The sequence below is a fragment of the Impatiens glandulifera genome, unplaced genomic scaffold, assembly GCF_907164915.1.
Source record: "Impatiens glandulifera unplaced genomic scaffold, dImpGla2.1, whole genome shotgun sequence".
NCBI classification, from domain to species: Eukaryota; Viridiplantae; Streptophyta; class Magnoliopsida; order Ericales; family Balsaminaceae; genus Impatiens; species Impatiens glandulifera.
The window spans coordinates 1-72,089 of record NW_025919590.1 but is presented as its reverse complement, the minus strand read 5'-3'; the positions used below and the strand labels follow the sequence as shown (position 1 = coordinate 72,089).

The following is a 72,089-nucleotide window of genomic DNA, read 5'->3' as shown; positions in this document are numbered from 1 at the left end:
GCCCGTCTGACCGCTCTAGTGGTAGTTAACTTTTGATAAATTTGTAGACAAATTTGATGTTATTTCCTTATAATATTTCCCCTATATTTATAGAAAGATATGAATGTAATTTAGCAGATCGAATGAGAGTGGAACGACGTGACGCAATCTGATTGTCTAAAAAAAAAATATCTTGTGTTTCTCTACTTAAACTAATTTTTTCAACCAATTAGATAATAATACATCATTCTCTATCATTTCCTCTCTGGATTCACATATCACTCATGTAAATATTTTATAAAGTTAGATATATTTTTTTAGGATAAATTAAAGACACTAGTGACCTACATAGTTTTAATTTATAATTAAAAAACTTGATTACAAGCATTCAAACCAAACATATAAATAAGACTGACTAAACAATAAAATTGGGAAATCTTAAATAACCTTTATTTTAATTTTCACAACAATAAAATATCTTGTCATTTTCAACTATATTTAAATGTATTCATCATAGAAAGACAAATTTATTCAAACATCTGAGAAAGAAGTATTAATATCCTTTAGCTTATTTTTCATAGGTTAATATTCTATCTTCATCTCGATTCATTCATATTATTAGGGATGAATGGAGCTTAAGGCTGAGGTGGGCTTACCCTTAGTTCATCCATAATATTTTTTTTATATTTATATACAATCTGGCAAAAAAGGAACCGATTGTTAACGATGAAATTTGGTAGGTTTTGAACATTGTTTGAGAGAAAAAGAAGTTAGATATATTTATTTTGTCTTTTTATTTGATTATAATGATTAATTGGATTTTAATTAATTTGTAAAATTTTAATAGATTATTTTAGTGTTCTTATAATATATAAGTATTTTTTTATCTTTTAAATTTATTTATTTTCTTTATGTTCAAATAATATTTTATAATAAATAATTAATTTTAAATAATTAATATTAAAATTGTATATTCCGATCTTTAAAAAAATATTATTATTATTTATCTAGGGCTACCTTCACCATTTTTATAAATTATATGTCACTAACTTTTTCAGTTATATATAATTTTATTTTTTATTTTGGTGAGTTCATCCCAAGTTGTTTTCTTTATTTATTTATTTTTTATCGAGTTTACTTTAATTATTACATGTATGAACCAGTTGACAATTGGCATTCCAAAAAATATATATAAAAAGAGTCAATTTAATATTTTTTACTAATCTATTGTTATTTTCCAATAATATTTAATAACAAATGTTTGGTTATAATCATATCCAATCTTAATAATGTTTATTTGGTTGGACTATTAATTATATTACCGTCACAAAATGAATTTAAATTTTTTTATTATATTTAATTGTATAAAAACTTAGTTAAAATTTTACTTTACTAAATTTATTTCAGTTTCATGATACTTTTCTTCTGGACAAATTTAGGTTAGGCTGAGATGGTCTTAAATTCAACAAAATATAACTTTTCTTTACGGTAAAAAAGTAACGTGACTCTTTATTTTTATTTTTTTATTCACTATTTTCTTATATAAATCTAAAAAAATGTTAAACACATATTTATTTACTTCTTTTATTCATAATTTTCTCTTTATTTTATTTAACTCTATCAAAAAAATATTAAATATATTTAAAACAACTTTTTTACGATAAAAAAAAGTTGCATGACTTTAATTTTTTTTATTCACATTCGCTATTTTCTTATATAAAACTAAAAAATTCTAAACACATATTTATTTATTCGTTTTATTCATAATTTTCTCTTTATTTTATTTAACTCTATGAAAAAAATATATATATATTAAACAAATTTAAAATAAATTTCAAATCCACCTCCAACTGAAATTTCTAAATCCGTATTTACCTATTATAACATTTTGATTGTAACACATATCTTTAAAACGAGGACAATGATTCATCTTATTTAAAATATTTAATTATAAATTTCACAATTCTCTAATTAATGATGTCTGATTTTTCTAACTCTTGACCATTTGATATATTTAGGTCTTTTGTTTTTGGAGACCTTTGCATGTAGGAATTTAAAAGAATGTCAAGGTTCTTCTTTGAACACACCAACGTGCCTTTAGGGGGAGTGTTATTGCATTACACTGCCAAAATTTTACGCAATTCTAAATGGTAATACTGGAGGTAAAATCGATATATTTTGTTCGATTCGAATTAAATCTAAATTAAATTAATCTAATTCGTAATTCAAACCATTTTACTAATTAATACGGACGAAATATTGATTGTATTGAATATGGTTTAGACAATCCAAACTAATATATATTATTTTTAAATAATATTTATTTTATAATTAATTTATTTATTTTATTTGTATTTAAATAAAAATAAAAAATAAAAAAGTGAATTAAGTATATTATATATTTTAATTCAAATTATTTTGGACTAATTAGATTATTCAAATTCAAGTTAATCTCATTTAATATTTTCTTATTTAATTAATTAATTTTTATTAAAATTTTAATATTTTAATTAAAAAACTCGAATCTACACAAATAAAAATGTTGATACTTATATTTAAAATTGAATGATATTTTTAAACATATAACTTTAATCTTTTAAACAAATAAATTAATAATATTTTAAATTCGTTTATATTATTTAATTATATATATATATATAAGAATTTTAAAACTATATATTCTTTTGTTATATCCTTATATATTAATATATAAAATTATAAAAATAAATTGACAATTATAATTATAAGTGGTGTAATGGTTAAGTGTTGATTATGTATAATAAAGTTTAAGGATTCAATATAAATTTATAAAAAAAAATATAGAATGTTTATATTAAATTGATAAAATCGTATGGTTAAAATTAAAATTCTAAAAAAAATTGTATTGTTGTCTTTAAAGTCCTTTAATGAATCTAAATCCAAATTCAAATAAGGAGAAATTTGACGAAATGACATAAAAGATTAAGGTAAATGAGTTTTTGACCTATACATAAAATTAAATGTACGTGTGACTATTTTTTTTTAACGAAAATACTTCTATTGCGAAAAGTCTATAATCACAAAAAGCAACCGGCTTTAAAAAAAATAAAAAAAAAATTGTGTCTCGCGATTGTAGACTTTTCACCAGGCATTGTGGATTTTTCACATGACATCTAGTTCCGTCTCACAACCGGCAGTTGCGTCTCGCAACATGGACAATTTTATCAAAAAAAATATATATATATATATATATAAAATAGTCACGCATTTTAAATTATGCGCCGGTGAAAAACACATTTATCTCAATAAGTTCAAATTCAAATGTAGTCAAATTTCCCCAAATAAGTTAAAATTCACAAATATTAACAAACGAAATTTCATCAAAATACACAGATATTTACTATTCAAGATTATATATACTCTATGCGCCATGGCTATAATTACATTAGGTCTTCAATGGTTTCTTGAAGAAGAAGAAGACGAAGGTAGAAGAAGAAGAACTACATTGACATTGTCATGGTGACATCTGAGGTGAAATTAGGCATCCTATTCAAATATCTCAATATATTCTCAGCCGTCTGTCTTGTATATCCATCTCCATGATGAAACGCATTTACCAAAATCGAAGGAAGCAATTTATCCCTAGATAGAGTATCAGAAACAACAGATCTATCACTTCCATCGCCGATCAATAGCCTTTCCATTATCCAAAACACCTTCCTCCATAACACCTCTTCTCTATGTTCTCTCACTACACTCAACAAATACTCCATCGCATTCAATCCGTTCAACACGATCACACTCTTCTCAATCACAACGTTTTCCTTCAACAATGTGCTTAGTGCTGATAACACCGCCTCAATCACCTCCGTCTTCTCGCTCTCCAAACATGCTAAAAGCCTCTCCACCGCCTTCGCTTCCACTAGACAGAATGTATCCTGTGCAGAACAAACTCCTCTATGAACTGAACAGATAAACGGTTCAGTTTCTTTCGTTTGACGAAACGAACCGCATTTTCTCAGGAATACTTGCAGAAGCTTGCGTTTCTTCGCTGGAGGAAGTTTTGATAGGTTGGATGATTGCAACGAGAGATTTTCAAGTCCGATCGCTGATAGCTTCCGGATCTCGTCACTCGATGTCTTCGCAAGTAAGTCTGTGAACACCGATGTTAGATTGTAGGTTTTCGCGAGAATAAGTATTTGGTAGTCGTAGAGAGTGGACGTGAATCGGACTAGGATTCCGACTAATCCTTCTAAGTAGGAATTCGCATGCCTGCTTGTTCTAATGGAGGTGGTTTGGATTTCTTTGATTCTCTGAAGAACAACAGGTACTGTATTCTTGTTTAAGAGATTTAAATTCAGTTGAAGATTCTGATGAGGTAGCTTAGCTAGGAAATTGGCTGAAACTGTTTGTTTTTCCGTTATTCGATTCATTTCAGACGGAAACACGATTAGGTTCTCTGGTTGTCCTCTGGTTTTGCATAGTCGTTCTGCCAATGTGTTTCCCATGTAAGGAGATAATGAAATGAGTAGCTTAGTTGCTGCAACAGAAAGCTCGTCGGTTGGATTGTTGATGAGCTCGATCAAACTGTAGCTAGCGTCCGTTTCCTTCACAACTGAGATAATCGCAGACGAGGTTCTCTCCGATTTCATCAGACAAAACAGTACTCTAATGAGATTGATGTTGAGTCCGTCTGGAGTCGTGTTCTTGAGCAAGCTGATTATATTGTAGATCATATATTCAGAAGTAATCGAATGTCCATCTTGATTTACTCGCACGTTGTCCAGTTCGACTTCTGATTCTATCAAGTTTGCAAGAACCGTAGAAGCTTCAATTCTCGAGTTTAATGGTGAGTACTCTGATTTGTGGGTATTTCTAAGAAATATCTCTTCAACCATGTTCTTCACTATTCCTGCCTCCACCAGAACTGTTGCATTCGGTTTGTAAGATGAGATCTGGTTTAAAGCTTTGAATGCTGCGTTTCTCGTCATGTAGTTATCACTCTGCACCATTTTGATTAAAGCTGGTGAAGCCTTCTCAGCCACCACGGTTTTGCTTTCATGACCTAGAACAACCTCTGCCAGGTAATTCGCCATCTCCGTTTTCATCTCTTCTGTACCTGATTTAACATTCGGTTTTGTCAAATATTAGAACGATAATCTTTAACTAGAAGTTAGAACTCTTCGTGAATTACCTTCGGCTAGATGTCTCAGTAGTGGTTCTAGGAAACCATTTTCCGCCATTCTCTTTACATTGATAGAACATTTCTCCAAGTTCTTCAAAACATCTCCTGCTTTCTCTGAAGCAGAGGCATCAACAGACTCCCTGTATTTGATGGTGATCAGCATCAGAATTCCTCCTGTGATCGAACCTATCTTCTCCGCCATAGACTGTGTGCATGACAGCTCCTTAAGCAGTGATAAGGATGCGTTTCTTATGGGCTGATGGCCGCTGGACAGCATCCTGATCACAATAGTCATGTCCACTGTCCTGAATACCATTTCCTAAGAACAAACAATCCATCAAAAGATTCAAAACAAAAGAATCAGACATGTTTTCATTCATATTTGGTTATTGGGTAGTAATGCAATAACCTTTCCCTCGTCGTCTTGAGCGAGTTGAAGGAGAAGTTGAAGCGTAGAACATCTCACGTTTCTATCTCTATACATCAAGAACCGAACCAACAACGATAATATCCCCATTTCCCGGATCATTAACCTACTACTGTTCTTCCTCTGCGATATGCTCTCAAGCTCGTTCATTGCTTCCAAGACCATAGATTCGCTGTTGGCAAGCGAAAGTGCTGCCCTAGCACACTTAACTCTCGCGACCTCATTCCTTTCCTTCCATTCCTCAATCGTGGCTTTCAGAGCTATGTTTGTACTCAAAGATCTATTCAACAACTTGTTACCTGTCTTGGGACAAACAAAGTCTTTCGGGTCCTTGAATCTTCCAAGCCAATCGACAATGGCAGCTCTCTCAAAAGTTGCTCCGGTTTCTAATGTGACCGGCTCATCCATAATCTTGTTAGTCAAAGGGCAAAAGAAGGCTTCGTAATGTGGCTCCATGTATTGAGCCATTTTAGGTAAAGACGATAGGTTTCCTCCCGGGCTTACATTTCCATAGCTAAAGCTGTTTCTTAGTCGATTTCCCTTTGATGATGGGAAATTCTCGATTGAATAATCAATGCTTACCGAGTATAGATCGGTCTCTACTTCAACCATTGGTAGTACCTCTCTCGATGGAGTAGAAATATATTTGTCATCAATGCTTACCGCCGAGTATAGATCGGTATCTACTTCAACTATTGGTAGTGGAGTAGAGATATCTTTGACATCAACTTCTTCTTCTTCTTCAGTTTCCTTTGGCTCTGTTATCTCGAAAACTCTTGCGCTTGTCATCTCCTTAGAAAGTGATTTAATTGATAGTTCTACGAATTCGAGATCATGAAACGTCTTCGACGGTATTGAACTCAAATCTCTTCCCATATTGTAAATAACCTCTCTCAGTTTCTTCTCCATAACATCATTTGCTTGGCGTTTGACGACTATTTCCTTAGCCGAATCGATTCTTCTAGATAACATCTCCATAATATCCAACGCTGTATTGGAAGTTTGTAGTTCCAAAATGACTAATGACATCCGATAGAAGTAACATCCAAGTTCGACGAAACGGTCGGATTCTTCTTCCAAATTCTCAAGTGATGCAGTGATCTCTTCAATGGAAGATGATGACAAAACCGCGATCGGAGCATTGCTCTCTCCATCTCGCTGCATTATATAACGAAGATGTGAATGCCCAATATCCAAAACATAATCAGATTCATAGCAAATTCAAGAAACTTACCGATATCCAATATGATCCATTGCTCGACATGACGATTTCTCTAAATGAGGAAGAAGCAATCCTACCATTCAAAAAAGTTCTGCATATTTCAATTTGGACGCTATTGACTTGATGAACATATCTCCTATGTGGTGGGTTGCAGACATCATTTGATATTTACTTTTATTTTTAAAAAATGCATGTTGGATTGAGTTGGGTTGACTTAATTTAATGTTTATCCTTTCTGGGGTTTGTTTCTGCTGAAGAACAGACAGACCAATAAGGTGGAAGTTTGTTGAACTAACTTGATGATCATTTAAGGAACACTTGATTATGGTTATCTTATGATCATCGGTTGGTTGATAGTTACACCAGATTGCAGAGTGAATAATAGACTTGGTTATAATTAAGAGACATTAGTCTTGACTATGTCAAAAGTAGCAGAGGGACATGTAAGTCATAAAGATATGTTTTTTTTTGTTATTGAGATTTTATGATAAAAAATATTTTAAAAATCAATCTTTCTTGAATCTTAATTACTAAGTATTGCAATTCTAATTCGCAGAGCTGTTTCAATCTCAAACGGCCGTTGTGGCGACTTTTTTCCAATTTGTTTGGTAGTTGATCGAGATGGGTTGGGCGACTCCGCCCTAATCTCAGTGTTTGGTCCCGATAATTGGCTTGAAAAAAAGATTAGCTGCCCTAATTTTAGTTTAAAAAATATTTTTATTTAAATTTGAACTTATAATTAAATAAAAAAATATATTTTTTAAATCCTAAACCATTATGCTATAGATTAAGTATTTATTAGTTTGAACGAGTTTATAAATTTGAGCTCGAGTTCGACTCGAGTATTTACTTACAAGCTCGACTCAAAAAATTTGAATAAAATTAAAATTTTAAATACTTTTGTAGAAAAAAATGTTTTTAAATATTTTACGTTTTAATATTAAAATAATTAAAAAAATACTATTTATTATCAAGTTCGATAAACATTCGAATAAATATTTATATGAAGTCGAGCTCAACTCGAATATTAAATGAGTCAGCTTGAGCGACTTAAATTTGGTTAAGTCAACTCAAATCTAGGTCGAGCTTTGACACGAACAACTTGACTTAGGCCGGTAAGTAAACCGACCGAACTGTTAAAAACCGACCAAACCGAAGTTAATCAAACCGATAAACTGGCGATCTGAAATAGCATGAATCGAACCCATTCGGTTCGGTGCATCGGTTTTTTTGTTGCGAAACCGTTCCACCAATCGACCAAACCGATCCATTGTATTTAAGCTTAAATGAAACCCGGGGAATAAAGATGCCTTTTCGTCTTCAGCTTCCTTATCTATAATGCCATCATTAATTAGTTGTTGCTCCATTCCAAAAAATTTTTACTCTATGAATGAAACAAATTAAATTTTAAAGCTTGAAGATGAAGTTCTCCCCTTCTGAGAGAAGTGACAGAGAACCATTTATACTGTTATAACATTATTATATATATTAATTTGACCAATTTATTTTATGTAAATGTTTATTGATATTGGTTGCAGATTCTTTTAGTTTTTTTTAAGTATAATAAATTATGTTTATTTTTATGACTTTAAATTAGATGAATAAAGTTAAATTTTTTAAATTTAAGTGTTTTTTTAACATATTTTAAAACCGAATAAACCGACCGAACCGACTATTAAACTGATTAAACCGAATCGACTATCAAACCGAAACCGACGGTTTATGATTTGGGTAAACCGACGCCAACGGTTTAGTTGTACATTTCAGTCTATAAACTAATCGAACCGAACCGCTTATAGGCCTAACTTGACTATCTGTAATCCTAATGTTATACAGTTTAATGTTAAAAAATTAATAAATTTAACCTAAATTTATTTTTATTAAATATAAATATCTCAAATACTTATAAATATTTGTTTATTTGTTTATTGAAATATATATATATATATATATAATATTAAAAAAAATCGTTTATATAGTTTTATTAAATATTTTTTTAGATTTATATTTCTTTTACCATTATATTAATTTATTTATTAATTAAAATATTTTTATTTCTTTTATAAAATTTAAATATACTAAAGATATCATTATAATTCAAATAATCTAGTTAAACAATATTTAAAAAAAAAAAATCAAACAAACCACGGATTGGAAGAAATACGTGAATTTTGAGTTTAATTTTTAAATACTTTTGAATATTATGTTTATATTGTTATGAATGGTTATAGAATTTCAATTGTAATGTTTTAATTATATTATTTTCAAAAACAAAATTAAAATATGTAAATTACAAATCAATTAATGTATGGAGAGTTGATGTTAAATTGTTGGGAGGTGTTTAGAGTATATTTAAAATGGTGAGAATTTAATTTAAAAATATTAATTATATATTATTATTTTTATATATAATTAAATATAAAACTAATTAAATAATAATAAATAAATGACACTTGTAAGAAGTTATAATTACAAAATTTATTAAATGAGTTTTTTAATTAAGTAAATTTTTAATTTATAAATATAAATTCATTTTATTTATTTATATAAATTTGAATAAAATTATAAAATAAAAATAATCTATAAATTCATATTTAAAAGATCATAAATTATAAATTTAAAATCGTAAAAATTAGAACCTTAAACGATCTCAAATTTGTCATTTTCTGTCGGAGCTCCAGTGACTATTTTATCAGTTGAATAACAGCTCCTGACTATCCCAACAATTTTTAAATCTCTTATGTCCTCGTATCCATGATTAGAGACCCTAGCCCGAGACCAAATTCCTAGTGGGTTGAAGATGACCCAAGACGGGTCAAAACCCGACCTCCAACATCCGAGTCAAGCACGCCTTTCCTGGTCCACCCGCGCGTATCGCGTTCCATTGGCTGAAGACTGGACCACGTTGACCCTGGCTTAGACTATGCGGCTGGTTCCCCTTCAACCGATGGTCCACCCAACGGCCAGTCTAACCCAACCAATGTCACGTTTGTTTATTTATAAAATAAAAAAAAATTAATAATAAATATATAGATATATAAATAAATAACTTGAATAAATGTTTGTTTGTATTCAATTTATTTTAATCTAATTTTTTTTGTTTTTGTTGTGATATTATTTCTCTTAATTATTTTATCTTTTATAATATATATATTTTCTCCTAATATATATATAATTAATGACGCTTAAAATATAAATTTTATAATCATTTATTTTTTCTCTCTCCTAATATATATATATATATATATATATATATATATATATAATTAATTATTTTACATCTATATAATTATATATTAAATGTATATATAACAACATAATTAAAAATTAATTTATGATATATTTAAATTAAAAATAAATTATCTCTTCATATATAATATAATATAAATATATATATATATAAATATATATATATATATATGAGAAAAAATAAAAAATAAAAAAATTATTAGAGATACAAATAATATATATATATATATGATAAGAAAAAAATAAAAATAATTAATTAGGAAAGAAAAATTAATATATAGATTTTAGGAATTTATTTTTAAATAAATTAAAATATGTATAATTATTTATTTTATTAAAAAAATTATAAAAATTATATAAAAGATAATATGAAATATATATATATATATATATATATATATATATATATATATATATATATATATATATATATATATATATATATATATATAACTTTATATAAATAAAATGAAAGAGAAAATAAAAGTAGAAATTAATTAAGAAAGATATATTATAGATATAAAGAGAAGATATTATTATTAAATAAAAGTAAATTCTTTCTTTATATACAATATAAAATATATAATAAATAAATATATATATATATATATATATATTATAAAATAATTTTAACAATCACCTGGTCATAGTATATTTATTAAGTGTTCACATTAAAGATAATTAACATAAATTAATGGGTGGTATAAATTATACCAAATATCTTTTTTTTTAAATTATATATTTAAAATAATAACTAATACATATTAATTATTAAATATAATATATAACAACATATTTAAAATTAATTTATGATATATTTAAATAAAAATAAATTCTCTTTTTATATACAATATATATATAATTATAAAATAATTTCAACAATTTCACCCATCACAAGTGCAAATAGTGTATTGATTGGAGTGTTTATATTTTAAATTTGAGAATTAAGATTAGGAAAAAATAAAATATAAATTAATTATCAGATATACATACAAAATTAAATATATGAGTAAGTATAGTGAGTAAGAAAATTTTTTTTCTATCATTTCAATGTATTTATATTATCTGCTCATTTATTATATGTTTCATGATTGTAATTGCATCATATTTACGGTTATATTTAACCGTTTCTTTTATTTTATAACGGTGACTTTGTTTGGAATTATTTACAAATAAATCTTGCCAATAAATTAAATGTTAGATTTATATAAACATTAGTGTTAGATACGGGTGGCAAGAAAATTCGATTCGAAAGGTTAGATTGGTTGATCCAGCCGATCCGATCCGAAAAAATTTGAATCCGATGAATGAATTCGGATATCGATATGATTCGGTCCGATATTTTATGAGATTTTCGGATCGGATACGGATTGGGGAAAATAAATTTCGGATACCCGAAACTGATCTGATGAGTTTTAAAATTTAAAAATAAAATATTTATAAAAATCACAAATCTTAAAAATTTAAATACTTAACAAGTCGGTTAATTAAATTAAAATAATTATATGTTTAATTATCAAACAAAAAAAAATGAGAAATATATAAAAAAAACTGGATCTACAGTATCCCGCTGGTCAATCCGATTATCTGCTCATTTATTATATATTTTAAGATTGCAATTGCATCATATTTAAATATATATTTAACCGTTTTTTTTACTTTACAAGTGGTAAGAAAGTTCGATTCGAAAGATTAGATATGTTGATCCAGCCGATCCGAAAAGATCTGAATCCGAGGAATGAATTCGGATATTGATATGATTCGGTCCGATATTTTATTGAATTTTTGGATCGGATACAGATCGGACAAAACAAATTTTGGATACCCTAAACTGATCCGGTGAGTTTTAAAGTTTAAAAACAAAATAAAATATTTATTAAAGTTAAACCTTAAAAGCTTAAATACTCAATAATAATTAATATATTTTTATTATTTTTATTATTTGTATGAAATAATGTTTTCGTAATTTTCAATTAACCAATTAATTAAATTAAAATAATTATATGTTTAATTATCAAACAAAAAAATTGAGAAATAAAAAAAATGAATCGAACTCCAGCTAGTCAATTCAATGGTAGTGTTCGGATACCGGATTGGATAAGTTCAATGTAGTGTTCGGATACCGGATTAGACGAGGATGACAAATTAAAATAAAATATAGGATTTTTAAATTTTTTCCCATAGTATCAGATGAGATTCAGTTTCACCAATGATTTTTAGGAATATATTAATAATATTATTGAAATATTGTTATTTCAGTTTCCAAAGTCAAATCTATGTTTGACGAGGAATTTGGAAGAGATGATCCTTCTTGTTGTTGTATCTGTCTAGCTATGATCATTGATAGAATAATAATGAGAGACAATATCATCATCAAGGTGAGTACAATACATCGAGCCAGCCAGGAGATTTTATTTAAAGAAAGAAAGGAAGGGAAATTATATATGGAGGAAGAGGAATAATCAACAACATAAAACACTAGTGATTATCCTATATCAATATCCTAGGTTAGCTAGCTAACATAGCAGCAAACTAAGATAACATCACCCCCAACAACTAATCAAGAAAGGAATAAATGAAGAACTTATAGATCAGATGAGTCAGAAGCAAGGCGAGATGCGATTGCAGAATGATACATTACATCATGAAACGAAGCAATCTCCACGGTCTTCCTTCGCAGTTGCTTCGCCTTCTTTTCAGTAAAGCATCCAAGTGGGGGGAAGCGAGATCCGGACAGATCTGCAGCTTCAGAATCATTTCCAACCGATTCTTCATTATTAATCTTGTTGCTAGGATCCGCAGCTGCTGTCCATCCGAAGACCGGGAACCACCAGCGACTTGAGTTGGTGGAGGAGGACGGTGCCTTGTTGCGGTTTTGATTGGACTTTCTATGGTTAGAGCCAGCGGAGTAGGATGAGATGATCATTGGAAATGTAGCAAATGTTGTGCTAGACATGGTTAGAGAGAAAATGGAATGAAGAAGAAAGAGAAGATTAGGGTTTGGGAAATGTTGAGTTACTTTTATACTTATATGAGATATACATACAAAATTATATATATGAGTAATTATAGTGATCAAAAAAAAATATTCTCTATCATTTATATATATATTATCTGCTCATTTAATATATGTTAAAAATATTCTCTATCATTTATATATATATTATCTGCTCATTTAATATATGTTTTATGATTACAATTGTATCATATTTAAAGGTATATTTAACCGTTTCTTTTACTTTAATGGTCACTTTATTTGAAATTAATCTCAAATAAATCTTGCCAATAAATTAAATATTAGATGTATATAAACATTAGTGTTAAATAGGGGTGTTAAATAGTGTTAAAGACTAGATCGGTTGATTCAGCCTATTCGGTTCGAAAAAATTTGAATCCGATGAATGGATTCGAATATTGATATGATTTGGTCCGATATTTTTTTTGGATCTCCAAATTGGATACGGATTGGCAAAACAAATTTTGGATACCCGAAGCTGATACGTGAGTTTTAAAATTTAAAAATAAAATAAAATATTTATAAAAATTACAAACTTTAATAGCTTAAACAATAGTTAGTCTATTTTTATTATTTATGTGAAATAATATTTTGATAATTTTCAATTAATCTCTTTTAATTAAATTAAAATAATTATATATTATTTAAACAAAATATTATTAAATAATTAATTATTAAACAAAAAAATGAGAAATATAAAAGTAATGGATTGTAAATCCGATGATAGTGTTCGAAATATCGGGTCGAAGAATAAGGATAGCAAATTAAAAAAAAATATAGATGAATATCCGATTGAAAACACCGAATTGTTAATGTATCAGATGAGATTCAGTTTCACAAATGATTTTTAGGAATGTATTAATAATATTATTGAAATATTGTTATTTCAGTTTCCAAAGTCAAATCTATGTTTGACGAGGAATTTGGAAGTGATGATCCTTGTTGTTGTTGTATCTCTGTCTAGCTATGATCATTGATAGAATAATAATGAGAGACAATATCATCATCAAATATAATTAGGTGAGTACAATACATTGAGCCAGCTAGCAGATTTTATTTAAAGAAAAAAAAGGGAAATTATATATGGAAGAGGGATAATCAACAACATAAAACACTAGTGATTATCCTATATCAATATCCTAGGTTAGCATAGCAGCAAACTAAGATAACAACACCCCCCAACAACTAATTAAGAAAGGAAAAAAAGAACTTATAGATCAGATGAGTCAGAAGCAAGGCGAGATGCGATTGCAGAATGATACATTACATCATGAAACGAAGCAATCTCCACAGTCTTCCTTCGCAGTTGCTTCGCCTTCTTTTCAGTAAAACATCCAAGTGGGGGGAAGCGAGATCCGGACAGATCTGCAGCTTCAGAATCACTTCCAACCGATTCTTCATTATTAATCTTGTTGCTAGGATCCGCAGCTGCTGTCCATCCGAATAGCGGGAACCACCAGCGGCTTGAGTTGGTGGAGGAGGACGGTGCCGCCCTGTTGCGGTTTTGATTGGACTTTCTATGGTTAGAGCCAGCGGAGGAGGATGAGATGATCATTGGAAATGTAGTAAATGTTGTGCTAGACATGCCGTAGAGAGAAAATGAAATGAAGAAGAAAGAGAAGATTAGGGTTTGGGAAATGTTGAGTTACTTTTATACTTATAAAGACAGTTTAGAGTTCAGAGACCAAGTCACATCCAGCCGTTATTAATCTAAAATTCTAAATCTAGAGGAACTCGAACGTACGAATGGATAAGATACATAGTGCTGCACGTGTCTTCAAATCATTTTTTATTTTTTTATTTGATACATAGTGGGTGTTTTGCTTTTATTTGAAAATATTATATTTATTTTTATGAATGACTGGTATTAGTTAGATTTTCAATGAAAGTTGTTTGTTTGTATGAGATTACAATTTGACATATTTTGTTTAATAGATCGCAGGTCCATTATCTTACTAGGCCCAAATTTTCACCCACAATCCAGAATTCCAAATAGATTGATTCATACTACTTAAAAGAAGATATCTTACTAGATCCATTGATAGTCCAATAGTGTAGACTCAAGCCCATAAAAAAACAATTATTTTAGAAATCTCTATATAATTAGATTTAGATCGGAGTGTGGATTGAACCGCTTATAAACTTAAACGGTTAAAAGTAAAATAAAAAATATTATAGGTATGTTTTATATTTGCGACCTAACAAAAAAAACAAGTAAAACTCTTTAATCAACTAAGCTAATAAGACTTTATATTTTAAATTATACACAAAATTTGATAAATGCGCTACATTTATAACAATATAATATATATATATAATAATGTTTAATTTGAATTTATCGGGTCGAGAGTTGTGTTTAATTTGAATATATAAGTGAGAATAAATGAATACTTGAGTTTATATCATTATTAACGAAATATTTTTATTTAATATTAGGATAAGAGATATAATTGCTTTTATTATATTTGTTTTTGTATTAGTATAAATTTTTTATATAATATATGTAGTTATTCAAAATATAACTTACAAAATATATATAAATACACAAAATTATAATACTATTTCAATAATCATAAGAAGTCTAGCGGTTAAAGTGTTAAAATTTCATATTTAAGATGAGAGTTTGAATCTCTTTAAAAGTAATTATTATATGTGAGTGCGCAAATATTATTGATAAAACCTAAGGGATTGTCCACAAAGGGAATGTCGGCTTGATTGCGCAAATATTGGTGAGAAAACCTAAGGGTTTGTCCACAAAGAGAATGTCGGCTTGATTGCGCAAACATTGGTGAGAAAACCTAAGAGTTCGTTCGAGGAGTATAATTTAAGGCCTAAGGGCAGTTATACCAGATTCTGTATATCATTCACTATCTTTAAAATAAAGATAGAATACCAACAAATGAATGAATTTAGACTTTATCAGGTTCTGTATCCTCAAATCATTTTGGAGATGATGAACAGTCTTTCTCCATATTTAATTTATACTGTAGCATCGGCAAGACATAAAATATTATTATTTCTCTTTCATCTCTTCCTATCCCGCCAAATGAGTTCCTTCTCCCGCTAAAATGCCATCAACATTAACTCTCAATAACTAATGTTTAACATTATCTCTCAAAGAATTAATTCATCCCCCGTTCTCTCACAGGTAATATTTTATCTCCCTATTGATTCATCTCCCATCATCGTAATATTTCATCTTCCTTTCTCTAACAATTTTTCTTATACTCTTCATTTATTATTGTTATTGTTTGTGTTGTTCTCTGTTTCATTCACTTTTATTTTATCTGTTTAATTTGATTCATCTCTCATAGTGCTAGAACGATTAAGAACAAAAAGATTATTGAGTATTTTTGAGATTGTTGTGTTTGACCACCTGTTTGTATCATAGTGTACTAGAATGGTTTACAAACAAGAAGATTCATGAGTTTTGTTAATATTATTGTGTTTGACTTAAAATTGGATTCTAAATGTTTATAAAATGTTTGATTTCCTTTTTGAAATCATTTACTTTTGACATTTAGGTATGAATAACAATATTTATGGTATTTCCCCAATTATAAATATGGCAAAAGGACTAGATGGTGAAGTGTATGGTGAACCCTACAATCCCAGATTAGTGATGATCATTACTCTCAACTTATGCCATCATATAGTCAAATTATCCCTATTGAGTTGAAAGAGTTAGAGACGGATGATCCTTGCAAACAACATATCATCCAATATACCTTTGAAGATTCAAATGGAACTTGATCCAGAAATTTGTGAAGATCCGATCAGAAAAATGAATAATGTTACACCTTGACATGGTCAAATATGAAGAGACTTATTAATTACCTTTCATTTAATTTTGAGGTGGTTGTTTGAGGTGGTTGTTTGAGGTAGTTGAGAAATTAAGTGAAGTTTTGAAAAGTAAATGAATAAATTAATAATGAATTGATATAGGGATAAGGATGGGGAAGTCTGATGTAGGATAATTTTTATTTTTTATTATAAAATAGGGATATTAATATTTTATAGTATTTTAGGGATAGAAAATAAGGATGCTGGTAATGTTGCCTTAAGATCATGCATAAATGTGTAATCTAATGTTTAAAAATGCACAATTAAAACCTGCAAAATTCTTCACGGAGGGCGAGTTAAAGTAAAAAATGTTCAAGACTATTAAACATTTTTAATAAATACTGAGTAAATTCACGTGTTATGCACACTGAAAATATAAAAACAAAATAAATTAAAAAAATACAATAATTTTAAAATATGTATTTAATGTGTCTTATATTTAATAAATACTGAATAATTTTTAATTATATATATATATATAAAAGAGAAAAAAAATAAAAAATATATTTTTATTAATAAATTTACATAATATATTGAGAAAAATTAAGATAAGAAATTTAATTATTTTTATTATATATATAGAGAAAAATGATTGAAAAAAGGAATGATATTTGCAATTTGATTAGCCAAAAAAAAAAATAACAAAATTTCTCTCTCTTCTTTTTCTCCTCACCTTTTATCCATTTTTCAATTAGTGATGTAGTGACATATCATTATTTCCCTCAAATTCTCTCTCCTGTCACTTCTCATATATATATATATATATATATATATATATATATATATATATATATATATATATATATATATATATATATATATATATATATATATATATATATATATATATATATATATATATAATTATTAACGAAATATTTTTATTTAATATTAGGATAAGAGATATAATTATTATTATTAAATTTTGTTGTGTATGAGTATGAAAAATTTATATAATATATATAATTATTCAAAATGTAATTTATAATAAATATATATATATATAATTATAAAATTATTTCAACAATCATAAATGATTTAGTAGTTAAAGTGTTAACATTTCATACTTAAGATCATTGTTCAAATCTTTTTAAAAGTAATGATTATATGTGAATGCGCAAATATTGATAGATGAAGTGGAAACGAGAATATCAGTTTGAATGACGTAAACATTTGTAGAAAATCTAAGGGTTCGTCCACTAAAAGAATGTCGAATTGAGTAAAGCAAACATTGTTGAGAAAACCTAGAGGTTTGTCCACGGATGGTGATTTATGGCCTAAATTCATGCCGAAATGTGTAATCGAATGTTGGAAATATATGCTTAAGTAATGTAAACATTGGTGAGAAAACTTAAGATTTTTCCATAGAGGGTGATTTAGGGCATAAAATCATGCCTAAAGTTGTAATCTAATGTTTAAAAATGCACCCTTAAAAACCGCACAATTCTTCACGGATGATGAGTTAAAGCAAAAAATGTTCAAGACTATTAAGCATTTTTAATAAATACTAGCATTTAGCCGTGCATTTGCACGATTAATAATATAAAAAACCGTGAAAAAAATTTACGGATAATATTTTTAATTTTATTTTTAACCATTTTAAATTTAAAGGTGGATCAACTCACAATCCAATTCAAGTATCCAAATTAACCACAGCTCTCGACCCGGCAATCCGTACACTTTAAAAATTAAGCATCATTATATATATATATATAGATTAGTTGGTTAAAAAGTTGAACTTATATTAATATTAAAACGTCCCGCGTTTATCAAATTTGGTGTTGAATTTAAAATATAAAGTCTTTGTAGCCTAGTTGTTTAAAAAGTTGTACTTGTTTTGTTAGGTTGCAAGTTCGAAACATACCTCTAGCATTTTTAATTTTATTTTTAACCGTTTTTAAATTTAAAGGCGGGTCAACCCACAATCCGACCCAAATATCCAATTTAACCATAGCTCTCGACCCGGCAATCTGGACACTTTAAAAATTAAGCATCATTATATATATATATATATAGACTAGGTAAATTCACGTGCAATGCACACAGAAAAGATAAAACAAAATAAATTAAAAAATTACAATAGTTTAAAAATATGTATTCAATGTGTCTTATACTTAATAAATAACGAATAATTTTTAATTAAATAATATATATATATATATATATATGAGAAAAAAATAAAAATTAATTTAATTATTTCTATTATATATAATGTTATATAATTAATATTAGGATAGGAGATATAATTATTTTTTTTTTATTTTTGTACGAATATAAAAAGATTATAGTTATTCAAAATGTAACTTACAATATATATATTATATATATATATAAATAAAATTATTTCAATAATTATAAGTGGCCTATCGGTTAAATTGTTAAGATTTCATACTTAAAACCAATGTTCGAATCCCTCTAAAAGCAATTATTATATGTTAGTGCGTGATATTTGGTAGATGAAGTGGAAGAAAGAATGTCGGTTTGAGTAATACAAACATTGGTGAAAAATCTAAGGGTTCGTCCATAGAAAAAATACGGGCTTGAGTAACGCAAACATTGATGATAAAAAACTTAAGGGTTCGTCCATGGAGGGAATTTCAGCTCGAGTAAATCAAACATTATTGAGAAAACCTAAAGTTTCGTTCACAGAAGGTGATTTAGGGCTTAAAATCATACCGAAATATGTAATCGAATATTGGGAATATCGGCTTGAGTAAAACAAACATTATTGAGAAACTTAAGGGTTCGTCCACAGAAGGTGATTAATGATCTAAGGTCATGCTGTGTACTTGAATGTTTAAAAATACTTAATTTGGTTATTAAATAATTAAAATTATTATAGATATAAAAATATAAAAAACTTAAATGAATTAGTTAAATAATTTTTTAATATTTTTATTTTTCAAATAAGAAATATTACATAAAATAAAATTTTATATAATTAGATTAGTAATTTAATCTAATTTTTATTTTTTTATTTTTAAATTTTTTTTTTTCTATCTAATGTATATTGTTAATTTATATGATTTATCTGTTTACTCTGTATATTTAATGAATTTCAAAATATTCTTAAATATTAAATTTAGATTTACTTAATTTTAATCTATTAAAACTAATTCAATGATTTTAATAATATTATTTTTATTTAAAATATTTATATATAAATAATATTTTTATATTTCGGATCCATGCTAGTATTTTTAAGGAAATTTACTATTTTTTTTAATACTTTTAATTAGGACCCTTATATTTATTTATTAACAAATTTTGGGAGAAAAATCACAATCTTCATTTATTTACACTATGCTTTCTCCGTGAAAACACCAGCCAAAAAGGCAAACGCCGAAGAAGAAAAGCGGTGGTTACTAGCTCTCAGTTCGGTGGCGCTCTCACCTGAAACTCCGATTAATCGCAGACAAGCTTTTTCTTTTTCATTCTCTCTCTACGAGTTAGATCCTTTTTTCATCCACAAAGCCGTCTAGGTTCGTTGTCAGATCTCTTTCCACGCCCTTTAATATAATCTTGATCCAAAATTCTAGATATTTATTCTGGAATTTGTTCTTTGTTTGAGCAGTAAATGCTTCAGGAGCTATAAACATGATGAATTCGATGAGGGGTCATCACGAAGAGGAGGAAGACGAGGATGAAGAATTGGGTTCTAAGAAAGATAATACGTCTACCAGTGCTAGAGGTATATGAATACTTATCATACATAAATAGATTGTATCCTCTTGTTGACGTTTTCAATTTTGGATTTGCATTGCAACTTGTCTGCGCAGATGACAAAAACAATGATAAGGCCAATGCTGTTAGGACGAAGCACTCAGTGACAGAGCAGCGCCGGAGGAGCAAGATTAATGAGAGGTAAAATAATGATGATTACAAACATGGGTATCCATGATTTAACGAAATTCTGTAGGGTATCCTTTAATCTGTCTATGCTGTCAGTACCTCGTCAAAGTTGGATCTTCTGTTTACATATAGGGTTTGTTGTTCCTATTGTTGGACTGGATCATTAATGAGTTTCTTCTCATCTGAGTGAAATTTGTTAGGCCATATGATTGCAACCAAATCATGGGTATGGCTCATTTCTAGGCTTGAGTGATGTAAAATTTTGTTGGGAAGATGATTTTCTTCATATATTTCATTGATAAACTATTACAAGTAGAATGTAATTTATAGGAATTGCTAGAAGAAAACTAATTAAATGCAATAACAAAGTCCTAGATAAACATAAATGAACCTTTGATTAGAAGACAAACAACCCCAACCAGTTGGGTAAATGCTCTTGGAAATAGGCCATGTTTGATTATTTATTCCACAATTGAGGTAAACTTACTATGCTCAATTGAACAAAAGCAGAAAACACTGAGCGTGACAGTTATATATGTATCGTTGGGTAGACTCAGTAAGATAATTAAGATCATCCTTAAAGGATTAGAAATCGTTGGAGGATAGGTCCCTCAATCTTGAGACGACAATTCAATTTTTGTTGGATTATTGGCAATGTCCATTAAGTTGAGATGAGATAGTGAAGGCTGGAGGTGTTTTTATTTACAGTGCAACTTGAACAAAAATTGTGACATTTTGTAGGAATCAAATTGTTTAAGTGGGGTATGGTTGGGCTCAATTTATTTTTGTCTTAAATTGAAAGTAAAATGTATCTTTAAAGAAGAGTATTATTGTGTATAGAAGTGTTGGAGATATTAGAGGGGATGTGTATGTTGTTTGACATATAATGGTAAACGGTTAAAGTGATTTACTTATAGTGACTGTATTAATCGAAGGATAATACATTGTATACAATTTAATTTTTTGAGAAGTGAATCTCTATTTGGAATACCCTTGGACCTTGGCTTATCATTTTATGGCAAAGTTGGGTTAAATTCATTAGATGGAATTTGATGAGAAATAGGATGAATTGATTATTGGGAGATATTATATTCTTATTAAGATGCAACAGTATAAGTCGAACTTATACATGTTAGAAATGTTAGTAGCAGTTGAAAGGCTTCCTATCAATAGAGTCACAAAGTTATAAGATTTAACAGAAAATTAAAATATTTTATGTATTACTGGAGTGCTAAATTAATTATGTAGTGGTATATCTTAGTTGACAAGTGGGCTTCAGTTATGTATAGTTGGAACCGAACCACCCACTATCCTTCATTTTTCAGCTCATATATTTGTACATTTGATTAATACAATTTCAAGGAAAATCAATTGGAAGCATTTCGGTTTCCCATCTCCCTGTCTTCTAAATTCTCACATGGTATCAGAGGGTAAATGCTCTCAACTGTTTCCGACCTCTGGGAGCCTTCTTTCCGGTTATCTTCTTCATACATACAGCAATTGTCTGTCTTCTCTTTCTTTACTCTTTGCAATCATGGTGAAAGGTTCATCTTCTTCCTCCTCGGCCCCGATCCAGATGATGATGATGATGATTCCACTGTTGCTACTACTGCAGCAGCCACTGCCGCATGCAGCAATTTCAACTATCCAGCATTTGGAAAGAACTCCTCTTTCATCATCACTTGTTACAAATTAAATGGCTAGAATTATATGGCATAGTTTCACTCTGGCTGTAACTGTTTTTTGGAAAAAAGTGACTGATAGTCCTTTTATTAAAATTGTCCCAAAATAGGAAAACGACATAATTGTTTTCGTTGGTCAAAACAAACATTTGCCTCAAACATTTGAAATTTCCAAACAAAATTAATCAATTACATCGGAATGTTAAGAACAATACAAAAGGTTAATCTAACTATCTCGCATTACATTGGGTGGTTTTTGTGACGTTGGCATAGTCAATATTGGCTTTGACATGTTTCTCAGTTCTGTTGGGTGATCGAGATTCTTCTCCACGTGAGAGTGATGTCGTGTACATTGGTTCGAATATCTCGCCAAATTTGTTCGTTTGTCCGTCTAACCCCTTAGAAGATTCTTGCATTTCTTTCTGACCTTATTTGGTATACTATAGCTCCAAAAATACTCTTGAGGGTGTTAGCTACAAACAGGTTGTTTCTGGCTTTTTATCTGTCCATTCTTGGATTCGATGCGTCATTTATGTGTCATTCTTGCAAGCTTCCTCCATATATCGATTGTGAATGGGCAGTTTCCAAGGAGGTGAATAATTGTCTCTATTTCTGTTGTGCATAGGACATAGTGTGCATCCGGTATAGCCATGAACTTGCTGATTTTGTCTTTTGTCATTAGCTTCTTACGTTACACAAGCCAAAGAATAAAGTGATGTCTTGGTGCGAATTTGGGAGACTACACGACATTCTGTCATTAGCCATATGTATTTAAGTTGGTGGGAAAGGAAAGAACAGTTTTAACTGGTATTCCACCTGCTATCCAAGGTTTGAAGCTTGGAATATGAACAATCATGTTGTTATGCTGTGGGGAATCTTTTCAATGTGAAGTTTGTCATTTTGCTAAGCATTCACGTACATCATTTCCACAATTACCCTATATGTTGTCTAAACCTTTTGCATTGTTTCATGGCGATGTATAGGGACCATCTCAAGTCAAAATTCTTAATGGTCATCTTTCAGTTGTTTGGTTTGTTGATGATCACACTCGTTTATCATGGTTATTCTTAAAATAAAGGAACAATTCTAAGTATGCGATATCTTTCAACAATTCTACACTATCAAACTCAATTCCAATTATCCATCCAAGCCATAAAAACCAATAATGCCATTTTAGATTTGTTTGCTTCACACCTCACTCAATTTCTCTCTTTCAAGGGTATTCTTAATCTTAGCTCTTGTGTTCATACTCCTCCACCAAATGGAGTCGCCGAATGCAAGAATTGTCATCTTCTCAATGTAACTCACACATGTTTGTCTTTAACATTCCAAAACGTTTTTGGGGAAATGTCGTTTCCACCGCCACATACCTCATCCATCGCATGCATTCATGCATTTTCAAATTTGAAAGCCCCATTTAATGCTTACTACAATAATTTCCTAACACTAAAGCCATCATTCGTGATCTTCTTCCTAAAGTATCCGGTTACATATCTTATGTCTACATGCATCCAACTGGAAGTGCTTTGAGTTGAAAGTGGGTGGCCATAACTGTGGGGTGTCATGCTTGTTCTCCTTAATTAAAAAAAATGCGTCTTCGATATCGTTGTTATTTTCCCATCACGAGAAAGATGTACACCACTATGGATGTCACCTTTTTTGAAAATCTGCATTTTATCCATCTTCTGATTTTTCATCATCCCATCATTGAACCAATTCTTGATGAAATTTTCGGCCAACTTTCTCTTCCACTCGGCCACACTCCTCTCGATACCAACCTTCTTCCCAACAAGTGTCTTCACCTCCTTTTGGTCAACCTTCTCCTACTCTACTTCTGTGCCTTCACCTCCTGTCAAAGTATACACAAGAAGAAAGACCGAGCCAAGCACACTCGGTACATGATCAATCAGCCGACCCAATTTTATTTCCAGAAGGTAATCCACTTGATCACAGTATTTCCTTACATGTTGATAATATTGTTGAGTATAGTGACATGCCTATAGCCTTGAGAAAAGGGACTCGATCGTGTATTAAACATCCCATCGCTAAGTTTGTGTCTTAGGAAGGGCTATCTCCACACTATTGTACTTGTATTGCCACTCATGACAGTATTTAGGTACCATAGAATGTTGAAGAAGCAATGAAACACCTTCGATGGAAGGAAGTAATCGACGATGAGATTAGTGCTCTTACAAAAATGGGACTTGAACAATTTGCAATTTATCACTTGATAAGAAGTTCATTGGATAACCCACTAAAGTAGCTCAAGTGGCAAGAGTGGTTCATAAGAGACTAAAGGTCACGGGTTCGATTCTAAATTAGAACGCCTTAAGTTGAAGAGAAGGTCATGGTTGTGGGGTTCATGCTAACTTTCAACATTAAAAACAAATGTCCATTGGATGTAAATGGATTTGTAAAGTTAAACATTTAGCAGATGAGTCGATTGAAAGATTAAAGCTCGGTTCTTTACAAAAAGGTTTCTCTTAGTCATACGGTATTGATGACTGAAGCATTTGCTCCTGTGGCAAGTTGAATACTATCAGAATCTTGTTCTATCTAGCAGAAGTAAAAATTGGCTACTATATCAGCTAGACGTGAAATTGTCTTCCTAAACGGAGATTTAGAAGAAGTATATATAGATATTTCTCCCGGTTTGAACTCAAGCTTTCAAGAAAGGCAAGTGTGTTGACTCCACAAGTCTTGAGCAATAAGTTTGAAAAATTTGTTACTATATCCTGTTATTGCCAAAGTCACAATACTTGTAAAGACTTAAAGAGAAAAGAATATTGTGTAAGTTGATAGTATTATTCTATAAGAAATAAGAAATGATAAACAAGAATTTTATGATCTAAAGGCAGATTTAGCCATAGATTTTGAAACAAAGGACATTGGGCACCCAAAGTGTTTCCCGATATGGATTTAGCTCGTTCAAAGAAAGGTATATCCATGTCCCACGTAAATACACTTCACCTGTTGAAAGAAACATGAATGTTTGATTGTAAGTCAATTGATACTTCGATGAGCCCATATAACAAGATTGGATGTTGGATCCAAGGCAAATAGTGTTGTCGTTGACAAGGGAAGGTATCAACGATTGGTTTGTCGCCTCTTATATTTATCTCACACGACCCGATATTGGCTTTTCGGTGAGTGTGGTGAGTCAATTCATGAATTGTCCACATGGACAATGTTTATAGAATCTTGAGATACAAAAGGGAACTTCAGGTGAAGGATTGTCGTTTTAAAAGAATGAAGAACGTGATGTCTATGTGTATTTTGATGCAGACTAGGTTGAAGATGCCACAGACATAAGTTGTCTAAAGAAATAGTGCTGAAGTAGAGCTAAGAGCACTCACCCTCGGGTTGTGCAAAGGAGATGGATAACAGATGAATTCATCTGTCATATGTGACGGTAAGGCCATCGAACTTCGTTGTTGTCTTCATTGTGACAACTTGGCTTCTGTCAGTATTGCGAAGAATAATGTGCATCATGACTGAACTAAGCACAATGAAATCAACATACATTTCATCTCCAAGAAAGTTAATGCTGGTATAATTGAGGTCTCTCATATCCCATCGAGACTAAAAGTTAATGCTGGTATAATTGAGATCTCTCATCCCATCGAGACTACAAGTAACATCCATCCTCACCAAGGCTCTACTAAAAACTACACTTGAAGATTTTGGCTAAATGGAACAAGAATGTTAAGTAGTAGGATTGGTATCCTTTAGTTGTCTGTAATCTCTGTTTTTTGTTTGTTTCTATTCAGATACTCTAGGGTCGTTTGATTCTTTTAATTATAGTTAGGGTTTGTCTAACTTTGATAATTGATCATTTCTCCCACTTTTGGGTTCTTAATGAAATGGCGTTAAGTTGTTTCCTAAAAAATACTAACTTGAAAACTTGTGTAACAAGTTAGGAATCTACAACCTAATTTAAAGGGGAGTGTAGATATATTTTATGTATTCTTGGAGTGATAAATTAATTATGTAGTGGACGAGTGGTATATGATTCGGTTATGTATAGTTGGGATCACCCACTATGTTTTATTTTTTCTCTTTAAATTAGCTTGTACATTTGATTAATACAATTTTAAGGAAAATCAATTGGAAGCATCATTTGGTTTCCCATCTCATTGTCTTCTAAATTCTCAACATCTCACACACAAAAATTAAATAATCCAAGAAAACTGGAAATATATTTATGGCTAAACATATAGCTTATTAACTAGTATATTAATTAAAAGCGTTATTGTAAATAGTCTAATTAGGGTTGTGTGTGTTTGGTCGGGATTTTGCCCATCCAACAATATGCGACATGAGAGAGATAGAGACTAGAAGAAGAAGATGAACATAGACTCTTCTCAATTGGTTGAAATTAGTTTGTAAGCATACTTTTAAGGACATATAAGTAATCTTACTCAACAACTTTATATTCTCTAATTTTTTGAAAAAATTGATTTATGATCAAATGTACTGTTTCTGTTGACATATGGTTTGCAAAATACTATTGTATTTTGAAAATCAAATCAAGGATAAGTGTATCATATTATAAATTGATTTTACTATTGGATCAATAAGATGTGGTTTTTTGTCTTACCAAATACCTGTTTAATTGGAGTGACTGTTATTACGAGTTACCACCTTAGTGGCAATGACTATCATTCTGAGTTCTCAGTTCGACGGTAATCGCTACCTTTACGAGTCATCTCTTCTTATGATTGATTCGATAGGAAAGAAGAAATAGTGTCTACTCTTTCATTGGGGATTTCCTGAAACAGGTGTCACTTCATCCTCCAGTCTCCTATAAAAGTTTTTTTTTTGTGACCCACTATAAAAGATATTAAGCCATCCATATAGAAATTAAAGAGGGTTCTTTATATAGAAATAAGAGTCCAAGGGGCCATTTCCTTGACTCATACAGGTGAGAATCTGACTCCACCAGAAATTGAAAAAATAAATAAAAAAAACTATTGAACTAACCTATTTCTTGTGTGTACGGTATTTTGAAAAATGAACTAATGAATGAATTATTTCTTAGTTGGAGAGACAAAACTCAAGAATCTCTTCTCTATAACTGAACTTTTGGTGGACTCCTATTATGCATCACCCAGTAACCTTAGTCATGATTGCAGTGCTAACTATGAAAAAGGACTGTTGTTATATGTAAATGATTGAATTAAAATGTTATGTCTTAAACACTTTATATGGTTACTTGATGCAAATAGATGGTATGAATTTCTTTTTCCCTTACAGGTTTCAGATATTGAGAGATCTTATACCTCATAGTGACCAGAAGAGGGATACATCATCATTTCTACTGGAGGTAGTAATGGGAAAAATATGTTTCTATTTAATCTTATTAGTTTTCCCTATGATGCAATCTTATTGTATTTTTGTACATGCAGGTGATAGAGTATGTTCAATATTTACAAGAAGAAGTACAAAAGTATGAGGGTTCTTATCCAGGATTGAGTCCAGAGCCCTCAAAACTAATGACATGGGTATATTCTCGTCCCCTTACCTGACAAAGTTGTCAACTTATGATGACATCTACCGAGAATGACTTGCGTTTGGTACAACTGAAAATCATCAAATGTTGAATATTAAATTTTAAGGGCCGATTTAGTTAAGTGTCTGGAAAATAAATGTCAAATAAATAATTTAAAATATCTGAGTCTTAAGTACTTGATATAGAAATTGATTTGATAAAATGTGGAGAAAAATGGAGTTGGCAAACATATAGCAGAAACTTTAGCATGCAATGCTTTGCCACTATATGAGTTAGTATAGCAAGAAAACTAGTATATTCCCCGTCCTGTAGTTTTTTGAGTGATGCTTTATATTTGTTGTTAACAGTTGTGTTTTATGTGACAGATGCACAGCATCCCATGAAACCATTCATTAAAATATCAAAATAGCCTCAATTTTATTCTTTATAACATTTTAAAAATATCAAATACTAAGGGTACTTTGATCATTTAAAATTAATAATTGAAATAATCCACTTTTTCATGTTCAAATAATCTGATTGACTAATAACTGTATTTTTATAGAATCCTTTGTTATTGGACAAAATCCTATATAGAAATTGTATTCTCAGTGTGAACAATGCTTTTGTTTGTAGCAGAGAAATAGTCATTGGCGTGTTCAAAACCTAATTGGGCAGCCGCAAGCCACAAAGAATGGTGTTGGTCCAGGAACACCCTTTTCCGGGAGATTCGACGATATTGCTCTCCCTCCAACCATTCAGTCCACTCCACAGAATCTAACTGAATCTGAACCTTGTAAAAACACAGCTCAACTACCCAATTTGTTGAAAAGAGGTGCTAATGCCATGCCATTCCTTCCCACTTCATCAGTTCCAATACAAAGTGAAGACATTGTTAACCTTCCTCTTCAGAGACCTGTTTCTGATACACAATCAACTGAGATTCCGGTTGTGGGTAATGAGATAGACCAACAAGATCATCTGATGATTGAAGGAGGCACTATTAGCATTTCCAGTGTATACTCTGAAGGGTAAGTACTCTAAAGCTCTAATATATATATTTTTTTTCAACATTAGTTTTTGTTATCATAGTTAGCTTATATATATGGAAATTAAATGACACAAATTTATTGTCAATTGCCTTTACCATCAGATCACTAAAGCCATTTTTTGTAGGATAATGAATGATTGGTTTGCTTATGTCTTCGTTTGGTTGTAAACCAAGTTACACAAAATTTAGCATTAAAAGTCACAGCCTGTTTGGAAACTTCTATTTGAAATAATCTGTCACATGTTATTATTTGTGTTACTGGTTTAACTATAACGGTGGTATAGGCAGGTTTAGGTGAGGATAGATTGAATGGGATGGAAAACACAGAATAGAGCGAGCCTTGCGTCTACAATTTATCATTCAACGTTTAGTACTCCTCATGTCCCATGATGCAATCACGATCCCAATACAAAATCGTTAAAGTGAAATTATAATTGACATTTTGTTGTTTGGTTTAAGATTGTTTTTTGGGATCATAATTCATATATTTTCTAATCATGATCCGAATTATAGTGTACCTTTTTTTTTGTTTCATTCGTTAAAAGAATCATAATCCAGATTATTTTCTACGTGATTGTTATTTTTGAAAAACATGACAAATGTAGATTTTTTTGCAAGATATGATCAAGATAAAAAATCATGATACCAATTTTTCTGCTATAAAAAAAAGTATCTGGATCCGAATTAGGCCGAGAAAACCGCATGTGAATCTCAAGATACAAATCCAGCTAAGTTTGGTATGAAAGGTGTAGTTGGTTCGGAATACACTGGAAATCACAACATTCAAATGCCTCTCATCACTGTTTGATTACCATGAATTTTGTACAGTTTTATCGATCTCTATCAGATTACTCTTTTTAGTCCTCACCGACCCAATTGGACACCACCTCCTGTTGGAAGAACAATTCTATTAAGGACAGCTTTGTAAGGTGTATTTGCATCTAGGTTGGAATAAATTTATAAACTCCGTTTTCAAATGGAATCCATACACAGATATCCATATCCATATGAGAAACTGGGATGAGATGCAATTTCCATAAGACCCAATTAAAATTATTTTATGCTTCTGTAAGGTTTTGCATATTGTTATAATTGTTGTATACTTAATTCCATTTATATGAAGTCTCATTCTTATTTTAAACTGAGAGCTAACATGGAATTATTTATTTGAATAGGCTGTTGAATAATTTGGCCAAAGCATTACAAGATGTAGGTCTTGATCTGTCGCAAGCCACTATCTCAGTCCAGATTGACTTGGGGAAACAAGCTAATTCAGGATTTATATCTGGGATTTCCCATTCTAAGGTAAAGGAAGTCTCGTCAACTCTTTTTTTTCTCAATGGTATGGTTAAATTTCAATTGTGAAAAGTCAAGATGGTTGTTTTATCGCTAATGTTGCTGTTATTAGCTGTATCAGACGATTTCTTGTCAAAAAGAAGTTTGTCTCAAGTGCAATCTTTTGTTTTTTTTCTTCTTATGGAGCCATATCTGTTTATTCATTTTATAGGAGCATGAGAATAACCATTCTGATAAACTGATGGAAAATCTAAGAGACGAAAGCAACAATGAGGATGCGGATCAAGCTCAAAAGAGGCTTAAGACCCGAGGCTAGTCTGCCTGTTCCTGATCCTACAAACTGCCCTTGTAAATGTTATTCTTCCTGAAGTGGTGTTTCTTATGACATATGGTGTGGGATTTGAACAATTATTTTTATGTCTTGCTTTTGTAGATGGTAATAGATGTCTTAGGAAAAATGGTTGCTTCTTTTCTTCTATTTATTTTTGTTGTTAACATGTTCTTACAGCTGATTTTCATAGCTTAATTAAGCTCTTAAATTTGTTCATTAATTATGTTTTGGTTTAGCATCTTTTTCTTTCTTTTTCAGTGTGGTTGGTTTAATAACATTTAGTAGAATCAATTTTAAGGTGTAGGTCTCTTACAAATTTGGTGTAAGAGATTGTCGTTGAACAACAAAATATTAAGTGTAAAGATCTGGCCATTAGCATTCCGAGGAGTTTGCCATAGCTTGCCAAAAAGGTTTCGAGCTAATTGTCAATGTATGGAACTTTGACCCCTACATTTGAATTATAAGATTTTAGTTTAAGTTTTTATAATTTTCACAATAATTTTGATCTATTTTTGGTGACTCCCTTTTCAATGTTATTTATATTTCTTTTGACAACTTTTATTTCAAATTTTTTAGTGTTTTTGGTTGCTTCATATTTAGTGTTATATATGATTTTTTTGGTAACTCTATTTCTTATTTTAGATGTTTCCAGATGTTGATCTTGTTTCCTTAGTTGTTTGAGTAACTTATGATATTTAATTTAAATTGTATTGTTTATGTTTTTTTACAATTTTAAAATGTTTTATTCTTTAATAAAAACTATTAGGCTTACAACTTATTTGGCATAATAATATACCATCTATGCTCAAGTATTGTTCACAATAATAGCAAGTTTCTCACATTATTAGGAAGAAAATACAAGAGTAGGCGCATGCACATAAGTTGGGGTAAGAGTGAAGGTGAAACGCTGCAAAATGCATTCCAACACACATTCGGGGTCCTAACCCGAAAGAAATGAAAGCCCCGTTATTGTTGCTTTCATTGACACTAGCGATACCTTCAAAAAAAACCTCTCCTGTTTGAACTCATTGGCATCTAACCCCCAAATTTGTGGCTCTTGGTGGATCGCCAAAGTTGCAATTGTAACGTGCATATCCTCTGGAATTTCAGCATTTTTAAAACTACCTTGTCGCTCAACTTTCCTAGCAATAGTACCAACCGGAGTATCAATCCTCAAAGACTCGTTGATGATCATAGTTACCTATATTCGATTACAAAAAAAAAAATCAAAACTTGGGTAGATTTATTTTTAATAAAAAATGTAAATTGAGAATTTAGGGGCAGTTAATTACTGTTTTCATTCTTGTAAGGCCTTCAGCATTTGGCTTTTGATTCCCAAATAACTTGAACACTTCCTCTCTAGCCTTGTTTTGCCAATCTTGATGAAGTGACAAGAGAAAAACAATCCATCCCATCATTGTGGTCATGGTTTCATGCCCTGCAATGTACAATGTCTTACATTCGTCGACGACATCTTGAAGGGAAATCCTCGAATTTTCTTGTGAGTTTTCACAAGCAAACCAAGAAGATCATTCCCAAAACTTTCAATTTCACCTTCCATTCTTATAACCAAGTTTTTTTCTACTCTTTTCCTTACAATTCTTATTATTGCATCATTGACCCCTTGTTCGAGTTTCTCTGACTCAACTTCGTCTTTGCTCTTCCAAATTTTGCTACAAATTCAGAAAAGTAAATTGTAACTCTTAAGGGGGGAAAACAACAGAAAGAATTGTATGCACCTCAGCCATGGAATGGTAACTTTGAAAAGATTTCGAGACGCGATAAAAGAAAGTTTAACGATCATTTCAAATATGTCTTGATCTTTGCAATTGATACTTCCAAAGAAGGTTCTTGAAATGATTTCTAATGTAAGTAATCTGAAATCTTCAAATATTTCAATCTCTTTGCCTTCATGTTCTACCCATCTGTCTAGCATCATTGCACATTTCAATCATGGCTGGAATCATACTCTGCCAAAAATAAGTAGTTAGCTAATTGGAATACAAACTATCATAATTCAAATTATTTTCTATATCAAGTTTGAACCCAATAACTAGGTGCAATTAAAAATTTTGAATTTTGATTTTGTATGAACATAAAAAATATAAATTTTGTGTTACCCAATAGTCATTATTACTTTTTAATCATTTCATATATATATATATATATTATTTTTATTTTAAGAAACTAATAAGATGTCACTCCAACTTGCAACTCATGAAGTTGGTCTCTTCGTAACTCTTGTCAGTTCAACTATTATAATAAGTTTTTTTTTTGTATTGTTTTTTTAAACATGGGTAATAAAAAGAATATTCTTTAACATAATACATGTTTTTTCATTAATTAGACAACTATTTAATTTGTAACTCACTTTAATAGGAAAAATGTGAATGGTAAGTGTCCTTAGTTCAAAACTTTTGCGAATAAGAGAACAAGTTGGGCAAAAGGAAAAAAAGAAAGAATACATGATTCAGGTTTAAACAAAGAAATATAAACCTTCAAGCTTTCAGCACAAAGGCATTATTAGTCAATTTTCGAATCTTGGCCCGTTTTTCAACTTCTGAGTTCTGATACAATCAAATCCTCTCGTTTCTTAAAAATTCCTTCATTATTTGTCTTCCTGTAATTCCTCTCCCTATTATGAAGCACTCCTTAGCAATTTCTGCTTCTGTGTAATATATAAATACTCTAAGGCCGATCTATTAAGAAAATGTCTAATATAAAGACACGATAAAAGAAATATAGAGATAGATAGGTAAATAATAATAATGAATACAAGATATAACAAGTTTTGGCCATCAAATGCCTGCATTCTCGGGGAGTCGTTCATTCTATATATTTTAATGAAATAATGGTCAAAATAATCCTAGTTTATAATGTCTCTATTTATAAGAGTATATCAAAAATCATAAAGACTAAAATACTACTCTTAAGTCCATTAAAAATTTAAAACTCATTACAATATATAAACTCTAATAAAATATGAGCCTAAACCCAATAATCTCCACCTTGACGAATTTTACGTCTTTAGAAAAAGAGTCGTACCCATCAATCTCCACCTTGACAAAAATCAAGACATCAAGAAATAAGTTAGTTCAACACTTCAATCTTTACAGTTGCTCGAGCCATTAATGAGATAACTTGTCATACCTCCACTACTACTCAAGAGAATTTAGAAGAATAACAATCTTCACCATCATGTATATCGCGCAATCAAAAGGTTATGAGCAACACATCAATTTTCATTGCTCGAGGCATTCACGAGATAAATCATTATACCCCTACTTCCGCTCAAAAGTCCTTAGAAGATAAAATCATAGAGCTTATAACACCAAGTAAATTTGGGTAACCACGCTATTTCAACGACGAGAAACATTTAACAACTCTTCCCAATCTTTGTTAATACCCGTTGACATATGCGGAAACTAGAATTAACAATTCTTTATTATGTCAAAATAATCTTTACCTTTATTTTCCACAAACTAAGTGTCTTATTTTTCAAGTCCAACAATTGATTGAAACCAAAATAGCCAGGGGCCAAAAAAAGTCGATCGAATGGGGGACCATTGTGTACAAAGTGAGAACTATTAGACCCAAGACGAACTTTCGTCGTCTACTTTTTTAAAACTAGATATTTATCGAAAGCTGAGGACACCCAAGACGAACTTACATCGTCTACTTCCTCAAGATAAAATATCGATAAAAAATGAGAAGACCTAAGACAAACTTTTATCGTCTACATCATAAAAAATAAATTAGGTTATCTTGACATTTTTTTTTCTCAAGCTCAAGATCTAACAAAGCATTTGTCATCCATCTTGCATTGAACGTTGAACACTCAACCAATTTGAATCTCATACTTCTCCTTACACAAATTAACTTGCAATCTACTAGTTTTTAAATCCAAAATGACTAGCAATTCAATAATATCTTTCCAAAATTCACGAAGAATCTTCAATTGTCTTCACAAATGCTTCAAATCTATAGTTTCTCCTAAAGAAATCGTGAATATCCTTTCAATTGAATTGAGCGTGTCTCGCATTTAACCAATTTTTCATGACTATGAATCTCATTTAAGGTCTCAATCATCTTCTCAATAAGATGACAAATGAATAATTTCATTCATCTAAACTATGATCCATAATGCATAGACAATTAAGATAGAACAAAATAAGTAACAAAATCATCACCTTCGAATTAACCGACTCTCTCATCTAGCTTCTTTTTCATGACTAGGAATCTCACTCAAGGTTTTATTTATCTTCTCACATTAGAAGATAATGCAATGAGTTTTTCTTGGTTCGTTTGATAGTTATTTTCAAGATGTCTCCACCTCAACTTATAAGTGTGTTTCATTAGTCTTCATCTTCCTAGTTTTTCATTATTATTGTGTGTTAACTAGAGTTGTTTCAATCCTTAATCACCCGCCAATTCATGATTCGAGAAATTTCAACATCAGAAATCTTTTAAATAAAACATTATTTTAAAAGATTTACAAAATGAGTCCTAACAGTTTAAAATAAGAAATAATTAATTTTTGATCGAATTTTAAATAATCTTTTAGATTTGAAATATTCAAATAAAAATTTGATTAAAGAAATCTTCAATAAAAATAATTAATTAAAATTTTTTATTTGATAAAGAGTCGCAAATTGATTTTTAGCTTAAATTCAATAATGAGTATACGTATACAAACGTATTTTTAACTAACGTTTCGTTTTGGTTCATAATTTGGTGATACTCGGGAAATGTTTTCACGTTACATCCTACGTACCCATTAGAAAACAGTTTTTACTTTATAAAATATTGGCTTTTGGAAAATTGCTTATATAACGTTTTATTTTAATCAATTATTCTTTAGGTCCTAGACATGCACACGTAATTGTGTATTTAAAATTGCAACAACATGATTTAAATGTTGGTACCTATAGTTAATGATGATGAATGAAGAGGAATGTACCTGAAGAATATCAGTTTTAAATGTATTAGGGTTTAAAAATAAATCTCAAACAACCCCTTATCAGAATATATTTTTTTATGAAAATATTCTAAAAAATATTTTGAAATAATTTTCTATTTATTTAGATATTTAAAAAAATTTAGGATCCCAAAATTACAAAAATAACTTTGGAATTTTGAAAATGGAACCAAACGGACCCTAAGATCAGTGCTCTCGGTCCTTTGTGCGATTTTTGTCGGTCGGAGCGAAAACCCTCGGTCCTAGGTCAGAACTCCCCTGGTCGAGGTTCGGGGATTCTCAGTCGGGGTGCTAAAGCCTCTAGGTCGAGGTGTTAAAATCCTCGGTCGTGTGCAGATGTCCCTTAGTTGGGGTGCTAAAGTCCCCGGTTGAGGTTCGGGGATCCTCGGTCAGGTGTGAGAATTCTCGGTCCTAGGTTAGCCTTTGGCTAATTTTGTCGATCATAAGTGGTAAGAACACCTAGTCTTGGGTTAGCAAGAGGCTAGTTTTCCTCGATCATGTGCGCTGAGGATTCTCGATCGTGAGTTATCCTGGGACTAATTTTTCTTGGTCCTAGGCGCGAAGGAGTTTAGTTCCTCAAGAACATAAAAAGTACAGGTTTTAATGTTTTTGTTTGAGGCCGGGATCCTTTGATCCAAGGGCATGGAAAGATTTTTACCAAGTTCCCATGATTATTTTGAACATCATCTCGATGTATCATTCGATCGAGAAGATGTTTCATTTAAATCAAACAAATTTGGTGCAAAAAACGAGTTTTTAGTTTTTGGGTTTTGATGAAGCATAAGGAGCTTGTCAATAGCTTCCTTATGCTTCATATAATTGAATGGAACCAAAACATGAAAACTAATTGTTCGTTCTGACCAATTCAAGAATTGTTTTTTTTTTAAATTTGGTCTGTGATCCAACATGTTTGAGATGGATTGAAAATTGTTCAAATAGGTTCTAACATCATTGAAAACATGTAGGGAAGCTTTATAGGTTGTTGTTTTTGAGCAATAACTCAAAAATAGAATACTTGATTTTGATTTTTTTTCAAATTCAAATTTGGGATTTTCTGATTTAAGATGATTGATTGAGTATGACTTCAACATAAAACTTATAAAGATCTTAGGATCATTTTTCAATTAAGAAATCTGATAACCAGGTAGTATACAAAATTGTCAAAACTGAAATATAAAGATTTCACTATTAGATTGAATTAGAGGGTGATTATAAGCTTATTTGGAGTTAGAGAACACTTCTTAGCTCGCAGGGAATAGGGATGGCAATGGGGCGGTTCGGGGCGGGGAATACAATTACCATCCTCGCCCCATTTTAATTTCGGGGATTTTTTTAATACCATCCCCGCCCCGTTCGGTTTTTTTCGGTTTTGGGGAATCCCGCGGGGCACCGTTAATAATTTTTATTTAAAAAATAAATAAATATTATACAATAAAATTATATAAACCAATTTTTTAATATAATATATATTGTAATATATTAAAATTTTATATTTTTATAAAGAAATTATTTTAATACTCTTATAAAATATAGTAAATAAATAAATATATTGATGATTTAATTATATTTATGATATTCGGGGCAGAATTGGGGTGAAAACGGGGTGAAATCGGGGCGGGGGACACAAATACCATCCCCGCCCCATCCTCGTTCGGTTTCGGGGAAAAACCGTCCTAAACGGGGCAATTCGGTTCGGTTTTCACGGGGCGGTTTCAAATTGCCATCCCTAGCAGGGAAGCTCCTTAAACACTAGGATCGAAGCTTTAAAGGCTTACTCGAAGATTCAAAATTCCAAAAAAAAGCTTGAAGCTTTAATGACATATTTTTCTTTGAGCTTGATTGAGAGGGAGAGACTTGATCTCTTGTCTTTGTTTTCTCAAGGGAAGTTATTTATAGCCTCTCAAAGTCGGTTCGTGCATCAAGTGTATCGAAATAAGTCAAATAGTCATTGATGACATTTTGGCTTTTCTCCAGCCAAGTACCGATACATGAAGCAATGATGTGCTTAAGTATAGGGGAAATAATCACCGGAGTATGGTGATCATTTCACCTTTTGAATGAAGTCAAAAGGTGGAGAAACAACAAAGTTCCATATTTGAAAAATCAAAGATGGTTTTCGTTCTTATATATTCATTATCACAAGGAAGACGAAGACATAAGGTGAAATGACGTCGTTTCGGCCCTTTCGGGCGAGAAATTGAACGCGGTAAACTTTGTCTACGTTTCGTCCGTAATTAGGTGTTCCGTCACGTTTCGGCTAACGGTGTTGATGCATCCGTTTGCTGATCAGGTGTTACACGAAAGCGCTTCTTTTCCATTGCAGCAGACTACGCTGATGGCCTTTAGGCATTGGATGAGTTTTCAACGCTCATCTAATGACTGTGATTCATACTGTAGTGGTTCTTCCGGATTTTGGTCACACATGATCACGCTCCATTTTTAACTTAAGGGTTTGTTTGAAATTAAATTTTTCTTTACCCTTTTGGCTTTGTTTTTAATCTTAAAAATATAGAAAATATTTTTAATAAATTTGACACATATTTTGCCAATTTTTTTTTGTTTAATAAATAAATTTTTTGGGATAAAATGGATACAACATTTATCATAAATTATTTATTTTAATTCCTTTGATTTTTTTAAAATTAATTTGAGATAAAATTAGTACAACATTTATCCCAAATTATTTTATTTATTTTTCTTGGCCATTATTCTTAATTAATTAAGATTTAATTATTATAATAATTAATCTAATTAATTATTTAATCATGTTTTGGCTTTGGTTTTAATTATTTTGATTTATTTATTCAAAATAATTATTTTTAAATTTATTAATTGGGTATTTAAAAATTTTGTACTTACATAGTCCCCCTTCCGGATCGAGTTTTATTACAACAAACTAGTTTTTTTTAGAAAATGTGGATTCGAGTATGACATCTAACACTAAGTTTTCTAGTCCAAATTATATCATTTGAGGTGATGGAAAGATAGAACCTAGAGTGAGAAGATGTTAGAGTGACCTTGTGTTGATGTGTATAGCATTCATTGAGGTTTTCTAATAATTGACCAAGAACCTTTCCTTGGTGATTATCCTAACAAGGATGGTCTCTTGGATCATGTATTACCGATCTTAACAAAGTGTTCGTAAAGTTTATAGGATAATGGTACAGAGATAACCATAGGTATTTGTTGAAACATCAACTTTTATTAGACGTGAATATCAATAAAATATTCATGCTATATGCATTTTAACTATTGGCTGATAGTATTTGGTTAATGCTTGTTGGGATGATCACAAATGATCAAAGTTAGTGTTTAGGTATGACATAGAGGGGACATTAAAAGTTTATTAAACTTTTCTTGTAGGTTACTAACAAGCAACGCTCAGTATGATTACAAGCAGATGATCGTCGAACTATCAACATATAGATTTTCGTGAGAGTTTATAAAGGGTTACTAACAAGTAATGACCATGATACTATCAACATATATGTTTATCATTTTGTGAATTTGAAAGAAGTACATATCGAGAGATAAGGTTTTTGTACCCATCATGGGAAAGGGTTTGGATACCTATTTAAGAGATAGGCTTTGGATACTTATCGAGAGAAAGAGTTTGATTAGATCAAGTACGAAAGATCTCGGTACTCATTGATAAATAAGGTATCTTGAACATATCGACAAATAGGGTTTCGTTGGATCATGTACGAATGATCTCGGTACTTATCGATAAATAAGGTTTTAGACCTATCGACATATAGGGTTTTGTTGGATCATGTACGAATAATTGTGGGTACTTATCGATAGATAATGTTTCTTGGACCTATCTACGTAAAGGATTTTGATGGATCATGTATGAATGATCTTAGTACTTGTCAACAAACAAGGTTTCTTGGACCTATCGATAAATAGAGTTTTTTTGTATCATGTACGAATGATTGCGGGTACTTATCAACAGATAAGGTTTTAGACCTATTGACATATAGGGTTTTGTTGGATCATGTACGAATGATCGCGGGTACTTATCGAAAAATCCTATCGATATATAGGGTTTTGATGGATCATGTACAAATGTTCGCGGGTACTTATTGACACATAATTTTTCTTAGACCTATCGACATATAGGATTTTGATGGATCATGTACGAATGATCTCGGTACTTATTAAAAAATAATGTTTCTTGGACCTATCGACAAATAGGATTTTGATGGATCATGTACGAATGATCGCGAATACTTATCAACAGATAAGGTTTTAGACTTATTGACAAATAGGGTTTTGTTGGATCATGTATGAATGATCGTGGGTACTTTCGACATATAAGGTTTCTTAGACCTATTGACATATAGGATTTTAATGGATCAAGTACGAATGATCTCGATACTTATCAACATATTAGGTTTCTTAGACCTATCGAAAGATAGAGTTTTGATGGATCATCTACGAATAATCTCGGTACTTATCAACAAATAAGGCTTCTTGGACCTATCACAAATAGAGTTTTATTGGATCATGTACGAATGATCGAGGGTACTTATCAACAGATAAGGTTTTAGACTTATCGACAAATAAGGTTTTGTTGGATCATGTACGAATGATCGTGGATACTTATCGACATATAGGGTTGTGATGGATCATGTACAAATGATTATGGGTATTTATCAATAGACAATGTTTTTGGACCTATCAACAAATAAGGTTTTTGAGACTCGATTGTTTGTTTAGCTTTTGCAGTATCGATCTTGGAACAATCTTTAAGGGAATATCTCAACAATATATTTTTTCTCTCTTTTTTATTTTCAAAGTGTCAATTACAACTAGTTGAAATCCGTCAGTCGGAATGATAATGCGCTTCCTTGAACAGAACCTTCCCATTGTCATCACGAGTTCGACTTCCACTTAAAATGTCTTAAATTATAATTAGAAAAAAGTTATTAAATTATTTAAATTTTAATTAAAAATATATAATTTAATTAACTTATTTTTTTATTAACTTATAAATATATATTGTGACACCCTAAAATCCTAATTTCTACTCTAGGATAGAGGGTGTGGGGCACATCCTATTTAGTAACATATGCGGAAGCGATAGGGTGCCTTTTAATATTTCTATTAAAATGGTGCTATAAAAATCGATCGTTCACTACATGTTCCTACAAAACTACGGTCGTACGGTCTCGGTCCCTTCTTCCACACGCATCTCCTGCACCTTGCTCCACTCCAAGTCTCCCTTTACTTGTCATCTAAAAACCGTGGTTGGGTACCTACACCACACAAGTATAGTGAGTCGATAGACCCAACAAGCATTTAAAACTGTATTGCATCCATATGAGGGTTTTTAAGAGTATATCATCAATAGCGAATGTATAGTCACATCTTGAGCCGTATTTTGACCCTAGACCCTTCAGAGCTGATCTTGAAGGATGAGAAATCCATATCTGTCAATTCGTCAGCTAGTATTTTGAAAATAGACTACCAAATCTCATCTTGGTAGCCCCCTCCCGTATTTATTTGTCAATTCCTTTATCAGTATTTTATCATTGTGATTCCATAACCCTTCTATAAACATCATTCTTTAGAATTATGGACATGCAATAAAATCATGCTTTGAAAACAGTATGCATCATTTATATAAAATACATGAATATATAATATTGTGTGGGATTTTAAAGATGTTAAGAAAGATTGCTTGCCTTGATTATGAATTTGCGAAAGGTTGATCTTGCTAATGATCCTCGGTTGGTGGATCATCAGTCGGACCACTCGGTCCTGGGTTCCAATATCCTCGTTCCTAAGTCTCAGTCAGGACCGAAGATTCTCGATCGAGAAAAGTAGATTTTTAGGATGTGACAAACTACCCTACTAATAAGGAATTTAGACCTCGAAATTCGAACCTAATGGCAGTACTACTATGGTCATTATGAAAACAGTTTCATGTCATGCAAAACATTATTTAAAATAATTTACAGAACCTGGAGGTGAGCTTTTGGAGGTGCATCTGTATGAGCATATGTGTGAAAGTACTAAGATTCAGAACCAATGCTCTGATACCAAATTGTGACACCCTAAAATTCTAAATTCTACTATAGGATAGAGGGTGTGGAACACATCCTATTTAGTAACATATGCGGAAGCGATATGGTGCCTTTTAACATTAATTTATATTAAAATGGTGCTATAAAAATTGGTCGTTCACTACATGTTCCTACAAAACTACGGTCGTACGGTCTCGATCCCTCATTCCACACGCATCTCCTGCACCTTGCTCCACTCCAAGTCTCCCTTCACCTGTCATCTAAAAATCGTGGCTGAGTACCTACACCACACAAGCATAGTGAGTCGATAGACCCAACAAACATTTAAAACATTATATAAAGGACATTTAAAACTACATTGCATCCATATGAGGGTTTTTAAGAGTATATCATCAATAGCGAAGGTACTATCACATATTGAGCCGTATTTTGACCCTAGACCCTTTAGAGTTGATCCTAAAGGGTGAGGAATTCATATCTGTCAATTCGTCAGCTAGTATTTTAGAATTAGACTACCAGAGCTCATCTTGGTAGCCCTCCACCCGTATTTATTCGTCAATTCCTTTATTAGTATTTTATCACTATTATTCCATAACCCTTCTATAAAACATCATTCTTTAGAAATCATGGACATGTAATGAAATCATGTTTTGAAAACAGTATGCATCATTTATATAAAATACATGAATATATATAGCAATGTGTGGATTTCTAAAAATGTTAAGAAAGATTGATTGCCTTGATTATGAATCTACTAAAGGTTGATCTTGCTAATGATTCTCGGTTGGAGTATCATCGGTCGGACCACTCGGTCCTAGGTTTCAATATCCTCGATCCTAAGTCACAGCCAGGACCAAAGATTTTCGGTCGAGAAAAGTGGATTTTTAGGATGTGACATATATATTATTATATATATAACTTTTTATAATTAAAAAAATGATACATATAAATATTAATTATATATATAAATAATAAAAGAAAGAAAAAATATTAAATACAATAATTATTAATTATTTCACTCTTATAATTCCCACTAGCTTATTCTCATACTGACTATAATATTTAAAATATATTAAAGTAAAATAAAAAGTGATTAAATATATTAAATTTAAGAAAAAGAATTACACTCAGATTGTACGATATAATTTAAAAAAATAAAGGTATTTTTTATTATCCATTAAATATAAATTCAAATGTTCACCAAAAATATATTACTTAAACCTCATTCTTTACAAAATCAAACAATATAATATTTATAATTTTATATTTATTTATTTATTTTATATATATATATATTTATTAATTTAATATATTTACTCTCTATTATTATACTGATTTTAGATATATATAAATAAATTAATTGAAATAAAATATATAAATATATTTTTTAAAATTAGTAGGTGAGAGAAAAAAGATAAATAATTCATAAAAAAAATTATACTTAGTCAATCCTTATCGCATTCCAACACATTTGCTGTATAATCGCTGTAAACTTTTTCACTCCATATATTGTTACTCATAGAAATTTAACTCATTATCCATATTAGACTATATAAAGCACAATTTACACTAGTTTAACTTACATTCTCCTTTCTTCTTTTATAAGTATTAAATCATGAAAAAAGTTTTGAAATTATCTCTACTATGCATCGTTATCCAATTTGTATTGCACACAACATGTGCACGACAATTAAACATGCCCTCCACTCTCCAATCTGAAATGTTTAATACGAGTGGTCTCAGTCGTAAAAGTTTTCCGAAAGGATTCATTTTTGGAACCGCCACATCTGCGTACCAAGTAGAGGGTATGACCGATAAAGCAGGGCGTGGACCTTGTATATGGGATACTTTTATCAAAGTTCATGGTGAGAATATTTTCTTTTTATTTTAAAATTCAAACATGCAATTTTACTAAAATTTTGTCTTTCTACAGGAATTGCATCGGGAGCTAATGCATCGATTACGGTCGATCAATATCACCGATATAAAGTATATATGTATTTCAAATTATGTATTAACAAAATTTAATGTTTAACTTTTATAATTTGTTGACTTTTGAATAATTAATTTATTTCAAATAATATTTTTCGATCAAAGATTTTATTTTTCTACCTTATCAAAATAAAACTTAATTATACAAATTATTAAATTAATATATTTAATGATGCGTTTTCTTGCAGGAAGATATGGATCTACTAAAAGATCTTAATTTTGATGCATATCGTTTTTCAATTTCGTGGTCAAGGATCTTCCCAAGTAATGATATTATTAAACTATTATAATTGGTAATTATTAACCAACTTTAAACTAACATTCTTATTATACATTATATAGATGGAAGCAAAGTTATTAATCAAGAGGGAGTTGACTATTACAATAGGTTAATTGATTACATGATTCAAAAAGGTATAATTTTAACTAAATTATGAAAAGAGTACAAATTTGTAATTGAGATAATAGCATTGTTCATATGACCAGGAATTACTCCATATGCCAATTTATACCATTATGATCTTCCTCAAGGACTTCAAGATAAATATCTAGGATGGTTGGATCGTCAAGTTGTGTAAGTTTCATCATGTATCATATATTTCCTATTGTGTCAAATTGAAAAGCTTGTTAGATTTTGAATAATAGTATATGTTTTCTTATAATAAATCTATTTTATTTTCCAATTATTCAGGAAGGATTATGCAGATTATGCAGAATTTTGTTTTAAAACATATGGTGATAGAGTTAAAAATTGGATGACTTTTAACGAGCCAAGGGTTGTTTCAGCACTTGGATATGACGATGGAACACATGCACCAGGAAGATGCTCTAAACCTTATGGAAATTGTACCGAAGGTGATTCTGCAACGGAACCTTACATTGTAGCTCACAACTTGCTCTTATCTCATGCAGCTGCAGTTCAAATATATAGACAAAAATATCAAGTGAGAACTTCATTTCTTTATGTTTCTATAAGTCACTTTCTATAAATATATTTCACCCCTCACATTATATCATTATAGGATAAACAAAAAGGACGTATTGGCATTCTACTAGATTTTGTCTGGTATGAATCTCTTACTAGAGGGAAAGCCGACAATTATGCCGCTCAAAGAGCTAGAGATTTTCATGTTGGATGGTAAAGATTTTCACAACAATTTTAAATTTATATTTTGATTCATATATTATAATGCTTACAATCGTGGATGCTTGGTGATAGGTTTATACATCCTATAACTTATGGAGAGTATCCGAAGACTATGCAAAATATTGTTGGTGACCGATTGCCAAAGTTCACTAAAGAAGAGATTCAAATGGTTAAGGGATCGATTGATTATGTTGGAATTAACCAATACACAACATATTATATATATCATGATCCTAGTCAAGATCATCCAAAAGTGAAGGCCTATAATATGGATTGGCATGCTTCATTTGCTTGTAAGAATCTTCCATATATTTCCATAAGAACTAAACAAGTTAGTAAAAAATTTGATTTTTTTATAAAGTGTTTCTCATGGTTATAAAATGCAGATGCCAAGAATGGAGTTCCAATTGGTCCAAAGGTAAAAAATAAACAAAGTTTTAATTAATATTTTCCTATATATATATATATCATGCTACACTCCCACTTATTTAATTCAATTATTGCAAAAGGAACATTCCGATTGGTTATACAATGTTCCGTGGGGACTTTACAATGCCATCTCATACATTAAGGAGCATTATGGAAATCCTACAATGATTCTAGCTGAAAATGGTAATCTTCATAGTCATAATTTATGTATATGTTTAAATTTATAAAAATAAATATTGTTCCAATTAATATTTTCTCGATCTATATGTTTCTTTTTACGTGGGTTTTGTAGGAATGGATGATCCGGGTAGTGTAGACATTGCTCATGGCCTAAATGATACTGCAAGGATCGAGTACTATAATGCATATATAGGCGAATTAAAGAAGGTTATTGATGATGGTGCAAACGTTGAAGGCTATTTTGCTTGGTCATTGCTCGATAATTTTGAGTGGGCACTCGGTTATACCTCAAGATTTGGTATTACTTATGTTGATTTTGATACACTAGTAAGATATCCCAAAATGTCTGCTAATTGGTTCAAACAGTTATGCAATCAAACTATATAGCTAGTAAACAAAGAAGGCATGTTGCTCTCTTTTTTCTCTTTGGTAGCCTTATGAGGTAGCTTGCTGTTGTCTTAAGAATTTTTTTTAATAGACTAGGCAAATAAAGGTTATAGCCTCATCTTTTTTTTATTCAAGACTCTAAGACATCACTAATAATGTCTTGGTTTATGATATGTTTTTTCTTGTAGTTGAAGTTTAATGATAAAATTTTACTTGGTATGAGAGTTGAAGTTATGAAAATTTTCACAAATTTAATTTTGTTCTTAATGCATATGATTAAGAAAAAGTCGTTAAGACAGAACAAAATAATCGAAGAAGACGAAGCCTAACTAGGTCGAAACAAAGCCAAAATGAGAAACTAAAATCTAAAGAGTATAAAACATTAGCTAAAAAAAGCATGATACTAAAATGTCTTTTTAAAACTAAATTAGGAATATTTTAATATTTTAATTGTTGAAACAAGTAATTTGATAATTAGAATGATTTTGCAATGATAGAAATTTCTTTTTATAAAAATTAAATAATAAACTAAAAAAACCTATGAAACTATCTACAAATACACTAAGTCACTAAGGGCATTTGTACCGGCTTCCCTATTTTGTATCCCTAAAAATAATATAAAATAATAATATTCATATTTTAGAGAATCAAAATATAAATTATTCGACATCAGCTTCCTTATCTTTATTCATATATCATTTAAATATTCATTAAAACAACCAATTTTTCAACCACCTCAACCACTTAATTACTTATTCATATATATTTAAATATTTATTGTTATCCATGAAAGAGAAAATATAATATTTTATTATTTAGGGATGCTACAGTAATCCCTAAATATAAGGATTCACTGTTCATCATCCTAAAAAATTATAAGGATAGGGAATTTGATAAAGCATTTTTTTTACAACTTTTATGTTATTTATCTTTATAATAGAAATAGAACACATTTTAAGGATTCTGTTATAAATGCCCTAAGCCTCTCACTTTTTATTTATTTATTTTATTGAATTGTCCTCACTTTCACTTTCACTTTCACTTTCACTTTCACTTTCACATAATAACTTGTAATTTTCTATGTAATTAAAATAAATGAGACTGATTTATAAGCTCTAATTTTAAGGGATGATTTATTAATATTAATTTAATTTTTTCACAAATTAACAAATAAAATCTTCTAAAGAACGTGACAATTCTCCCTAAAAAAAAAAGGTTCTCTCTCCAGCACATTACCACAATCTCCTGACATCAATGTATTTGAGACAAAAAAAAAAAAAATTAGGCCATTTCCCTAAATAAAAAATATAATTTATTTTCTTCTCATTGCACAAAAATCTCATTTTCCAAAAAAAATAATAATTTATTTATTTTTTCTCTCCAAAAATTTTTCAAAAAAAATAAATAATTATTAATATATTTTCATATTCATCTATGAGAAACCTCAGTTCACACTCTGTTACTACTATTAGCATTTTTATTAGCATTTTAGACCTATACTTTTATATATTTTATTATTTAGGCTCTTTGTTGGCTTATATATAAGTCTTTTATTATTTTCTATTTCTACATTATTTATCAAATAGAACCCTAGTTTCTCTTTTCTCTATTCTCTAACATGGTATCAGAGCCACTATTCATTTATAGGGCTTGATTTGTTGAGATCGAGGGTTTTGCAACGATTCTTATGCTTCTACACCGAAGGATTAATATGTTACGGTATGTCTCTTGTTTTGCTTCCGCACTGATTGATTGCAGCTCCTAGGGTTTGTTTGTTGGCTTGTGAATTGGGGATTTTGTTTTTTGGTTCCTTTGTCGCTTGGATCTCGTTTTCTTGTTCATTATGGTTGTTCGTAAAGACGATTCTCTCCAGTCTATTAGTGTACGTCTCTCCAGTCTATTAGTGTACAGCTGGATGGGAAAACTTATTCGTATTGGAGCTATGTGATGAAAAAAATTTGAAGGGAAAATCGATGTGGGGTTATGTTACGGGTACGAAAATGCCACATACCGATAAGGCTGCAGAGACTTATGCAATAATGCTCGATGTTTGGGAGGCCGATAACTCGAAGATCATCACGTGGATAAACAATTTCGTCACACATTCGGTTGGGGTTCAGTTGGCAAAGTATGATACATCCAAGCACGTTTGGGACCATCTTGCTCGTCTTTATACACAGTCTAATTTTGCCCGACAATTTCAGTTGGAAATGGACATTCGTGCACTCAAGCAGAATGATTTGTATATCCAAGATTTTTATTCCGTCATGTCTGATTTGTAGGATCAATTGGCTCTTACCGAGTCTAAGGAGTTACGGGTATTGGCACCTTACATAACACATCGAGAGCAACAACGCTTAGTTCAATTTTTGGTTGCTCTTCGATCTGATTTTGAGACTTTGTGTGGATCAATCTTGCATTGGAACCCTTTGCCTTCAGTTGATTCGGTTGTCCATGAGTTGATAGCTGAGGAGATACGAATAAAGACTCGACATGACAAAGAGCATAACCTAACATCTACTTCATTCGTTCTTGCAACTCCACATAATCCCTCTGGTAATCATCCGAATTGATTGAACTCATGAGTGGCTATGGATGAATGTGCTTTCTGTAATAAGAAGGGTCACTGGAAAGGTCAATGTCCTTTGTTAATCAAAAAAGGTAAACAACCGCACCAACAACAACAATCGTAACCACAATAGAAATCACAAAGACGCCCTCCACAATCATCATCTCATTTTCCCACATGGAAACCTACAAGTCAAGCATTCCAAGCTAGTAGTGTATTGACTCCACCTCATATAGATCCATCGATGATTGAGCAGTTCCAAAGGTTTCTCGCTTCGCAACCTCATGCCATGTCAGCGTTTTCTCATGTCGGTTTGTCTTCTTCCAATACCTATGCTCCCTCAGGTATATATTCTTCTGTTTGGGTTCTAGACTTTGGGGCCTCTCATCATATGTCTCATGAATTGTCTTCTTTTGATTCTTTTTCACGAAACTCGTCTAACTCGGTTGCAACAGTTGATGGTACCATATGCCATTAGTAGGAATTGGTTCTATTAATACACACAATTTAACTCTTTCAGATGTCTATTATATTCCAAGTCTTACCCTAAATCTTGTCTTGGTTAGTCAATTGTGTGACTTGGGATATTCCGTCTTCTTTTCTAATTCCACTTGTTATGTGTAGGATCCACATTCTTAGAAGCTGATTGGGACAGGCTATAGGAAAGGAGGATTATATGTGTTGGATGAACTTGAAGTACCAAAAATAGCTACTAGTGCTACTTCTACTGTGGATTTGACATTTTTTCATTTGAGTCGCTCTTTTTCGACCTTTTATTTATGACATTCTCGTTTATGACATATTTTGGGATCCCGTTTAAAAATTTTGGCTTCTACTAGAGTTTTAGGTAATTTGAAAACTAATAATGTTTCTGATTGTAGTGGTTGTAAACTTGCTAAGTTTTCGGCTTTGCCTTTTAAAACAAGTTTATCTTCATCTTTTGCTCCATTTGATCTAATTCATTCTGATGTGTGGGGACCTTCTCCTTTACCTACAAAAGGGGGTTCCTGCTATTATATTTCGTTTATTGATGATTGTACTCGTTATACTTGGGTTTTTCTTATGAAACGTCGTTCTGAATTTTTAGGTATATTTCATACTTTTAGAGCTCTTGTCAAAACTCAGTATTTGTCTGTCATTAAATGCTTTCGTTGTGATTTGGGTGGGGAATACACCTCTAATGATTTCTCTAGGTTACTTACTTTTGACGGAACTCTTAATTAGAGTTCTTGTTCAGACACCCCTCAACAAAATGGCGTTGCAGAAAGAAAACATCGACATATTGTTGAAACAGCTCGCTCTCTCTTATTGCCTACCAATGTTCTTAATGTCTTTTGGGGTGAAGTCATCCTCACTGCTGTACATCTTATTAATATGATTCCAACATCTCACAACTCAGGTTTGTCACCGTTTGAAAAGTTTCAAGGATATGCTCCTGCTTATTCCTCATTACGTGTCTTTGGTTCCGCTTGTTTTGTATTACGTCCACACGTTGAGCGTAGCAAATTGACTTCACGATCTGTAATGTGTGTTTTCTTGGGGTACGGGATATGACAGAAAGGTTATCATTTTTTTGATCCCGTCAGTCAAAAATTATATGTCTCCCGTCATGTTTCGTTTCTTGAGCATATTCCATTTTTTTCCATTCCTATAAATTCTCATGATATGACTCACCTAGACTTTGTTGGTATTGATCCTTTTACGGTTGATGATGAGGTGACACCTCCTACTACAGATTCTAGTACTACAGAGGTGATACATCCTACTACATACTCTAGTACTACAGTTCCTGACACATATTTTCCTCCCTCCACGATCTCTCAATCTCCTCCCGATTATGTGGATCTTCCACCTCGTCAGTCAACCCGTATACATAAGTCAACCAAACTTCTTGATTTTTCTTATTCATGTTACTCTACATCTTTTGCTTCCTTTTTAGCATTTATTCATTGTTTGTATGAGCCATCATCCTATCGATAGGTTGCTATTGATCCTCTTTGGCAGTTTGCAGCACTATATCAAACACATACTTGGGATTTGGTTTCTTTACCATCAGAAAAACGACCTATTGGTTCTCGATGGGTATACAAAATCAAAACCAAGTCTGATGGGTCTATTGAGAGATATAAAGCCCAAGTCGTTGCGAGGGGTTTTTTCTCAAGAATATGGCATGGATTACGAGGAAACTTTTTCCCTAGTTGCGAAAATGACAACAGTTCGCACTCTTATTGTTGTCGCTTCCGTTCGTGGGTGGAATATAACTCAGATGGATGTCAAGAATGCTTTCCTCAATGGAGATCTTCAAGAAGAGGTTTTTATGGTTCCTCCACCTGGTGTCCCTCACAAACCCCTCACAAACCTGGTGAAGTTAGTAAGCTCCAAAAAACTCTTTATGGGCTTAAACAAGCACCACGCGCTTGGTTTGAGAAATTCTCTACTGTGATCACGTCAATAGGATTTCATCGTAGTCATCATGATTCGGCATTGTTCATCAAGTGTACAGATCGATGTCGTATTCTTCTATCTTTATACGTTGATGATATGATTATTATAGGTGATAATATTGACGGGATTGGGCTCTTGAAATCTGAGTTGGCTCGTAGTTTTGCGATGAAAGATTTGAGGATGCTACGTTATTTTCTTGGGATTGAGGTTGCTTCATCTCCAAAGGGGTATATTTTATCTCAGTAAAAATATATAGGTGATATATTTGATCGTGCTCGTCTTACTGATAATAAGGTTGTGGATACTCCAATTGAAACCAATGCTCGGTATTCCCTAACCGATGACTCACATTTGCCAGATCTAGCCTTGTATCGTACTATTGTTGGCAACTTGGTTTACCTCACCATCACCCGTCCTGATATTACTCATTTTGTACACATTGTTAGTCACTTTGTTACTGCGCCTACTACAGTTCATTGGAATGATGTTCTTCGTATTCTCCGATATCTTCGGGGAACTCAGTTTCAGAGCCTTCTCCTTTCTTCCTCTTCTTCCTTGGATCTTCGAGCGTTCTCTGATGCTGATTGGGTTGGTGATCCCTCCGATCGCAAGTCCACCACAGGGTTTTGTATCTTTCTTGGTGATTCTTTGATTTAATGGAAGAGCAAGAAGCAAGATGTGATCTCTAGATCTTTCACGGAAGCTGAGTATCGTGTTATGGTCTCTACGACATGTGAGACTGTTTGGTTACGATAGTTACTTGCCGACATGGGGGTCTTTCTTCATGAGCCTACTTCGTTGTTCTGTGTTAATAAGAGTGTCATCCAGATTGCTCGTAATTCGGTGTTCCATGAGAGGACGAAACACATTGAGATTGATTGTCATGTTGTTCGACATCACTTTGCAATCGGTACCATCACATTGCCATTTGTTTCTTCATATGTGCAGATAGCCGACTTGTTCACCAAAGCTCTATCCTCTTCTTGTTTTCGTTTTTTTTGTTACCAAACTCTCAATGCTCATTGTTGCTGCATCATGAGTTTGGCGGGGATATTAGTATTTTAGACCTTTATTTTTATATATTTTATTATTTAGTCTCTTTGTTGACTTATATATAAGTCTTTCGTTGTTTTATATTTCTATATTATTTATCAATAATAAAACCTAGTTTTTCTAACAACTATTCACTTCAAGAACATGATTTGAATATAATTAGAAAGAATGTAGATAGAATCGAAGAACGAGAGAAACAAGACTGAGTGGATTAAATATATGGATTAATGATTACACCAATACAACTTGAAAATTCCAACTACAAATAGAGAAATTATGAGGTTTTTATATAATGCATCTTAGATCATTGATCATGTTCTAGCTTATTAGCGACCTCTAAGCTGAGAAAATTCATCTCCAATGTCCAGCTCAGAGGTGCCAACAAGAAGATCACCCGTAACTATCCCCTGTCCAGGATCTGTTGCTACTGCTGCTGTGTTTTGTATTGCATCAGCAGCTTCTTGCTGTTGGCATGCCAAGTTCAAGTTCCAAAGCACTTTCCCCATTGTTGGTCTCTCAATTTGCCTATCTGATAAACACTTGATTGCTATCTCTGTGAAGGACTTGAAACAATGGTGGTCAATCTTTCCCTTCAGATATGGATCTATTATCTGATCAAGAGTACCCATTTGATAACATCTAACTGCCCAATCTGCCAAGTTTACTTGATCTATTCCTTCCATGTCATCTTCAATAGTAGTAGTAGGTACAGGCAAAACTGCAGGCCTCGCACACAACACTTCCATCAGTACTACACCAAAGGAGTAAACATCAGATTTATCTGTCAATTTTCGATAGCGATAGTACTCTGGATCTAAGTACCCAAAACTTCCTTTAACAGCTGTGCTGACTTGAGTATCACAAGTGAGTCCATTGGGTGGCCTAATTTTCGATAATCCAAAGTCTGCAACTTTTGCAACCCATTCTTTGTTGAGTAGAATGTTAGTGCTCTTCACATCACGGTGAATTATCATCTGATTTACATAAGCATGGAGATAATGCAGGCCCTGAGCTGCACCAATACAGATATCAAGTCTCTGTTTCCATGGAAGTGGCGGTTCTTGGGTATTATAGAGGTGATCTCTTAAGGTGCCTCTTTCCATAAACTCATAAACAAGTATCATTTCTTTGTCATCCTTGCAGTATCCGATCAGAGAGACGAGATGCAAATGTTTAACTTTAGAAAGCATGATAATCTCTGTATGGAACTCATGTAGGCCTTGATTGGAATTTGAGCTTCTGCGTTTTATTGCAACATGGGTAGCCTTTCCATGGACGTTAACATATCCCTCATATACATTGCCAAAGCCACCCGAGCTTAGCAAAGTGGCTGTAGAGAAGTTTTTTGTTGCCTCTTTAAGCTCTGTAAGGCTGAAATATTGGCACTGATCATCAGATGCCCATTTAAAGATGGTTTTCCTTTGCCATTCAGAGTGACCACATAAGAGAAAAGCTACTTTCAGAAACCATCGTATCTCGGGTAGTATGTACAATAGAACAGAGAAAACTAGTGGTACCAGAAGGTAAAAACCCAGAACAAGTTCTCCAATAAACGTTGCATCTCCTAAACCTTTGGATTGGCTTTTCACATTGTGGAGGAAATTCCTATTCCAAAATGGATTTAGTCCAGCAAGATTGTTGGATGGATCTGATATCTTTAAAATTTCCAACCCATTTAAAAGAGGTCCCATGGATGATGGGCTCCCATTCGTTGTTGTACTCCCCAATACAATTGAGAAAGACTCTACCTTTTGGTGGTCTCTTTGTGTCAAATCTATGATGTAGTCCTTGTGTAATGGAAAGCCAACTCCACCACTCCACTGGTAAATATCCACATGTTTCTCAGCAATGGTACCGTTGAAATAGACCGCAAATTCCCTTTGGTTATTTTGTGTAATATATGATACAATCTCGCAGAAATGTAGCCTAACAAGGTAAAAGAAACCGGTATCTAAACTGAAGGACCATGTGAGGTTCATAAATCCATAAGGATACAGCCATTCTAGTTCTCTGGCAGTTGCATAGACTTCCTCAGGTGCAATTTCTTGAAAGGGGATGCCATGATGCTCCTTCTCAATTCTTCCATTCATCGTGGTTGCAGGATCATTAACAAGGTAAGGTGAATCCTCCAACCAAGTCCTGTGCAGGTCTGTATCTTCAGGCTGGATGGCATTCCCACCAACATTTAGTCGGTACATTAGCTCAAGGGCATTAGAGTTCCCACTAAAGGATTTAGAGGAGTTCTTTTTTCCTATAAGAGGCAGGGCTGCATTTTTGTGCAGGTAAAGGTCTGAAGGGACTAATGGAAGAATTTCAATTCGGTTCACAAAGGCGTAGGCACTTGAAACATATTTGGATGGAGAAAATGTGATGTTGAGTTCTGATCCCTCAACTTCAACACAGAATTCTTTGACTGTGTAGTAATCGGTACTAGTGTCTAAAGAAGTGTATGAAGAATTCATGGAAGTGTTTAAAAGAGTGTAATGGTTGGCAGAGATGCTAAACACAGCTTTTGATATGTTTAAGCCATCGTATGAGATTGGAAGGAAGTAGAGGCGGATGAAATACATACCTGCAGAAAGAGAGACTATATAGGTGAATTCACACGTGAATGTACATGCTTCTATGTCCTTGTACATGGTTTTCCTGGAAGAAGCTCTTGAGACTCCATTGATGCATTCTGACATGTGGAGATTCCAATTGTGATGATTGGGTGATGAAGTCTCTTTTGGTGATCCACAATTAAAAGAGTATGTCTTTTGGTCAGCTGGCTCAGCCATGGTGTGCAGTAATAATTGTGGAATCAATGTTAATATGAGCACTGGTATAACCATGTTTCTTTCTGCAATTTGCTCTCCAATAATATTATATTGGTTTCCTGAATTTTTGCTTCAAAAAATGACCATATTTATAATAGCTTGTCTATTTCAGTTATTAATTATGTCATGCTCTTTTGTGTAGTTTATGTACCATTTTCCATTCTAAATTAATTCAAGACTATAAAGTCAACAACTCAACAAGGTTGCTCAAATTACAAGGATTTTACCTAAGAGACCTACGGTTCTCACTAAGAACCTTCTGATTTAAAAAGGGGGTCGTACTAGTCATCCCCGAAAATAAACCTGGGTAAAAAAACAAAAAAAAACTATGAAGTCAATTGTGTGTTGTTGGTTTTCTGAAACATAAATGTTACTGTCTAACTTTCTATTGTTTTCTTTTTACTTGGAGTGGTTACTTACTAGTTTCCACTTGACTTTGATGATCAAAGAACTGGATTCTGCATTTTTAAGAAATGGACAAAAATGGAAATGCTTCAGAAATTTACTCTCTTAGATTCCTCTCTTATCTTATTTATTACAAACTGCAAAGGTCAAAGCTATGAATTCAATGGTTCCATTTCAATAATTTGCCCCATCTTGTAAGTTGGTCAAAGGCGTTTAATCTGACACTTGGCCTAGATTCTTGTACATGTAACTTTCATGTGTCCAAATTCCTTGAAATATGATCAGCATGAAATAGACTGCTGATTCAAAGACCCTTTATTCCCTTTTGAGTCTTTCTGTAAGGTCTATGCCCTTTTGAGTCTTTCTGTGTTAACCATCCCCGAAAATAAACCGGGGACACAAAAAACAAAACAAAAAAACTATGAAGTCAACTGGGCGTTGTTGGTTTTCTGAAACATAAAATCTTTTCTATTGTATTCTTTTTACTTGGAGTGGTTATTTACTAGTTTCCACTTGATTTTGATGATTAAAGAACTGGATTCTGCATTTTTCAGAAATGGACAAAATGGAAATGCTTTGGAAATTTACTCTCTTAGATTCCTCTCTTATCTTTAATTATCTACAAACTGCAAAGGTCAAAGCTATGGATTTAATGGTTCAATTTCAATAATTTGCCCCATTTTGTAAGTTGATTGGTCAAAGCCATTTAATCTAACACTTTCAAAGACCTCATTATGCCCTTTTGAGTCTTTCTTTAAGGTCTATGCCATCTGTCACTTCTCACTTATTATCAACATTGAAGAAGGCTTACTCAAAGAAAAGTGGGTGCTAAGTGCTAATTGGGACAAACTTAAAGATGGATGGATATTTATAGGTAATACCAAAAGAAAGTAAATAAAATAAAACTTTCAAGATAACATAAACTACCATTTTATTGGGACCACAAATGAGTTGTTTAGAACAAGGTCTAGTTTGATATTCCATCTTCATTAAACTATGTGGAAATTTTTTAGCCTAAACAAGAAGACCTGAAATATCATATGATTCAACAAAATTTTAAAAACTTTTAAAATTTTACACCCTAACCCACAAACAGGGGGTCAAGACAAACTTCAAAATATAGATATCCTTTGCCAGTATCCTGATAGACAGGTAGTAATATAAAAAATTAGAAAGAGCAAAGTAAGAACAAAAATAGCCATTATCTCATGCTTACACAACTTGATGCTGATTCATTTCATTTTATAATCATAATTTGGGGAGAATCATGGAACAGGGGTGACATTATCATATTTCAAATTTTATTTTATTATTTAGCAGCAACTCCAAGTGTTTGTCTTCTATCTCCATTCTAAATATTCCCACTTGTTACCTTCATTATTGTATTGTCTCTACTCTCAAAAGACAATTCTTGTGGAGTTAACCTATAAATAAACACTCAAGGGACGGATTTCAAAATTGACGAATATTTTAGGGTCTGATTTATGAGTGATTTCACGTCATTCCCTCTCTCGTTCCCTCTCCGGTGATCTCTCCTTACAAAATAGTACTGAAAGAGTAATAAAATGATATTGAAGTTTTATGAGTTCTGAAAACTGTGATGAGGAACACAATGATCTTCCTTGCTTATTTTCTTTATGTTTGCCTTCTTCTTGCTCTAGCCAAGTTCTTGAAAAGAGTATGTTGGACTCCATTTCTCCTCCAATACAAACTAAAGAAACAAGGAATAAAAGGGCCTTCTTACAAGTTCCTTCATGGGAACATAAAGGAGATCTCTGCCATGAGAAAGCAATCCATGGCCAAAACCATCCCTGGATTATTCCACAACATTTTTCCAAAAATCCTACCTCATGTACACACTTGGACAAATTTATACGGTAAGATTCTCCATTGTTGAATTTCTGGTTTACTTTTATACCTCCAATGGCATGTCTCCTCACTTGAATTAGTGTATTCTTATTGGGAATTTAACCATCTTTGGTTTACTTTGATATATCTTTCTAGGGAAGAACTATCTTAACTGGCAAGGTTCTCAAGCTGAGCTAGTTGTTACTCAAGTGGAACTTGTTGAGGAAATATTGAGCAACAAGGAAGGTTTTTACCCAAAACTATGCCTAAAAGGGTATGCAAAGAAGTTGTTGGGAGATGGGCTTTCATCCTCTGAAGGTGAAAAGTGGACTAAGATGCGAAAACTGTCTAATCATGTCTTTCATGCTGATAGTTTAAAAGTATGTTTTGATTAGACCATTAAAAATCTAAGAATAATGCAAATTTGAGTTGAGAATTGAGCTAATTTGACTGTTCTAATTAATTTCACATATGTAGAGCATGATTCCGGCAATGATCAAGAGCAGCGAGGTTATGCTCGAAAAATGGAAGAACTACGAAGGGGAAGAAATCGAGGTTTTTCAGGAGTTTAGGGTGCTAACATCTGAGGTCATTTCCAAAACAGCTTTTGGGAGCAGCTATTTAGAAGGAAAAAACATGTTTGACATGTTAATGCATCTAACCTTATTAGTTTCTAGAAATATACACAAAATAAGGTTTCCTTTGATAAGGTAAAATGTTCTTTATAATTTTGAAAACTCTAGAAACTTTATTTAGGTCCCTTTCTAAGCTATAGATGCTTAAATATTGAGGGTGAATAACTGAATATCAAAATTTAGCAATAGTTTTAAGGGATTCTTTATGAGTTTTTTGTTTATAATTTAGTCATCCACTTATCCTTTATCTTTGTGCTCTTCTAATTGACATTCAAATTTTCCATTTTTCCAAATTTGACAGTAAGATTTTCAAAAGCAGTGATGATTTAGAATCTGATAAGCTTGAGAAAGGAATCAAAGACTGCATTAGGGAAATTATACAGAGAAGAGAAACCTCGACACCAGGAGAAGGCGGTTTCCTAGAAAAACTCATGGAGGCTAAGTGGATGACAGAAGACGACATTATCGACGAATGCAAAACATTCTACTTTGCAGGACATGAAACAACTACTTCTTTACTTTCATGGACTATGCTTCTTCTAGCCACCCATCAAGAATGGCAACACAAAGCCAGAGAAGAAGTTCTCCAAATTTTCGGCCAAAACAATCCAAACTCAGCAGGAATTCCAAGACTAAAGATTGTAAGTCCTCATTCCTCAATCACAACCACCCAATGTTTTGTTTAAGAGACCAATGGTCTCATGTTCAATTTTCACTAACATATGATTTGTTGATTGTTCTCATTTAGATGAACATGATTATAGAGGAATCCTTGAGACTATACCCGCCAATTCCTAATATAAAACGAAGAGTCACTAAAGAAGTTCGACTTGGAAACATGATTCTCCCGCCTAAACTCGAGTTATACATATCCCCACTTGCACTTCACCATGATCCCAAAATCTGGGGTGAAGATGTTCACCAGTTCAAGCCAGAGAGGTTCGCTAAAGGAGTCGCGAACGCTACTATCACCAAAACTCGGGCTGCATTTTTGCCTTTTGGATATGGACCAAGGACTTGTGTTGGCTTGAACTTTGCTATTGTTGAATCAAAAATTGCTCTCGCCATGATTTTACAACGTTTTGTGTTCACTCTGTCTCCTACTTACGTTCACTTGCCCGTTCAGATTTTTTCGATTAGGCCTCTGCATGGAATTCATATTGTTCTTCAGACGATTTGAGCATGGTATAAAATGTTGATGACACTCTTCTTTGTTCTGTAAAGTTTGTTTTCTCTTTGGTTTCTGCAGTAAGAAGTATCTCCATTGCATAAAAAAATAAAATGAGGAGATATTTGTATTTAAGTTTGTCAATTTATTCACTTTTATCACATTTTCCTTAAAAGTGTACCAACCATAAAAAATAAAATGAGGAGATATTTGTATTTAAGTTTGTCAATTTATTCACTTTTATCACATTTTCCTTAAAAGTGTACCAACCACCTACCTCAACATGGTTTAAGGTTAAGATATTTTTGTTCATCAATGATGGATGGATGGCAATTTCATTCTAAGGAGGTTCAACAATAAGAGCAACAATCTCTCCATGAAAATTCAATTAGATATATAGAGTTTGAACTTTTAGATGATGTTTGAAGTGAATATCAATTATATGCTGGCCGATAAGCCCTCGGGTTAGGGCACCTCATTTAATATATAAGATATTTAAATAAGTTTATGGGTTTTTAAACCTAACATGTTTTAGCTTAGTAGTTGAAGATAGAAATTTAGAATTTTTATTTGGTTATGAATTCAAACCTTATAAAAACAATATTTTTTAATAAATTTTAATAGTAGACCTAAGTCAATAAAAAAATAAACTTTATTTCTATCGGGACCAGACAAAACTCGGGTCCAGCTCTGATTATATAAAAAGGCTGATTTTATCTCAATTCTCAACCATTATGACTTTTATTTCAACTTAATAACAATCAGTTCTTTTTCTTATCTTGAAACCATTACCAGACTATTGCAACCAAAATCAGTATTTTTTTTCTTTGTTAGAAAGAAAATCTGAATTCCAAACTAGGCCTAATGGGGGAGTAGTGGGTTTTAAAAATATAAGTGGTTAGATAAATTATTGAGGTCGGTTGAATAAATTTAAAACATGGATTTCAAATTATTGGATATTTTCAAATCGGTCGGATTTGAAAATCGGTTTGGTTGGTTAAATCGATTTTATTTGTTCGAACAAAAAAAAATACTAAATAATATAATTATACTTAAATTTTGTTTTAAAAAATATATCTGTTTTAAAAAATAAATAACAAATTGTGTATATATATTGTAGTTTAATGGTTAAAGCAAAATGTTTAGGTAATGAATAATTGTTAAAATTTTAATCATAATCGGTCGGTTAATGAGTTAGATGGTTACACTACTACAAAAATCAACAAACTGAACCATTAATTCGTCTTAATGATTTCACAATTTGACAATCATCGATATTCAGTTCGATCTAGTATTGACATTTTTTTTTCAATGTTCTCTTATAATTATACATATTAGTAATGTTAGTGTAAATATACGTAAATATGCATACTTTTAATACTACAATGAAGTTTGATTTACATATATTTGTATTGCAATGTTATATTATATTTATGAGAGATGATTGGAAGAGTGAATTATCTGTCGTAATTGTTGAAAAAATATTCATTTTTTATCTAGTAATGGGATGACATCTTATTGTCTCTCTTAAATTTATTTCCCTATCACTCATTTATATTTATCTAAAAAATTTACAATTATATAAACTAATTTAATTTTTTAATAAAAGATAAATATAAAGATATAAATAAAATGATTTCAATAAAAAAACAAAAATATTAAAATATAGATATAAATATATATTTTGTGAGAATATTGTACATATAAATATAAAAATTAAAAATAAGGAAAAAAATATAAATATATATATATGAAGAAAAAATATAAATAAATAAATAAACGAAGATAGAGAATTTATATATCTTCGAACCAACTATATAATAATATTATTTAATTTTAAAAAAATTGTTTTATAAATCATTTTGGGTTAAACTAAAGTTAAATATTATGAGTTTTGCATCTATAAATTCAAATGAGAAATGCATGTTGGAAGTTTCGTTTTCTATCGAGGAGGTGAATGCGACAATAATGAATTGTGGTAGTGATAAGTCCCCCGAGATCGACGGTTTTACTTTAGGTGTTTTTCAAAGGTTTGAAAGTTCCTTAAGGCTGATATTATGGTGGTTATGAATCATTTCTACCGATTTTCATCTTTTGAGAAAAGTTAGAATTCTACGTTGATTGTCATAATTCGTAAGGCAAGCAGAAGTATCGACGTGAAGAATTTTCGACCCATCAATTTGGTTACATTATGTTATAAGATTATCTCGAAATGTTTGGCAAACAAAATGCATTGAGTTTGAGTACAATTATCTTTGACAATCAGATGACTTTCATCAAAGGCCGTCAAATTTTCGATGCGACATTAATCATTAATGAGTGTATTGATTCGGTTAACTCCAGAGGCGATAAATGTGATTTTGTCAAACTCGATGTCGAGAATGCATATGATCATGTTAATTGAGAGTTCCTTTTTGATATTATGGGTAAAATGAGTATGGGGGAGAAATTGATTGGATATAATAGATTTTGTGTATCGACGACAAAATTCTCTATTATTGTGAATGAGAACTCTCATGGTTTCTTTAAGAGTTCAAGGATTTAAGAAAAGGGGACCTTATTTTCCCTTTTTTATTTGTTATTATTATGGAAGGCCTTTATAGAATGATGTCGTTTGTCGAAAATGTGAGTTTGTTTCGTGGGGTGGAGTGTGGTACGAGACGATCTCCGTTATCTATGTCTCACTTATTATTTGCAGATGACACTCTTAGAATGATTCATGCTACTAAGAGAATTGACAAACACATTCGTGATATTCTTTGGTTTTTAGAGCGTGTTTGAGACTTTGTGTTAATTTGGGTAAGTCTGATATCTTTTTTTTTTTAATTTAGTTTCGTCTAGGAGAAAAATTAGATTGTCATGTATTTTGGGATTTAAAATTAAGATTTTTCCGTTTACATATATCTCACGCTCCCTTTAGGTGCTAAAACTAGCTTCAAAGCTTCTTGAGACTCGATCATCAATAAGATGGAGATAAATCTTTCCATTTGAAAAAGTAAGATGATTTTTAAGGGAGGCCGTTTACTTTTAGTCTTTATCAAGAGAACTCATATGATATATTTATTTGTCTCCCAAAGTGTATGGTCGTAAATATGGAGAAAATTATGTGTAAATTCTTTTAGGAATCGTCTAATTCCTTATTTAGTGAATTGTGATAAAGTTAAATTAATAAAAGAGCAGGGGGACTGAGAATCCGCGATCTTATTTTTTTTAATAAAGTCTTATTATCCAAATAGTGTAGTAGATTTGAATCTGAGCAAAAGAATATTTGAGTTAAATTGATTAAATGTAAATATGGTCAATATAAGTTTGGTTGGTTCATCAAGAATTCTTATAGACCCGTGGGATGCAACATTTGGGGTAGTATTTATGCCATGTTTAATGTTTATCGGGAATATTCAACTTTTATTGTGGGTAATGAAAATTCGATTAGTTTTTAGAACGACACTTGGTGTGGTAGTAATGTTTGACGAATGTTCTCTCCGAGCCTACCTTTATTTTTATCTATAGAGATTAATCGGTCAAAGATATTTTGACATTCGGTATAGATTTTTGTTCATAGTTAGAAATAAGTGATTAAACTCGTTTTCTCGGGATTATACGCGGTACGCGTGATCTGAATAACTTTCAATTTGCTTCATAATTTGAGAAAAGAAAAGAAATGTGCAAAAGAGATTTGATATATTTAGCTAGCCGCCTCTATCATTTCTTAACGTTTGTAGCTTGAGCAAAAGCTTTCTTCGCGCATGTCTGAACTGTGAATTTCACACGATCAACTGTAGATAGATTCTCCAAGAAGACGATTCAATTCACGCTCCCATCTCCATGGGCCAAGTTCAGAGCGACACGGCAAATGGCTCCGACGTCGCTACTCAGCGCTCAGGAAATTCCTCTTCATCTCCCTCTTCTTCTGATAAGCCACCGCCCCAACCATCTCTCGATTCTTTACTTGCAGGTTCGTTCATTTCTCTCACCCTATATTTCTTTCTGTTAGTATTTCCTTTTTCTTTCAAGTACGACACAAATTCGATTACCCGATCCTTCTTGCCCATATTGCAATAGTTTGGATCACTATGTATCTTAAATTGACTTCATTGCTTTGTCCAATCTACTATTTTTAGTATTTCTTTCAGATTATAGATGCCTGATTCAATGAAAAACTAAGCCCTGCATCGACTAGGTCATTGACTTATATGTACAGGGTAGAATTTATGTCATCGATTAAGTGATTGACCTCATGATCCTTTCTATTTTCAGAGTTTCATATACATTCTTTTCTTGTTCCTCATCTAGGAGAGTGTAACAAATGTTAGGGTTAGGTTACTAGATATGATAAAGGAGTGAGATCTAATAATGACTAAAGACAAGAATAGTTCTTGAAGATAGAATATGCAATTGATGATGTGTATGAATTAGTTCCTCATTCCCTAATTGTTCCATATAATCTGAGTACTTGAATAGAGTTTCAAAGAATGGTCAATTGAAATGGGGAAAGAAGGAACTGAAATGCAAATTGTGCATAATCATTCACTAATTTACTGTTTGAGGTTTACAATTCTTTCATTGTTTGGCCTCACAGAAGCTGCAGCATTTGGTGACAGTGAAGATGATGAGGTTTGTTGGAACCCGACTATACATACGTTCATTTCGATAACCCTTTAGTGTGAAATCATGTATTCATCTTCAATTTTCAGTCTATTGATGCAAAAGCTCAGAAAGCACTTGAATGTCCTTGTATAGCTCATTTGAGGAATGGGCCATGTGGTAACCAATTTTCTGCTGCCTTCCTTTGCTTTCTGAAGAGCACTGCTGAAGAAAAGGTAAAAATTTTCTCACCACGATATAGGGTTATTTGGAAATAACCTGATTTATTTGAAAGAAAACTTGTTTAATAAAAAAAGCGATTCATAATGAGATTGATGAATTGAGGTTGAGGTAGTGATAGTTGATGAAATAATCTATACATTAAACAAGATCTAAATCCAAAAAGACATATGCTTGCTTATTTGTAGGGCTCGGATTGTGTGCACCCATTTGTGGCTTTGCAGAGTTGTATAAAAGCAAATCCTGGTGCATTTTCGAAAGAAGTTCTTGATGACAAAGAAGAAGAAAAAACAAAGACAGAAGAAGAAGAACCTGCAAAGGTGCCCAAAAGGATACTCCCGCCAATCTGGTCAGTTGAATCGAGAAAATCGAAAGCCACTAAGCCACTTAACGATTGATTCATTTTGATTCTCCATTAATCAACGTTTAATTCTTTACAACCCAGACTTAATCTGGTCTTTGCAACCAGATATGCCTTAATTCTCATATCAGATTCTGGCTAATCCTAGATACTCTATTAGCAAGTTTTTTTAATATTTTCTTCTTGTTTTTTTTTTTATCGGGAATGCTTTGGTTCATATCAAATTTGAGATAATTGTGCAACTTTTTTGGGGTTTAAATTATTGTTTCTAAAATAATGTGGGTATTAATCTTAATGTAAAAAGGACTGTTAATTTATAGTTTGAAATATTTATAAGCTTACAAACTATAGAAGAAAAAAAGAATTTCTATATATTCTAAGGAGTGACATCCTTGCAAATAGATAATACTGTTCTATGGATTGTAAAATAACATTTCATGGTAATTTCTCGAATGTTTTTTTGTTTGAGAAAACGATTTGTGAAAACTGAACCAAACATTTTCATATAAAGTATACTACTGCTATTAAACCGACCAATTTATAAGCATACTGTCGTTAATTTATTCGATTATTTATCGGTTTAATTTAAATGATACCATACATTTTGTTTGTTTGTTAAATCTAAAAAATTAAAATATAAATTTTTTAAAATTGTTGAAGTTCAACAATATCATTCCAATTAAAGATGCTATAAATTAAAATATAGAATAAATTTTAATTAATATATATATATATTAATAATTTGATAATAAAAAAATCAATAGTTGATTAGATCATTAATTTATTCAAATAAATCACACTAAACAGTTAATAATATATTATAAATGATTGTAAACTTGATTATCCAATAAAAAAAAAGAAAAGTTTATTGGGTTTGGTTAGGACGTCTCTAACCAGAATGCAAACGCAAAATGGAGTTCCAATTTTTCTCCAACCGAACGGCAAACGGCTTCTGCAAAATGAGAATGCAATCTCTCTCCAGACAGAAACGCACATGCGTATTTGCTGTTCATACGGCATATTTTTTTTTTAATTTTATTTAAGTCCTTCAAATATATAAACATTTTAATTTAAATATTAAACTTGTTTATATAAATTATTTAGTCCTTTAATTTTTAATTTTAAAATAAAAAATTGTAATATTTTTTAAATATATAATTAAATCATTAAATTGTAATATATTTGAAATTTTATTTAATTTATTTTATATATATATTTTATTATATATTTTTACGTTATATTTTATAACTTAAATTTTATAAATTATAAATTTATAATTTTAAACAATACGAATAAACTTAGAAAATACATTAAAAAAAATTATCGTGAAAAGATATATAATTAATTTTATTAAAGGAAAGAGAAAATATTAGGGTTAAATATGTAAAGTTGGTAAATATATAGATAATATTAATAAAGTTAAAAAGTTATTGTAAGAAAGGAATATTTTAAGAATATTTTTTTTAGTTTGGAAATGAGTTTTGGGTTGGAGATGAATTAGTGTTTGATGTGATGTTTACTGTATTTTGGGTTTGAGAATGGGTTTGTGGATTGAAAATGTTTGGTTATTTTTCGGTTCCATTTTAGAGATTAGATCAATTTTTCTTACCTGTTTAATTAAATCTATAAAATCAAAATATATAATTAGATTAGTTTAACTAACTTATATTCTAATAAAGATTGCTATAATTAAAGTGCTACTATATAATAAATTTTGATTTAAATATATTGAGATTGGGATGAATATGTTAATATTTTTGATTAGTGATGAATATGTTATTAACAAGTCCTAATTGAATTAAGGATTAATTCTTTGTTAAAAAATTAATATGGAAAAAGAAAATTCAAAACAAAAGGAGTTAATCATGATTGAAGAATGAAAATGTAACAATTTGGAGAAATCACAACAATAAGGAGAAAATCAATAAAGAATTGGGAAAAATAATTTAAATTTATGGTTGCTTAATTTAGTGACATACAAAACTGAAAATTTTCAAATTAGGTGGTAATAATTATATATATATTATTTGATTTATCCTAAATCTCTAATTTTGTGTACTTTAGTTATTTAATGGAAGCTAAAATGAATCAAGAATATATATATACTTGAAATCTGAAGTGGGTTGAGAGATATTTATTTTTTAAATGAGATTGTCCAAAAACAAATTTCTATATCTCGGTGTATAATTTTGTAATTGATTATAATGAAAGTTGTTTTGTAACCGATTTTTTAAACCACTATAAAAAGATTTTTATTGATATTTCTTTTTTGGTTCACTTATTCTACTTTGAAAGCATTATCTATTCGAAGATTTGATTAATTGTATAGTGAGTTATTAGTCTATAATGTCTAAATTTAATTTTGTATCAAAATATAGGACTTGATTGTTTTGGAGTGTAATTCTTAGTTTTATTTTTAAATAATGAAAGTATATTAATTTTTTTGTGATTATAATTTTATACGTTTTTTAGTTTGATTGCAAGACTATGGACTAAAAATGTAAATTGTTTTTATAAATGCTTTATTTGATTATCAATGTTTATAGGTTAGGTTTAAACAAAAAAATTTATATTCTTAACAGTTAAACAAATTATTTCAATTACCAAATATTAAATATATATATATATATATTATTAATATTTTATTTTATACTAACAATATTTTCTAATATTTATAATAATACATCAATTTTAATTAATATATAAATAAAATTTATTTATATAAATAAAGTATAAAAAATTATATATAAAATAATGTAAATTATATTATAATATTTTTTATTTTAAATTATATTTATGTAATAATTATACATTATTTTTTTATTTATTTCAATATAATTAATAATATAAATTACTTATAAGGATAAAATATAAAAATTAAAATAATATTAGTGTTTTATATTTCTTAATTTTAAACTATTTCAAAAATTTATAAGAATATATAAATTAATATTAATAAACAAGTTACAATAGTTACAATATTTAAATAAAGAAATTGATATATTATTTTTATATGCATTAATATTCTATAATCGTAATCTCGGGTGTCTATTCAGATATGTGTTTATCACGTTTTTGTATTTTGTTCTTATTTATATTTTTATTTTTTTTATATTCTCATAAAACTAGGCTGAAATCTATTAAATTAGATTTTCATATTTTTTTATATAATTAATTTTTTATGAATTTGTTTTTTTGTTGCATTTGATGAAAAATTTAATGGGAATTACAAGTGAGTTATTACTTTGCCTACAAAGAGGAGATCAAAATATAGTTCAAACCATATCATTGATTGCGGGTTCGAAAAATCAATTACAAAAATTTAGAGAAGATGGATGACATGATATTTTGGACAAAGTTAACAGTTTTTGTCAATTACACTCGATCTCAATACTTGATATGAATGAACATATGATAATTGATAGCAATGGTAGACGAAGAAGAAAAGAGAAACTCATCACTAATCTTCATCATTATCGTGTGGAAATCTTTTGTCATGTATAATAAATATTATTTTTTTTTATCTATTAATAGTTATTATTTATTATCTATTACCTATTAATAGTTATTATTTATTATTTAATGCTAGGTTGTTGACTTGATTATGCAAGAAATGAATAATCGTTTTTCAGAAGTTAATACAGAATTACTTGGCTGCATATCATGTCTTCATCCCAGAAATTCATTCTCTCAATTTGATATTCGCAAACTCATTCGTCTTGCCAAACTTTATTCCGAAGATTTCACAGGCAGTGATTATTTATTTTTGGAACAACAACTTCGGGCTTACTTATTTAATTTGCGGGATGATCCTCAATTTTCTTCAATTGAAGACTTGAGAATTTTTTTCTCAGAAATTGGTTGCAACAGAAAAAATATATAGTCTTTCCATTGGTTTATCGATTGATAAAGTTGACTTTAGTTTTATCAGTTGCAACTGCATCCGTTGAAAGAGTTTTTTCTGCAATGAAGACCGTGAAGACTGATTTGCGTAATCGAATGGGAGATGAATGGATGAATGATAGTTTAGTTGTATATGTTGAGAAAAATATTTTCTCAACAATTGAAAATGAAGCAATATTGCAATATTTTCAACAAATGAAATCTCGTAGAATAAATTTGTCTTCTTTTGTACCGACTAATGGACAAGAATAATTTAGTAATTGTGCTTATTAGTATTTTGTAATTGTGTTTGTTAGTATTTTTATGTAATTACTAAGTAAAATTTTAATCGCCAAAAAAATGCTACGTTACTATGTATTTGGCTCCCGAGAAAACATTTTTGGGTCCGCCACTATATATATATATTTTAAATAACACACAACCAAACTAATACATGACTTCACCTTGTAACTTAGTGCAAATCCAAATATACTTTTATAAATTCTTTTAGGTAAATCTAATCAAAATGAATACGGCAATGCACTAAATCCAATATTACTTTTATTCTTTTAGGTCTAATAAAAATGAATGGGTAGAAATAGGGACGCAATGCACTAAATCCAAATATTCTTTTAAGTAAATCTAATCAAAATGAATGTGGATCTCAATATAATCCACTCATTTAAGAATATGTGATCCACTCATTTAAGAATATGTGATCTCCAATTTATTACATTTATTAAAGATAACCCATCTGATTCAAGGCTTAAGTTGGACTAAATCTATATATTTTTTTTAATTAAAGTTTAATATGACATTTTACATAATTTTATTCTCATTTTATTTTAATTTTTAATATTCTTAAAAACATTATTTCTTTATTTTCGTTGAAAAATTCAGCGAAAGCAGGTCTCTCATGTTGCCTTCAGTTTCGAAACACACATTTTAGATCTCTAAACGCTCATTTCGAGTTCTGAAAGCGCTCATTTCGGGTCTTGAAAACGCTCATTTTGGGACAATTTTTTTCTCGAAATGACCGTTTCAAGACCTAAAAAGAGCGTTTCAGAACATTTTTAATTTTCTCTCCTACTATGAGCATTTTCGGACATTTTTAAATTTTTCTCTCTCCTACTCATACAGCGTACTATGTTGTGGACTTGTCATTTAGTTTATCATTTTTCTAAAAAAATGTTATCTTCTTCAATGTCTTTAAACTTTTGTTTATTCATCTTAAATTTCTCCTACTCACGGCATACTATGTTGTGGACTTGTCGTTTAGTTTATCATTTTTCTAAAAAAATGTTATCTTCTTCAATGTCTTTAAACTTTTGTTTATTCATCTTAAATTTCTAAATTAGAATAGAATAACCCAACAAATCGGAGATGAAAATACAAACATAAATGAGTAAAGTTATTCATATTATTGTAACAAACTAATATAATTTGTTCATCCAAAAAAACTAACTAAAAGTAGTTTGACTATAAACTAAAAATGTAGGTTTAGGGTTTATATTTATTAACTAAATGTTGTTATCAAACTTCACAATCTCAAGATTAAGAACAACAGTTCGATCACGTTTCTTTAGGGTTTCGTTTACATTTCCAAATTTTCTTCTTCCTTCATACAAATATCACTTTCACTGCGATTTCCAATCTCCATAGCAACAATGCCGTCTTCTCCGGCAACCGCTGAGCAGAAATCCAATCACCAAGACCAATATCTCCACACTCTGCTCCAATCCGCCCGTCCTTTCCTCCGAGGAGAACTTGAATCCGTAGACGACAAACTTCCATCACTTGTGTCGGTTCTCCGATCAGTTGGCGCCGGAGAGTGTTGGCATAAACACGGAAGTTTTCTCGAACACCTTGTCGACATCTACAGGATTCTCAAACTATGGGGCGCGCAGGATTCGGTTTGTCTATGCGGTCTCTTCCATTCTGCATATTCTAATTCTTACGTTAACCTCGCGATCTTTGATCCAACTACCGGTCGTGATGTTGTTCGTGGACACGTTGGTGCAGAAGCTGAACGCCTTGTCTATCTGTTCTGTATTGTTCCTCGACAACCTCTAATCCATGACGATTTGTTGTTCAAATATGCGGATTCTGAACTTATTGAGCATCTCAAACTGTCGGAGATTTCGGTGATGAATGCAAAGGAGAAGCGGTTGTTTGACGATGATGAACCGTGGAGGAAGAAGATCCAGTCTCTCATACCGGACGATGGGGTTATAGTTAAGCATATCAAAACCGGTGAAGACGTTCGTGTCTCGAGAAGACTTGTAGCTATTTTTCTCTTGATGACCATGGCGGATTTCAGTGATCAACTCTTCGGATTTCAGGCAAGAAATTTGATAGTTGATACTTTGGTAATTGGTCACAGTTGTTCATATTCTATTTTCCTTTTCACAGGACGCTTTGTTCGAAAACACCAACGGTAGACTGGAATTTTCAGGAAACGACTGGGATGCCGGAATATGGCCAGGAAATGGGAAACCAGGGCTATGGATGAATTCGGTATCCCGAATGGGAGCAATCTATAGTCTTCTGGTAAGAGAAGAAGAGATTTTCATCCAACAGAGGATGTGCAATTCAAATCAATCTGAAACAGAATCAATCAAAGACAGAGATGAAGAACTGAAGCTGGTAATCCCTCCTGTCTTCAATTACTGCACTAGAGTATTAGATTCAGAGGAGCAAATAGCTGGTAGGGAATTATACTGGGAAGCAGTTTGCAATGGTGGAAATGAGAAGAAGGAGAAGGTTGAAAGGCTGCTGCTTGATTCGATAGAGAAGAATCCGTTCGTTGGAGAACCTCATGTGGTTCTGGGTCAAGTGTATGCAGGACAGGGGAGATTCGAGGAAGCAGAGATGGAGGCGGAGAAAGGAGTGAGGTTGATATTGGAATGGGGAAGCCCGTGGGATAAGAGGATGACTTGGGAAGGTTGGATTGCTTGGGCTAGAGTTGTTCTTATGAAGTCTAAAGACAAGTCTTGGCCAAACACTTCTTGGGGGATCCTTAATCTTGGTCTTGTCAAGTGAGTAAATTCAATTTCATGTCTTTCTTTTTCTTCTTTTTCAAGTTCTGTTTTCAAATAAAACCATCATCTAGAATTTCACTAATCCATAGTTGTAATAATCTGGATATATTTGGTTAAGTAATAAATTTGTGTAGATTGTGTGCCAATTGAGAGAAACTACCAATATTGTTTTGAGAACAAATATTTGCTAAAACAAAACAGCTAGTAACAAAAAATAGAAAAGTCGCAACTCTAGCTGGTCTGTGATAGCCCATATATATCGATGTGGGAACAACGGTTAGTAAAGACACCTTGTTTGCGAGAATCTAGATGTCATAATCACATAGTTAGTTACTAAAGAACTTAGTCTAACAAGTTCATATATTACAATTCAATGTAGTAAAGGTTAAGAATGATGATTGAAAACTAATCAATTCTTATTGAAAAACAACAAAACAGCTAAATGAGAGCAATGGTTTTATTTGAAAATATGTATCAACTAGATCTAGATTGTATCCAACCTTAGTATGTCTAATATTGATAGAATCTATCTTCTCCAGCTGAGATATAGTCTGTGATTGTGTTTGACAAGGTCTAAAATCTATCTTGAAGAGATTTTGGTGTTTTACATCATAGCAACTACTCCAAATTGCTTATTTAGTTTAATCTTATTATAAAAGTTTCATATATTATTTCAATATCATAAAAGAAGCATATTTACTAAATAGTGTATACTTATTCAAGATATAATTAGCTAAACAAGATAACATGTTAAGCTTTTGGATGAGGAAAAAGACGAATTGGAAGACCTTTCTCGGGGCTAAACCTAGCATCGACAATTAACTTCTCATTTGGAATTATCGTCTCCCATCTGAATCGCTTCACCAAACAATGCATGAAAATAAGTATTTCTATACGGGCATACTCTTTGCCAGGGCACATCCTCGGCCCACCACCAAAAGGGACAAAAGTGTTGGGTTGTAGCGGTTGCCCATCAAATCTCGAGGCATCAAATTCTTCGGGTTTAGGAAAATATTCCGCACTTTTATGTGTAGAGTTCGCACTCCAATATACCTGCATTTAATCCAAGAAAAACATAGCTTTCAATAAGAAAAAAATGATTATTAAACTAGGTTAACATTCAAATCAATTTGAACCGCTCAATCGAGACATACCAACCCAATACAAATCGAAAAATATCTGATGGATGTAGAACCGGAATATATAGAGTCAGATATTCAACAAATTATCGAACCTACCAAAATATCAACCTACCAAAATATCAATCCGCCGAATATAGAGTCGGATCTTG

General features: G+C 31.3%; 9 protein-coding genes across 10 annotated transcripts; 5 read left to right on the top strand and 4 right to left on the bottom strand.

Annotated features, from left to right (window-relative positions):
- Positions 1-3,436: 3,436 nt before the first annotated feature.
- Positions 3,437-6,834, bottom strand: LOC124918209 (putative U-box domain-containing protein 42). The gene is made up of 4 exons (XM_047458414.1): positions 6,805-6,834; positions 5,553-6,728; positions 5,153-5,462; positions 3,437-5,077 (listed from the first exon to the last, which is right to left on the bottom strand). The coding sequence occupies exons 1-4, from the start codon at positions 6,832-6,834 to the stop codon at positions 3,459-3,461; spliced, it is 3,135 nt and encodes a 1,044-aa protein (XP_047314370.1). The 3' UTR covers positions 3,437-3,458.
- Positions 6,835-12,625: 5,791 nt separating this feature from the next.
- Positions 12,626-12,997, bottom strand: LOC124918208. The gene has a single exon (XM_047458413.1). It carries the CDS (start codon positions 12,995-12,997, stop codon positions 12,626-12,628), a length of 372 nt encoding a protein of 123 aa, XP_047314369.1.
- Positions 12,998-14,267: 1,270 nt separating this feature from the next.
- LOC124918207 lies at positions 14,268-14,707 on the bottom strand. Its single transcript, XM_047458412.1, has one exon. It carries the CDS (start codon positions 14,640-14,642, stop codon positions 14,268-14,270), a length of 375 nt encoding a protein of 124 aa, XP_047314368.1. The 5' UTR covers positions 14,643-14,707.
- Positions 14,708-20,231: 5,524 nt separating this feature from the next.
- Positions 20,232-30,823, top strand: LOC124918205 (transcription factor BIM2-like). 2 transcript variants are annotated; one of them, XM_047458410.1, is made up of 8 exons: positions 20,232-20,382; positions 20,475-20,591; positions 20,680-20,764; positions 27,691-27,760; positions 27,843-27,938; positions 28,565-28,956; positions 30,152-30,281; positions 30,484-30,823. In XM_047458410.1, exons 2-8 carry the CDS (start codon positions 20,498-20,500, stop codon positions 30,586-30,588), a joined length of 972 nt encoding a protein of 323 aa, XP_047314366.1. In that variant the 5' UTR covers positions 20,232-20,382; positions 20,475-20,497; the 3' UTR covers positions 30,589-30,823. The 2 variants fall into 2 exon arrangements, with proteins under 2 accessions (XP_047314366.1, XP_047314365.1); XM_047458409.1 differs by having other exon boundaries at positions 28,562-28,956.
- Positions 30,824-43,228: 12,405 nt separating this feature from the next.
- LOC124918206 (beta-glucosidase 44-like) lies at positions 43,229-45,775 on the top strand. Its single transcript, XM_047458411.1, has 11 exons — positions 43,229-43,478; positions 43,547-43,602; positions 43,794-43,869; positions 43,948-44,019; positions 44,092-44,179; positions 44,297-44,549; positions 44,628-44,743; positions 44,825-45,045; positions 45,139-45,170; positions 45,262-45,364; positions 45,474-45,775. The coding sequence occupies exons 1-11, from the start codon at positions 43,229-43,231 to the stop codon at positions 45,746-45,748; spliced, it is 1,542 nt and encodes a 513-aa protein (XP_047314367.1). The 3' UTR covers positions 45,749-45,775.
- Positions 45,776-52,027: 6,252 nt separating this feature from the next.
- On the bottom strand, positions 52,028-54,749 carry LOC124918200 (receptor-like protein kinase FERONIA). Its single transcript, XM_047458404.1, has one exon. The coding sequence runs from the start codon at positions 54,647-54,649 to the stop codon at positions 52,142-52,144; it is 2,508 nt and encodes an 835-aa protein (XP_047314360.1). The 5' UTR covers positions 54,650-54,749; the 3' UTR covers positions 52,028-52,141.
- Positions 54,750-56,617: 1,868 nt separating this feature from the next.
- LOC124918203 (cytochrome P450 CYP749A22-like) lies at positions 56,618-58,716 on the top strand. The gene is made up of 5 exons (XM_047458406.1): positions 56,618-56,916; positions 57,044-57,267; positions 57,365-57,597; positions 57,824-58,163; positions 58,271-58,716. The coding sequence occupies exons 1-5, from the start codon at positions 56,640-56,642 to the stop codon at positions 58,700-58,702; spliced, it is 1,506 nt and encodes a 501-aa protein (XP_047314362.1). The 5' UTR covers positions 56,618-56,639; the 3' UTR covers positions 58,703-58,716.
- Positions 58,717-62,429: 3,713 nt separating this feature from the next.
- Positions 62,430-64,073, top strand: LOC124918204 (mitochondrial intermembrane space import and assembly protein 40 homolog). Its single transcript, XM_047458407.1, has 4 exons — positions 62,430-62,645; positions 63,270-63,304; positions 63,385-63,510; positions 63,703-64,073. The coding sequence occupies exons 1-4, from the start codon at positions 62,516-62,518 to the stop codon at positions 63,910-63,912; spliced, it is 501 nt and encodes a 166-aa protein (XP_047314363.1). The 5' UTR covers positions 62,430-62,515; the 3' UTR covers positions 63,913-64,073.
- A 5,235-nt stretch (positions 64,074-69,308) lies between these two features.
- LOC124918202 lies at positions 69,309-70,944 on the top strand. The gene is made up of 2 exons (XM_047458405.1): positions 69,309-70,099; positions 70,170-70,944. Exons 1-2 carry the CDS (start codon positions 69,425-69,427, stop codon positions 70,797-70,799), a joined length of 1,305 nt encoding a protein of 434 aa, XP_047314361.1. The 5' UTR covers positions 69,309-69,424; the 3' UTR covers positions 70,800-70,944.
- Positions 70,945-72,089: the final 1,145 nt, after the last annotated feature.

Coding starts and splice junctions, on each gene's coding strand:
- LOC124918205 (XM_047458409.1), top strand. CDS start 20,498: ATGATGAATTCGATGAGGGGTCATCACGAAGAGGAGGAAGACGAGGAT. Junction 20,765..27,690: donor AGGAGCAAGATTAATGAGAG/GTAAAATAATGA, acceptor TTTCCCTTACAG/GTTTCAGATATTGAGAGATC. Junction 27,939..28,561: donor CCTCAAAACTAATGACATGG/GTATATTCTCGT, acceptor TTTTGTTTGTAG/CAGAGAAATAGTCATTGGCG.
- LOC124918206 (XM_047458411.1), top strand. CDS start 43,229: ATGAAAAAAGTTTTGAAATTATCTCTACTATGCATCGTTATCCAATTT. Junction 45,046..45,138: donor TTGGCATGCTTCATTTGCTT/GTAAGAATCTTC, acceptor TATAAAATGCAG/ATGCCAAGAATGGAGTTCCA. Junction 45,365..45,473: donor AATGATTCTAGCTGAAAATG/GTAATCTTCATA, acceptor TGGGTTTTGTAG/GAATGGATGATCCGGGTAGT.
- LOC124918200 (XM_047458404.1), bottom strand. CDS start 54,649: ATGGTTATACCAGTGCTCATATTAACATTGATTCCACAATTATTACTG.
- LOC124918207 (XM_047458412.1), bottom strand. CDS start 14,642: ATGTCTAGCACAACATTTACTACATTTCCAATGATCATCTCATCCTCC.
- LOC124918208 (XM_047458413.1), bottom strand. CDS start 12,997: ATGTCTAGCACAACATTTGCTACATTTCCAATGATCATCTCATCCTAC.
- LOC124918204 (XM_047458407.1), top strand. CDS start 62,516: ATGGGCCAAGTTCAGAGCGACACGGCAAATGGCTCCGACGTCGCTACT. Junction 62,646..63,269: donor TCTCGATTCTTTACTTGCAG/GTTCGTTCATTT, acceptor TTGGCCTCACAG/AAGCTGCAGCATTTGGTGAC. Junction 63,305..63,384: donor GTGACAGTGAAGATGATGAG/GTTTGTTGGAAC, acceptor TTCAATTTTCAG/TCTATTGATGCAAAAGCTCA.
- LOC124918209 (XM_047458414.1), bottom strand. CDS start 6,834: ATGTCGAGCAATGGATCATATTGGATATCG. Junction 6,729..6,804: donor ATGGATCATATTGGATATCG/GTAAGTTTCTTG, acceptor TATATAATGCAG/CGAGATGGAGAGAGCAATGC. Junction 5,078..5,152: donor ACTGAGACATCTAGCCGAAG/GTAATTCACGAA, acceptor ATGTTAAATCAG/GTACAGAAGAGATGAAAACG.
- LOC124918202 (XM_047458405.1), top strand. CDS start 69,425: ATGCCGTCTTCTCCGGCAACCGCTGAGCAGAAATCCAATCACCAAGAC. Junction 70,100..70,169: donor ATCAACTCTTCGGATTTCAG/GCAAGAAATTTG, acceptor TCCTTTTCACAG/GACGCTTTGTTCGAAAACAC.
- LOC124918203 (XM_047458406.1), top strand. CDS start 56,640: ATGAGGAACACAATGATCTTCCTTGCTTATTTTCTTTATGTTTGCCTT. Junction 56,917..57,043: donor CACTTGGACAAATTTATACG/GTAAGATTCTCC, acceptor ATATCTTTCTAG/GGAAGAACTATCTTAACTGG. Junction 58,164..58,270: donor GAATTCCAAGACTAAAGATT/GTAAGTCCTCAT, acceptor GTTCTCATTTAG/ATGAACATGATTATAGAGGA.